Raw genomic sequence first — 69,270 nt, forward strand, 5'->3', positions numbered from 1 at the left:
ACTTTATGGATTGTAATAATGCAAACACAATATCAGCATATTTTTGTTTTCACAAATCAAGCAATTGATCAATTCATTGAGAAAATGATCAGATGCAGTCTTACAAAGTTCTGTAGCTCGGTTTGAGGTTTGACAAGGTGACGATCCTGTGACCAGTCAGAAATTCAGAGCAATGGTTGCATCACGGTCCAACTCTCCAGACGGCTGACAACTATGGAAGGCTGTCCACGCCCCCAACCTTTCTTTATCCCCGCCTCCAAGCCCAAAACAACCAATCAGAGCAGCCCTCTGCTGGAGCACAAAGCAATAAAAGCCCTCACAACCCCTCACAGCAGCAGACAACAGAAAGAAGCATTAGAGCCGTATCTCATACTGAAACTGATCACAGACCTCCAGCTGACACAAAAATGAAGATGCCGCAGCTCCTCATCCTCTTGCTGACCGGTTTGGTGCAAGCGGGAGTTAGTTTTCCCGCTGAAATGAGAGCACTGCCTGGCCAGGGCAAGCGCGCCTCCTGGGACGATATGAATGTGATGGCTCATGGCCTCCTGCAACTGGGCCAGGGTCTGAAGGAGCACGTGGACAAGACCAAAGCCCAGATGAGGGACGTCAACGCCAAACTGAAGTCCTTCAACGGCACGGTGGCTGAGCTGGAGAGGAGGCAGCTGGAGCAAGACGAAGCTCTGAAGGCAAGAAGCAAAGAGGTGGGGGACAGGGAGAGACTGGTGTTCGCGCTGGCAAAGGAGGTGGTGGTCAAAGTGGAGGAGGTGAAGAAGCAGAATGAGGACATCAACTCCCGGATGGACGGACTGGAGGAGAAGATGGCTGGAGTGGAACCTGTGGACAGCAACTACAGCGATCATACAAGAGTCCCATTGATCCAGGTGAGGAGATTAAACGTTTCACAATCCTATTTAGACTTTAGACTCGTCCTTCGACTGGACAGAGAAATGAGAGGATCGTTACTTTGTGTAAAATAGGCTTTTCCACATTTACATTTTGTTGTTTTCGCCGTTTCCAGAGGCTGCTGTTTGTTCAGAGCAGACGCATCGACCAGCTGGTGGAGAAAATCAAGCAGCAGCAGGATAAACTAGAGAAGCAGAGTCTTCACCTGCAGGCGCTGCAGAACAAGGTGAGTGTCGCACCTGAGACCTTTCAGCCAAAATGACTAACCTCAGCAATGTAGAATAAGCTATTTGGGTTTCTTGACGCTGCGTTGTGATCCGCCAGGTTGCACATAAGAGGGTGAAATCACAGAGACGGAGAGACGAGGAGACAGCACTGAGGGGAGAGGCTGCAAACGATGGAAACCAATCTGGTGAGGAAAAAGAACATTTACAAAATGAGTTGAAAACACTTTGAGCAGTAGCCAATGGGAGAGGTTCAAACTTTTTTTTTAAATCAGAGCTAATAAAGAAGCTTTGCCCTGTTTTATTTTTTCTGGGTTGTATTTCCCATAAGCTACAGACTTTGCTCTGCCACTCTGCCGCTATTTTGACATGAGCGAGTGCACATCTGCAAAGGCAGTAAACGAATGAAGCAAAAAAACAAAAGTTCACCTTTGTACCTGAATTAACAAGATTCGACTCGCTGGCAGAGCCGGCTCACATAAAGTCCAAAGATCGGGGGAAATGGGGACGATGCAGCTTTTACAGTTATGCAAAAAACGCACCTGATGTACTGTCGCATTACAGGACGGCACTTTGTATGCTCTCGTTTAAAAAATAAAAAATAAAAAATCTCTGTTTGCTGATCTGTTTTCCATCTGCGGGTTTTCTCAGGTTTGGCCAGAGATTGTCATGAGCTGTTCGTACAGGGACAGCGAACCAGCGGCATCTACACAATCCAGACAGAGAGCTCCCAGCCCTTCAACGTCCTGTGTGACATGACTTCAGGTAAGGAAAGCAGAAACCTTCTGAAACCACAACGTGTCCGAGGGAGAGAATAAAAAGAATGGGCTGTTGCTAGAAATGAAAGCAACTATCAGACGGTAGCAAGTGTTTTTAGGCATCTTTATTTTATTTCCCTGCAGAGCGTGGATGGACCGTAATCCAGAAACGCCACGATGGCTCCCAGAACTTTAATCTGGAGTGGGAAAGCTATAAGAGAGGCTTTGGCAGCCTGAACGGTGAGAACAACAACAACAACACGTTGAAAAAAAAGTTCAAGAAACGCCTGAATCGCTCGACCTCAGTGGTGAAAATTAATCTCAACATGTGTTACCCTCCAGGTGAGTTTTGGCTGGGCCTGGAAAACATTCACTCCCTCTCGGAACAAGGCCAGTACATCCTGCAGGTGGAGCTCACCGATTGGGCGGGACAGCAGCAGCCGCCGGCTCGTTATCGATTCCATCTCGATGGGGAAGAGAAGAAGTTCACTCTTCACCTGGAGGATGAGTCTCCATCTAGAGACAGGACTATAATGTCCACTGGAGCCTCTGGACTTCCTTTTTCCACAGGCGACGCCGACAATGACCTCACTGCAGACGTCAACTGCGCCGATCTGCTCTCAGGTACGATGGTTCCACTGACCTCCGAAGGTGTCTGGAGAGCTTCATGGGAGAACTGGGAATCCAAATGTTTGTATTTGTTGCAGGCGGTTGGTGGTTCAGCAGCTGTGGTGAGTCAAACCTCAATGGCAGATATGTCAGAAGGCGAACCGTGGCCAGAAGACAGCGGTCCAGAAGACAGGGGATGTTCTGGACCTCGTCAAAGGGACAGAAGATCTCTGTGAAGACCTCCCTGTTGAAGATCGCACCTGCCACAATGGCACAATAAGAAAGCAGAGGACCAAAGACATTATTCATGTTAGAAAAATACAGATTTAATATGCACATGAATTATCTCCTGATTACTCTGAAGATGATCACATTTATATGCTATGCTATATGATAACCCTTTGTCTCGTGGCCTCTTCAGTCATTTTGACATTGTGTCTTTATTCCCTTTATAAGGGTTTATTTTGTAATATTTTATGTATAGCTTTTCCTGGTATTTCTATGTTTATTTTACATTTATACACCTTTTACATTTTGTTATGAAGTGGATGTAAGTAAAGCTTTTAAATGGTTTAATGAAAACTGGCTTTGTTCATGCTTGAAGGTATAAACACAATGACCACCCATGAAATAAAGACAATTAAAAGATCCATATTTCATGCTGCAAGAGCATATAGTTTACATAGGAGATTAGTGTAATCAATTCCTACATATTTTTCCTCAAACTTTACTAAAGTTTTACTCGATCTGCCCCCTGCTGGAGAAAATCATAATTGCAGATACTTCTATAATAACAATTTCGATTTTATATTTTTCTGGAAATCTTCCTAACAAAAACGATTAAGTTGATGTAAGAAATAAAAAATAATTTACATCCAGGTGTGTATAGTGTGGTGCAAATCCAGATTGAAGTCTGGATCCAGATAGAGACCTATCCATGAGGATGATTGATTTTTGATGGAGATCCAAATCTGGTGTGTGTACTGTAAAATCATTCTGTTCTTGGATGTATTCAACTTTAGTTTGCAGTAAATGTAGGATTTTACTGACAGGATGAGAAATCAGACTTGTGATTTGTATTTTGATTCCTAGTACAGTATATTGTATTTATTTTTACTGATTTGTTTGCTACATGTTCTAATTCAATCATTTTAAATTCTGATTAATCTCATGTCCCCTAAAAAGTTCATTTACCAACTGCCTGAATTTATTTCCAAAAACAAAACAAAAAGCTGATAATGTTCACTTCTCTTTATTTCTTCCACATCTGAGGGTATCCCCCCCCCCCCCCCCCCCCCCCGGTGATGACAGCTCATTTGACAGATGGCCATCAGATACTCACAAGGTATTTCACTCATCAGATTCCCTGATACACAATAAGAGCAGGCACTCACACTTTTACAAGGCACCTCAGACTGCCCCCCAGTTGTCTTATACATCAACCTCTATGTCGTTGTTGACGGCAAGGAAAACATTAATATGTGCAACAGTCCTCAGCAGCAGAAAAAACGAGATGCTCCCAAAATAATTGAAGCAAGCAAGTGAAAAGGAAACAGTTCGCTACATATTTCACTTATGAATGCATAACAATCATGACACTATTTTCAATATACAAAGACCTGGCATGTTGTTTTTTTTTGTAAGTGGTACACTGCATATAAAGTCATCTATAACCTCAGGCCTGTTCATCCTTAAAGGCAGAAAAAAGGTACCGGGTGGGTTAAGAACCTGCTCGCCTCTAAAAAGCAGCTTATCCTTTACTATTTTCACTCCAGTGTTTATTCAGATACAAATAAGTCGGGCATCAAGAGTAAAATAAAATTAGGTTCGCGTTCACTTGTTTTTTTTTGCTAAACACTTTGCCTCAGAAAGCTTCACTCACATTTGAAAGGAGCAGCGCGTCACTTGTTCTGGGGCTTAAAGCAATCCAGCAGATTACCTGTTCCTGATAAACACAGAATAAAGAAGACCACTCTCTCTCTCGCGACCCTTGAGCCATGGACAATCGAACCGTACTGACAGTTTTGCTGCTTGCAAATAGCAAGCAATATATTTTACATATTACAACTTCAACAATAACAAACAACTCTTGATGTGGAATAGCTTGAAAAGAATATTTCAAGTCAAAGGAGAAGTGATGCATTAAATAAGTGAACAGGAACAGAGAGGCAAGGAGAGTCGTGTGGGAAGGTCAGCGCGGTGAAAGGTTCGTCAGAGGTTCTGCTGGAGGAAGTGCAGCAGCGTAATCTCGTAATGTTCTCCAGACTCCGGGCAGCGGATGCTGTGTCGCTCGTTGGGGTAAACCTGGGAAAACGGTCGAACCAAAAACGCATGATTCGTCTTATTAGCACTGGAAGAACGCTTTTTTTTTAATTCACACCCCTCACTTTTAATCACAGGATGATTCATCAGGTAATCATCTAGCGGTTTCTAAATGTGAATGAGTATGAATTGATTTATTTTAGTCGTATTAAAGCGAGCATATAAGTGCAAATCCTCCTACCTGCAGGCTGTATGGTTTCCCTGCCCGGATGAGTTGAGACACCAGGAAGTTGGTGTGGAAAAAGTGCACATTTTCATCTAGAAACCCGTGCAGGATCAGCAGTCTGTTGGGTCTGCATTAACAAACATGTCTTAGCTTATCTCCTCGTACCCTAACCCCTAACAGATAACTAAATAAAAAAATTAAAAACTTTTTAAATTCAAGACAGCTGGATGAGAGAAGTATACAATCGTATAATTAGGGAAACAGAACGGCAAAAACAACAACATCCAGCTCACTCAGTCGGGAGTTTGTCAACGTGCAAGGCAACAGAACAAGCCTCGTATCCCTTCTGGTTTTTGTCGGGTGTGTCCAAATATCGCTCTGTGTAGCCGGTGTCGTAGGCCATCCACAATGTCACGGGCGCGCCTGCTATGGCAACCTAAAAATAAACGCCAAAACAGCCACGCATCTTTTAAAAAAAATAAAATAATGCAATGAAGTTGAGGCGGCACGCAATGCGACTATTAATGTCACTCCAGTATGACGAGAGTAAACGGCTTTGACCTTGAAGATGTCAGGTTTGAGGATGAGGCCCATAAGTGACAGGAAGCCTCCGTACGACCAGCCGTGGATGGCCACACGGGTGAGGTCCACGAACTTGTACTTGTCGTCTATGTAATGCAAACCCTGGACCTGGTCTTCAATCTCCACCTGACCCTGATCGGAGGGGAAGAGATAGGTCAGCTCACCCCTCGTCCTCATCCATGCCTACAATGCCCAAAAAGTGCTATGTATAACAACGTAGGTATAAAACACCAAACTCCATCAGCAAATTCATTTCCTCTTTAAAAACATGTCATTGCAACAAGCCGTTCTCTGTTCATCGCTCCACTCGTTTTCTTCCTTGGCTTCTGGAGACGATTTGTAATGATTTACCATTTTGTCCTTAACGGCTCCTTCAAACTTGAGTCCTCGCTGACAGGAGCCCCGCCCATCGATGACCAGAACAGCGTAGCCCAGAGACGCCAGCGTGTTCAGTCGCAGGTACTTCACTCCCTTATAAGAGTTATTAACCAACTGAACCTGAAAAACACATGTTTGCGGTATTTGGTCTAAAAAGAATTAGCATCAAAGCTAATAGTTTGATGCCTGTTGTATATAAATAAAGCGCAAAACACAGCCTTAATTATTCTAGATTTCCTGGTGGGATGTTTTCAGGAGAGAAGAATTCACAAGGAATAAATCCGTCTGTTTTATAGCTTCTATGACGGACCCGGAGGGGAGCAGACCTGCGGACCGCCGTAGACGAAGACGACGGTGGGGTGCTTCCCGCCGGGGACCAGGTTGTGTGGTTTGTACAACAGGCCGTACAGCTCAAAGCCCGACTTCCCTGTGAAGCTGAAAATCTCTGGAGGAGTGTGCTCGAGTGGGAAACCTGGAAAAACAAATACTCATGAAAAAAATAATGCAATAATTTCAAGGAATTAAACTCAGTTTACATAATTCAATGCAAGTCATTTTGAAGAGCCGACACAGCAGTACAAACAGTTTGTAAACACGGGTCAACCCATTTATAACCAGGAGAGTGGCTCCTTTCGCACGGCCACATTGCTCTGTAAGCAAACTGTTAGTCGTTTCCAGTACCAGAGGACTCCATCATGCTCGCCCAGAACTGAGGCTGTTTGTGCAGCGGGTCACCGTCTGAGCTGCTCAGCTTGTAGATGTGAACACAGGGTGTCGAGGTCAAGTTGCTATAATGGCTGACAAACATGTCGAAGGTCTGTATGGAGAAAGCAAAGACTCAAACTGCAGCCCCAACAATTTATGAAAATGTTTTATCTGTGGGAAAACATCAAATACGGAAAAACACCTTAGAACAACAAACATCCTGATTTATTTATTAAAATCAAGGATATAGTTAGTTTTTATGAGAACAAATGCAAAAAAAACAACAATACGTTTGTTCTAAGGTTGCTATTGGATAACAGATTGTAGTATTATATAGAATTAATATATCATTCTGGAAACTCAAAGAACTCAATGGCCTGCTTTCAGGTTTCTCAATAATGACTGATAAAATATAAGACCAATGTTGTCCAGATATGCCATGAAATATGGCAAAATTCATATAAATCTCAAATATAAGATGTAGATCCAGTGAACACAGCAAGCAACAAGTTGGAATTAAGAATTTCAATACCTGGCTCACAGAGCAGCTGTGGGAGAAGCCAGGTTTGGTGAGCCGGATAATTTCGCCCGGGGAGTCGTAGCTCACGACGTAGAGGTGATGCTCCAGAGGAGAGTCTTTGGTTCCCTGGAAGTAAACCAGCTTTGCTGCCTCGTCCACCCAAATCTGAGGACTGGATGATCGCTGTAAAAACACAACACAGCAGGAATAACTGTGTTCATAGTTTGTCCAATTTGATACGGCCTGCCGATTTATTTTCACTTCGTTGTTACTGCCGCATTCACATGTCAGGAAGCTTAAACAGATATGTGGCTGCTACCTTTGCTCCATGATTGGCCAGCACCTCCCACTCCCCACCGGTGACCGTCACCTCCTCTTTGATCAGACACTTGAAATCATCTGTTACATGGGAAGAGAGGGGCGGAGATAAGAGAACATGCAGATCGCATCAATCGTGCTTATTGACAGCGTTTACCTTCAGAGTGCGTGTAGCCTTTGGCCCAACTGTAGCTGCCCCGCTGAAACACCGAGGTGATCTTATACAGGTGGCAGAAGCCTGTTTTCGATTCATTTACTGTGATGAAGGTAATCTCGTCATCACTGGTTTGGATAAATGGATGGAAGATGTCATGAACCTAAAAGAAAAGAAAGATGGTTGCTCATGAAGCTGCACCAAACAAGACTTTAATCATGAAGCGGGGTCCAGCTGGGCCTCACGTTGATCCAGATGTTGCTGGTCTCCTGGTAGATGATGAAGGGATGGACGCCGTCTCCGAGCGCCTCCAGGCTCTCCTGCCGGCCGGCTTCGTCCTGATGCACAGGGATGAAGAGCGCTGGAGGAAGAAGCACCAGCTGGAGGTGCTGCTGCCGTCGGTCCATTATGACCACCCACACGCTGAGGATGAGGAAGAGTTCTGATCATGTGCTGTGAAATGATTGGTTTGAATTCCATTCTGGGATTTTACAGGTTGGCAAAGTTTTTAAAATCAAAGGGCGTTTTCCATCTGAAGGGGAGGATACTTACTAGCGGCCATCTTTGGTCCATCCGGCTCTGGTGATATACTCAGCAGCAGGGAACAAGCTGGTGAATGGGACAGGAAGCTCCTTTTGTTTTGTGCTGACAATCTGAGGCAGAATCAAACCGAGATGATAGTTGGAAAGCGTCTCTAAAGAACTTTCTGCTAAACGTGACGTTCTGTGCCGTTGGACAGCACTCACTTCGCCCAGATGGTTGCTCCTGATTTCGGCTATTTTGAGAGTAATATCAGGATTCTTGCTGCCTAAATAGAAACAAAACAGAGTCACCAAAATGTACACGCATGTGAATCCGTTCTGATGTCGAACCAAGCACCTGCACGCGGGTATCTGTAGACATCAGTCTGACGATCCTCCAAAGCTGGAGACGGAACATGAATGATCTCCACTTCGGATTCGTCCACCTCCTCGTACAGAATCTGCAGGGTCTTTCCGCCATCTGATTCTGAAACAGACAGAACAGTGACGCCATTCAGAGCTTACAGGAGAACGCTGCGAGCAGGCGGGAGCAAACTACATGGGTCAACTCGTCACAATCACGACTGGTAATTAGTAATAAGCTCAATTTGTATTTGTTCCATATCATGGCTATAAGCCCCCCCTCCCCTTACTGAGAATGCCGATAAATATTTGTTTCTCCATTGATTACTCACCTTCATGAGCAACTGGTGACCACCAGTATCCAGTGAAACGGTCAAACTCCTCCTGTGTTACAAAAGTGGCAACGCCAGCTGATTTGGTGTCTTCCTTTGGGTTATCGATTCCTAAATGAATACAAAGAAAACCAAGGATGAAATGCAGAAGGTCTCCACCACATGAGAATGACTGGAATAGAATCATAATAATAAAAATAATAATAATAATTGAATCCAAAAACAAACTAATGTCAAAAGTTCCTGAATAAAAAAAGAAATTATTTTAGTGTGTGTAGAAGATTTTGTAACAAAATATCAAACCATTTTTTAAGATACAATCCCAAATGGAATTGTGCCAGATAGATGAAAATTGTGTTTGTGGTTTTCCCCTACTCATTATTGGGTTTGATAAAAAAAAGATTAATGTGACACTCGACCTCCTGACCTTTATGACAGAACGTCAGCCTCCTCTCTTCACCCGTCTGAATGCTCGTCACCCAAATATCACTGTTGCTGATGAAGCCGATGAAGTTGGAGTCCCCATGGCAGATCTTGGGGTCCATGCGTGTACCTGAACAGTGACTCTTAATCTCAACGGGCTGGATAGGAGAATTCTGCAGAAACGTGCAAAGAGAAGATGGTCACTATATGAGGTGAAGAGGTTGAATACTAGCACATTCATTTATTTATATTCTAGAGTTTGTCCAAGAAAGGATTTTTGAGAAAGGATGTTCCAAATTTGAAAAGACTGATGACATATCTGAGATTTTTATTTTTATTTTTATAACTACTACCATCTAGAGGTGACTTTGTAGAGAGCAACCGTTTCAATGCCATCCTACCTGTAAAAACAATTCTAGAAGATGGGAAGATAAATAAGGCAAAGAGTCAAATCTATCTTACTTTGGTTATTTATACTTGATAATAATTTCATTAAATGACTAGTGAAAAGTTAGGGCTGGTTTAAGTGTTAACGTCAACCCCTCCAGGGCTGTAGCTACAGAAGTCTCACTTAACTCCTCTAACTCACAATAAAGCCGTTGCTTCCACCGTCACAGCAGTAGTACAGGCTGCTGTTGGCCTGGAACATGAAGAGGCCGCTGGGACGGTGGTAATCGTAGGTGGTGATGCCAGACACCCCCAAACGTTTCCTCTCTCTCAGCAGCTCCTCTTCCCGGGAGAAGCCCCCATGGTGAGGGCTGGCCTGAGGTCAGGGGTGACAGGAGGACACACAACGTGACAACGCTGGCCGACCGACGGCAATGTCAAAGAGAGTTTGTTCAGGGCATGGAAAACAAAAGAACAGTAAGAAAACATTACCACAGTAAATTACAGAGAGAATCACCATGTACTGAAAAACAGAAGCTCTCTGTGAGGGTAACAGGAAGACAACAAGAAATATCAATCCAAAAAAATGTCAGTAATATTTTCTGTGTCGGCGTGCTTCAGGATATTTTGGATTAAAATTACAATATATTTGTAAAAAAACTAAATATTCCTTTTCTTAAACCTGGTTCAGCTAGAATTACTCACTTTCAAATATCAGAGTGTGGAGGAAGAGGGGCCGAACTCATCCTAACCTTAATGTGATCCAGCAACTGTTTCCACGACAAAACCAGCAGAGCGTCTTTGCGGACCTTCTTCGGAACGTCTGAGTAGAGCAACGCATTTTCCCTGCTGGCATAAGGCATTCCTGTATAAATAGAGCACAGTCAAGCAAGCGTGTCCTATTTTCCTGAGAGATCTGATCAGGGGTCAGCTGCGTGTTGAGCAAACAGCCGAACCCACTTTGTGTTCTGGTCTATCTTTTGCTACGGTGCCACAACTACCGGTACTTATGCAAAGCTATCCAGGTATGATTTTTATTACATTTATTTGACACGGGGAACGTTTTAAATCCTGATGCGACCTGGAAATAAATGCATTCACTGTGGCGGGTCTCGGCTTTCTCTTTGCAGAGCCCACCTAGGTAGTAGACGCGGTGGGAGTGTGGACTGGCCTCGTCTTTCTGCACGAACTGGAAATCATGAGGCGCCTTGTTAATGACCAAGCCCGTGTTCTTGCGACTGTTGTGGATGATCTTCCGCAGACCTTCCCACGTTTGCTTCTCCACCTGGAACTGGGCGGGATTCACGTCCTCCATCTCCACCACCTCTGTGCTGTCAGAGAGCTCCTCCACCCCCATCATGCCTGTCGGTGCGCCTCTGACGCTGTGGATAAACACCCCAACTGATCAGTGAAGACTCGCCTGCAGCAAATCATTAAGGAACAGTGACCTGAACAGTTTAATCAATCTAATAAATCACATGTTGCAACATTAAACTGATGTACTGGTCTTCTAATGTCAAAGTGGGGCAAAGCAAAATGTTCACAGCAAAACAAAAATACTTAAGTTCATGAACAAATCTATGCAAACTAAGAACATTCCCAAAAACCGAATTGTGTGGTTATCACCCAGTACTGGTATGCAAAGAGGATCAATGAGGATGGTGAACATGGTAATAATTATCTGCCGAGTTAAAAGCAACGGCGTCACAACACGGTTATAAACTGTAAGAATAATGATAATAACAAAGATAAGACCATCACAAAAACTACCTTTCGTGGCTGCCGTCTGCTTTATCTTCAAATTTCAGCCTCTTTACTCTGTGCATTAACCGTTCAACAACAACCACGGACCACACCCGACACCCTGTGGGAAACAGAAAGCATCCACGTTTGTTTCAGTTCGAATGTTTACATGTCAACACCCTGTCAAACTGACAACCGAACCCTTAAACTGGGTGGTTTCAGTAAACCATGCCCTGCTTGGCTCACAGGCTTCGCTGAGGCGACGTCTCTGCGCTGCCTTGATGAAGAGGTGCTGCTCTTCAGTGGGAAGAAAGTCTCCACACTTCCATCTGCGTGTTGCTCATAGCTATAGTGACTGCCATTTCAACGTCTGTGTCATAACTGAGTCCCAATTTACAGAGACTCCACCTTTTACTGTGGTTTGTATTCTGCAGGTTGTTCTGTTGCTTGGAGCCTAAATGAAGTACAAATTCTACAGTAATGTATCAGTAAAAAACATTAAAGCAGCTCACGACGTTCATTTGGTTTGTTGTCTTCTTCATGTTTGTTGTTAGGGAACAATTTTAGTGTCATATTTTACACACACACACACATTATTACATTATTATTTCTTCACTTCAATTGACGAACTCATCAAATACCTTTCCTGGGATTAAATGACATGCTGAGATCACATGTTTGCTTTATGTTCTAACATTTTTGGAACCCTCACGTCTAGCATTATCCTATTATAAATCACTATAACATATTATAAACATACACATTGTGACGTTATGGTAACAAATAAACATGTTGTGTTTAGCTTTTAAAACGACCTATTGAAGCTAAAACAGTCCACAAAGTGAGCCACAGCTTCGCACCGCACAGAAAACATCTGGATTAGCGTGTCCTCCATCAAACCTCACTAATTAGAGCGCTACCTAAAATTAGCTTCTTTAGCCGCCCATTGTAGCTGACGGCTAGCTAGCACATAGAAATACGCAAAAACAATGAGTTAACAAGTTAATATTTAGCTTACATTTTCTGCCGAAAGACACTTAAAGCGTTTTCCTTTTAGAGGAAGACACGCCGGGGTTGACGGGGACGATCGGTCTCAATGAATTAGCTGCGTTCCGGAGAGCAGCTAGCCCAACGCTAGCAACGCGGAAGTAGCTTCGGTCTGAACTGCGGGCGTCTGTAACCCGGATGATGCTTTATGTTAAACTGGCTTTTACTCACACGGTAAATTCTACTTCTGCTTTTTGCTCGTTTAACACGTCACACAATGAATGTGCCTGTAACGTTCCGCAGCAGCTCGGTTCATTTAGTTACTTTGTTTCCACCGCAGTGAAGATCAAACAATCAATCAATCAATCAATCAAATCTTTATTTGCAGACACAATGGTCCAATTAAAAAGCACACATAACATTTACAACGTTTACACAGTAAACACAGTAGTCCTATAATAACATCAGGTACCAATGACACCAAATACCTGAGTTAAACTTCACAGCACTTAGGCTTGGCTGAGTCAGTGTTCTGATGATGTCATTCCCTGAGTCACGCAGCCGACATATAAACCTGTATGACAGGTGCCTCAGCTGAGCATTAAGGGCGTTAACCCCGACAACACAGAACATCTCACTGGCGCTGGACCAGCTTGGCTTCCTGAGAAGTATCCGCATGCAGTCATTGTATGCCACCCTCAACTTCTGCATGCTGGCCTGTTTGTACTTGATCCACAAGGGGGCAGTATAGAGTGGCGTACAAAAGGCCCTGAAGAGGGTGACTTTGACCGCTTCAGAGCAAAAACTAAATTTCTTCTTCAGCATGTTGGCCTGCGCATACAGCATCCGCCGCTGTCTATACATGTCATCATCATCTCCCAGCAGTTCAAAGGGCTCCATGTTTCTCCTGCAACATTATTTCCTCTCAGTTGTTCCTTTACTTCCTGCTTCAATCAGAACTTCCAGTTCCAGACCAGATGTGTCTCCATGGTCATGAGGCAGTCCCAGCTTCGTTGGTGCTCATCAGTGTGTTCAGTTATTTGCTAGATGTTCCATGACAGTTTATAAAGTCACTGACTGGAAATTATATTTAAACCCTTTAAAGCCCAGTTTATCATATTTGATACACTTTCAGGACTTTGAGAATTATTTATCATAAATGTCTTTTCAAGATAAATTAATTATAATTAACTAATTCAAAGGTTTGGACTGAGGGTGGCGCTAGAGGACAGGTCACGGTTTCATTATCCAGAGGTTATTTATGTATTTATTTAAAAAAGAACACAAACACTTGGTCAACAATTTTCTGTAAATCATTTTCTGAAGGCAAATATCCCTACAATTATTTCACCCCATAATATCAGACTAAATAGACTCCCAATTAGACTCCCATATCCTTTAAGCAAATAATCAATTCCATCTCTCACTCTTAGGATAATTTGAGATCTACGAATGTCTTCAGATGAACAGTTGAGAAATTGAACTAACTTTTTAAAATAAACAATATTGTAGATAAAAGCTGCATACCTTCAAAACGTAGATGGTGACACCACTTGCTTGTGAAATTCTGATGATTTCAGCCATCAAAAAATTTGCAATGTCCCTGAGGAGGACAATAAACAATAATAATAATGGATGATTGGCTAATCTTGAATCTAATCATTGTTTTTCTACTCTGCAGGTCTTCCACTAAAATGCCATCAGAAATAAACACAGAACAAGAATTGTATCCTTAAAACATTTATTTTTGTAATAATTTGTCCTTTTTTCTTTTTGCGCCAGTGCAAAAAAATGCACCCGAAAGAGCCACCTGAGGGAAGTCTACATCTTTAAATAAAAAAACAAGCAAAGTGTACATTTATAGTACAAAATTCTTTTTAAAAAATTGCACAGTTTGTGTAGAATATAATCTCCATTTTAAAACAAACTTTAAAGGCTCATAAAGTAAACAAAATTCACCAAATGAAGAATAAAAACATTTTCCCTAGAATTTAAAGCTGAGGAAACTAGAGACCCTGTTTTCATTTGTGTCAACCATAAATATACATATTTATATGCAATTCTCTTTACATATAGCCTCTGTGCTAGTGTTTGACCAGACAATCAAAATTATTGCAAAGTAGTTAAGTTCTACTATAAAACATAGGGGTAGGGGATAAAAGCTTCTTTCTGCTGAATGTTCCTCAAGTAATGCAAAAAACATTATTTCTTTACAACCCATTTGAATTCACTAGAATCCCTGTTTTCACCAAGAATTCCATTTCACAAACTGTGCATTCAACAATATCTTGGAACAACTCAAAGCTCCTGTTCTGCCTTTTAGCAACACACATTTCCCTGACTTCTTTTTTGTTTCTTTTTTTTGTTTCTTTTTACTTTACATAGCAGCCTTGCCCATAGGTGGCAGTCAGCGTCGATATGGGTGGAAGCCCTGCACGTTGTGGTTCTGTCCTCTGCCGAACGCGCTGGCTGCAGTGGGCTGTGCTGTCGGAGCCCCATATGATGTCGGCTGGCTGGGATCTGCGAAGCCGTGGGTGAACGCTGTCAGTTCCTGCCCATACCCTGAGGAGGACAACGGGGGGGGGGGGGACAGCAGAGAGAAACGATCATTTTAATATCAGGTTCACCCGATGTTCAGTGAGAAGCCTTACTGCTTTACAATGATTTAACAAATCAGTATTGTGAAGGAAAAATCCACCCCTTGCAATGTTTGAAGTTTTATTTTCTATTAAATGTGATTATTTTGGTGAATACCGGTGTTATAATTTGAAGTATTGATACTTAATATCCAAATGATTTTAGTAATTCTGATGCTGTCTTGTTCCAGTTTGTCCCATCTACTTCATGAAAAGCCTTTAATACCCACGACTATTTATTTCAGCAAAGGTCTTTGAAATGTGTTCGTCATAAAGTGCTGCAAATAATATTAATTAATTAATAAATTAATTGTCACACACACACACATTCATAAATATATATATATATGTTAAATGTAACGATTTCTAGGTGGATTTTTCCCTAAATATATAAATGCTGCATTCCTTAAATAAGCCCTCCAGTGTTTAGAATCACTTTTAGTAATGTTGCATATACGGAGTTAAAAGTTAAATATATAAAGGTGAATTTAACAATAATTTAAAATGGGCTTACTTGAGAAAAACAGACTCTGGACTGTACTGATAATCAGTGAAACAGCACGTTTTTCAATTCAGACACTGGATGGCACCATCCCCCTGCAAACAAACAGGGTAACCAATGTGACTACCAGGCAAGGAAACTAATCTGACAACTGCAACCAAATATTTAGCAGCCACGGCCTCAGCCAAAGGACCTTTCATGTTGGAAAGACAGGGGTGGTTATGCTGGGTAGAATACAAAACCCCAGTGGTAACCAAATCTTTTAGCCATCTTGTTGATGTTATTTTCCTGCCCTGAAAACATCCAGATAAATTTGGCGGGTACTGGAGTAAGGAATATTATAAATAACTGACATGGAAAGACAGAAGGAATACAGGAAGAAAATAAAAAAAGAGAAAAATGTAATAGAAAATTCAAACCATTTCTTTGGAGGTTCTCAAAGGTTTCAGTGACTGACCCAAAACAATACATCTGAAGAACAGTAGGACGAAGAATCTGACAGAAATGGGAGATTTACTGGCATTATGTCATCTTTAAAACTTCTTTCCTTTCACACCACTTTAGCAATGATGGGAAAAACAATGCGTGAATATAGATGCATACAGTGAACCACGAACAAATTATTTGGCAATTAGATCATCCTTTTTAGAATCAGAAAAGCAATGCATACAGAAAGTGGATAAAAGAGCAGGACATGGTCTTTGTATAGTAAAGCTACAGCCACTGACATGATTGGTGATCCAAATGTCAAATTGTGAAGTGAATTTCTTTTGAATCAAATCAGCTGTAGGACAGCTGGAAGCTGTCTGTTACTATACTAAAGCACAGATAGTCATTTGTATGTACATGCAAAATGTACATGCAAAAGACAAAAGACAGAGCAAAGAGGGAGGGGGGGGAAAACAGCTTGCAGCTATAAAGATACTACAGTGCTTAACAAACGCTACTTTCTGTGGTTGATGAAGACACCTACCTGCACTATATCCTCCCTGCTCATCCTGACCATAACTGTGAGGACGCGTTGGTCCGTAGGCAGAGGGGTGCTGAGGGTAGTTACCCAAGCCTATCAGGGAGATGAGGAGACCAGGTTGACTGAACCCAGATACTGCCGGCCGACTAATTTACAGAGTTCTCTCTTATCGAGCTAACAAAGCTAAGTACCGGTAGTTAGAATCAATTAATCATAGTCGGCACCGTTTGGAGAGGCACCACTGATCAGCTTCATCTGGAGGTTAGAATTAAGTGGAGTGAGGAACTAACTAAGCCTGTCTGGTTTAGTGAACTTTTGTGAAATGTGCATGAAATGCAAAACCATTCCAGTGGTTTTGCATGATGTAGTCTGTTGAAGTATCAAGGCTCACAGGATCGGCACGTTGTTGCCAAAATATTTCCAAAGAAGGCCAAAAGTTCCTGGATTCATTTTCCATCTTCTAAACTGAGCAGGCAGCCAACACGAAATGCAAAAGCTGGATGGACGATAAGCACAAGCAAGAAAACACTGGACAAGATGAGCACTGACAGCAATCACATTACTGATTTTTAATGTGAATCCAGCAGTATGAAGGAGCTGGAAATCAAAAATCAGCCACTCCAAACATTCATTGTAGCCTCTGAATGAGCCCTTTTCTGACTGTGAGCTCACATGGTTGACTGAAGGCTGTTCCTTTTCCATGATGCTGGCCACTTTTAACATTATTTCAAAATCTAGCGATCTGACTGGAGCTCTCAGCACGAACCCTAAATCTCGCATTTGTTGCCGAGGAAGCTAGGCACTGAATATTCCTCAGCAGTTCATAAGGCACAGCTAAATCGACACTACAGTTACTTCACTAAAGGTCTGAAGAAAATCAGTCAAAACCAAATGTAAGATTAAAAAAAAATGTGAATACCTGCAACGACTTACACTGCAGAGAGGCAAAGTTCACATTTGGCAGGCAGGTTGGACACACCTGAGTCCAGAAATTAGGTTTCATAGACATAATACTGTCATGCTGGTACTCTTACGGCAATTGTGACAAAACCAGGAAAAGAAGCGAGCATAGTCTCAAATGAGAGGGAAAGAAATAAAAGAAAAACAAATTCACAATGCAGGATGATCTAATTTAACAATACCAGGACCTACCATTCTGTTACCAAGGCAGCTGGAAAATCTTGACAGTAATGACTGCTGAAGATTCCTGGACAAGGTGAAAGTTCAGCAGCATCTTCAGAGCAGAGCCGGTTGGTCCGCGTATGAAGGAAGCGCGTATGCAGTGTAGCCGTTTAAGCTAAATGGAATCAAGAACGAGCTCCCGCATATGCAAGGGGCCGATCACACAGAGATCATTGTTTTCAAAGGTGGCGATACGGTATATCTGTTGTGGGGTATGTCGTCTCTAGTCGTGGATAAAAGTTGAAATGGTTTCACTTTTCAGCGCAAGACATGGGGGGGGGGGGGGGGGGGGGGGGGGGGGTTACACCACTTTGTTCATTAATTGCCCGTTCGTGCATGCAGCCCAGTTCCACAGGCGAACCACGTTCTCTGCTGTCCTGCTTTCTGAAGCATTTCTGAAATGGCTGCACGAATAGAGATGAATCTCTGTGTGATCTGGGCCTAAGGATTGTGCATTTGCACCGAAATGAGATGTGATGGCATTCGATAAAGTAGCCAGAGAGACGGGCAGGGCCAAAGGGTGTACAAAAAAGTAAATGGGAGAAAAACGGGCAGCAAGCATCATTATGCACGATGCTCGTCTTACCATATTGGCTATAAGGATAGTCAGGTTGTCCAGTAGGAGCCTTGCTCAAGTCCTGAGTTGGTGTGGTGGCGGGGGCAAAACCCAGAGTTGCAGTTCCTGGAGTGGTGGGCGGAGGAGGTACCTGTGGAGCATACTGGTCTGCTTGCGGTGTGCCAAAACTGTAACCTGTGGGACATGAAATAGTTTCTAGGACTTTATATCATTTGCTAGAGGTACTTTATCAGAGATAGTTGAATAGGAATGAGTAGAAACTGTGAAGCAAGCACAAATTTTAATACAAGATACATTTTTAATCTGCTGTATTTTGCGGCTAAAGAATTAAATTGGCACACCACACCATTAATTGAAAAACTTGTTTCATTTCCAACTCTCTTCATTTCAGGCTGTAAGTTATATGTCAAATTGTGATCAATTTGGCAACATACTATAGCAAATCATAATTTCTGGATTATTTCCCACTATGTTTAATACTTCTCCATCTGCCAACAAAGTTGAAAGGTGGAAGGAAAGAATCTCCCTTACAATATTTTTCAACATTTCATGAACTGAGGGTGTCTGAGTCAAGCTGTCCATTTCTGATAAGGTCGATGTCCCTCCCTGACTCCGCAAGAAAGCTGCCATTTTACAGATTTACTTTTAAAATGCTGCATTGTGGAGCTACAAACAAATCGTTTCCAATGTTGATGGTCTACTCTAGACGTAGTTTTGCTCGGCCCAAATGCCAAGATTTGTACAGTACGTGAACATTTTTGACAGAAATACAAATTGGCTACAACTAATGTGTTAAAAAGCCTTTAGATTTTCAGAAACTCATTACCTAATTTACATATGCTACATTTCCTGTGAGCACACAGTGAAGTAAAAACAATAACAAATTCCAACACGTATGCATCGGTGTTACTGACCAAACTGTGGAGCTGTGCTGTAGCCTTGCTGAGCGTAGCCCTGAGGTGCAGCAAAGCCGCCTGCCGGCGTCGTGACCAGGAATGCGTTGAACGGAGTTGGAGGATGTGCAGGAGTTCCACGACTTGCCGACAACTGAGGTGCGTATCCGCCTGCGCCAACACAGAACAGATCTACTTTCACATGTGTGTGTGTGTATTGTATTATATATATATATATGCTTGAAAATAATCACAAAAGTTTAAAAATGGAAGAAGATTGTCACAGATTTGCTGTATCTGCTTTTGTAGAACATGATCTGAAGTTGAATAAAACTAAATGAGCGCAGGGCTGACACTGCAGAAAGCACTGCAGGTTGACCCAGAGGTGGTGATACTTTATGAAATAGAGCCTGTCCAATAGCAAAAGACCGCCTGGAATCTATTCAAGCCTGCCATCTGTCTCAAGCAGCAAATTATCTGCATCCTCAGCCTTTATGAACTGGTGATAACACGTGCTGCTAACCGTCATCAGATTATTGGCTGCAAAGGGAGTAAGCCTATTTCAATAACACAAGTGCTTCAAGATACGCACAATGATCACATGGCAATGGCACACAATCTATCAAGACTTTAATTCATTCTATTACCGTATTTTTTGGATTATACGTAGGTCGCACCAGCCAAAAAATGCATAATTAAGAAGAAAAAAACATATATAGGTCGCACTGGAGGATAAGTCGCATTTTTGGGGAATATTTATTTGATAAAATCCAACACCAAACAACATATAGCACAAAGAACATGCTAACAAGTTTACCAAAATATCAGGAAATCTTCATCCTCGGTGTCGCTTTTGAACAACTCCCCCAACTCGGCAGGTAGACAAGACGCCGCTTCCTCTTCTACGTCGCTTACATCAGACTCGTCGTCAGTTGCAGTTCCAATTATTCCAGCCTTTCTGAATCCCGACAGGATGGTTGCGGTTGTCACTGAAGCCCATGCTTTGTCGATCCATTCAATGACTTCCAGGAAAGTTGCATGCCGCATTCTCCCGGTTGCCGTGAAGCTGTGCTCTCCATCCGTCATCCACTGCTCCCACAGGTTACGCAAAACTGACTTAAAGCTCCTATTCACGGAGATATCAAGTGGCTGGAGTATTTTGGTTAAGCCTCCAGGGATGATTAATTTATTTTTTAACTGTGGTGTGATGTGCGCTCTCATGCTATCCATCACAAGCAGAGCTTTGCGTGCTCTAAAGAAGCCATCCGGTCGCTTATTGTAGCACTTTGTAAGCCACAAGTTCATCATTTCTTGATCAATCCACCCTTTCGCGTTCACGGCGACTTCAACTGAGGAGGATTGGATTTTTGGCATGGTTTTTCGTTTGAAAATGACCATCGGTGGCAGTTTTGATCCGTCTCCACAACATGCCAGCACCACTGTGAAGTGTGATCTCTCATGACCAGTTGTAACGATATTCACACTTTTTTGCCCTTTCTCTGCAACACTTCGGCCCATGGGGATGTCAAAAGTGAGGGGGACCTCGTCCATGTTAATAATATGATCCGGTGTCACGTTGTGATCACTTACATGCTTTTCAATGAACGCGCGGAAACTGTCAAACTTGGCTTGGAAGTCCGCTGGCAGTTTTTGGGACAGTGTCGTCCTAGCTCTGATAGAGAGGCGTTTGCGTTGCATGAAGCGGTAACACCAAGAAGGTCCTCCCGCAAAGCCGTTTATATTCACCGCCCTGGCAACCACCTGGGCGTGGAGACGCAACTGCACCGTTGACAAACCTCTCCCAGCAGCACGTTGTTCAAGCACCCATGCGTGAACTCGTTCCTCCAACTGCGGCCACCTAGCTTGTCGCCCGCGATTAGCTTTCTTTGTTTTCTTCATTTCAGTAAGCGTAACCTCCGCTTTTCGCCAGTCCCTTACAAGTTTTTCGCTCACTCCAAACTTTCTTTCTGCTGCTCGATTGCCGTTTTCGGCTCCATATTTCACTATCTGAAGCTTGTAAGCCGCGGAATATGACTTTCTTTTCGGCGCCATTTTCAATCAGCCCTTCTAATTTGTGTTTTTAGATAACAGGTGTGACAGATAACTCTGAACCTCCAGAAACCGCGACAGATTCTGACGGGTCACAGAGTTCCCTGTAACACCTGTTATAGAAATGTGTAGGCTACTGTCTCTGCGCTCACAGATTTTGTAAAAAAAAGCATATATAAGTCGCTCCGATTTATAAGTCGCACCCCCGACCAAACTATGAAAAAAACCGCGACTTATAATCCGGAAAATACGGTATATACCGCACAGAAAAACATGATTCACGAATATGGAAAAGCAATATTCAAACACATACCTATAGCTTGGCCTGTAGTCGACACCCACACTCCTGCAGGAAGAGAAAAACACAAGGTTGAAGACAATAATGCTGCCTTAGATGTACAAAGTTTGCAGAATCCACCTCAACATTCCAGTGACAGTCCAAGCAGTGACAAACATGCACCAAGTTCACATTAAAGACGGTTTATTTTCATTATTTTAACTGAGATTGGTTCCCAACTCACCCTGTGGCCCATAAGCCTGCGGCCAGCCTTGAGGAGGCTGCGTTGCCCAACCATTAGCTGCACTCAAAATGCCCCTGGGGGCCCACTGGCCAGGACCAAGCTGGCCGGGAGCTTTGCTGTCCCGAGGTTCGGCCTTCTTTACTTCCACCTGAACAAATGGACATGGAGGGCACATTTGGCAAAACCAGTCTAAAGTCCATAAAGCCCCACACTAGACAGCCCTGTCCTCTCACTGACTGACATCCATGGTCCATCTTTTAAATCCTTACCTTTATTCTTACTAGAATTACATGGGGAGTCTACGTTAACTAGTATTACTGTGTAGCCAAGAGAGGTATACAGCTATGTGTCTCAGGTACTAATTATGTTACTGGATAAAATCATAATCCAAAGAATGCCAATGATCCAACTTTTTCAAAATGCATCAACTCAAATGTTTCTTACGAAGGACCTGAGAAACATAGATTTATTTATTTTCTATAAATCCTATATATCATAAATACATCTAATGGAAGGTCGGGACTTACCTTTATCCAGCTAATGCTTATAAATAATCTAATTTTTTTTTCTTCCAGGAATAATAATTTTAGGGGTTATATGGATTTAGGAAGAAATTTATATCTCAGTTCTTACAGCATATTTAAATGTAAACATGCAGAGTACAAAAAAAGAAATGTTTCAATTTAAAATTGAATCTTCATACTGTGTCAAAGGTAAGAAAAAGGTTTTCACTTCTGTTGATGGTCCCGTATAACAATGAGGTTTGTGCAAAAAAAATACCTCATGTCTGCTATGTCAATGTATGTACTCCAGAAGATCCATTACGTTTATCCATTACTGTAATAGTTTCAAATAATTATTGTCCCAGTAACAAATCTCCTTCCAGCAACAAGGCAAGGCTACCAGCAGTTAACCAGAGCAAAGAAACAGGCTGAGGCTAAGGGGAGCCAACCAGAAATAGACTGAGGGGCTGAGTTATTGGGGTCACCTTGCAGGAGGAAAACGAATCACACATTCCTCCCTGCTTTAAGGTGTTGCCACCTTCCGCAGCCTCCCCTCTTCCTTCTCTGTCGACCTAATTACATGCACATGTTTCCGGCAGTGGCCTCACCACCGCCGGCGACTACCTGGGCGCTTTCTCCCATGGGCATCACAGCTTCCGAGTGATGGATACCACGACTTCTGTACAATCCCCAACAGCAGAACTGGGACTTGTTCCACAGTTTGATGTGCTCCAATTTCTAATTTTGTAACTCCATCTCCCCCAGCCCTCCTCAAGTCCCGGCATAAAGTAATGTCAATTCAAGAACAATGGATTAAGTCAAGCCTTGATTCATGCTGGAAACCAGGCCAAAGTCAATGGGGGTAAACGCCACGGGAGAGTACACACGTCGAGCAGAATAATTTACAAAGGAAATGGGATTCAGATCACTATAATGTGATAATCAGTGACATTTCAAATTGTGTTGCTAGTAAATGGCACAATAATTTCCCTGGGGGGGGGGGGGGGTCGAGGTGGTTTAACATACTAACCCGATCTAGCAATATAAATGTTGCGCGGATCTTTTTTGTGGGTGTTAATTCCCATTTCTGTCAGCAGATAAAAACGACACACATGAAAAGATACGCAATGCAAGTTTGAATTTGATGATGTTCTCATGCCCACTGATCATGACTGTCATCATTTCTCTTTCAGTATGTCTGTCGAGTGGTTTAATTGCTGCAAATTACCAAATGTCTTTGTGGAAAACCGGTCTTGAACTTCATAAATACACTTAAGACCCAAGCGCCAGGAGCAATCCTTGCCAGTTATTCGCTAAGTAGTACTTTATAACAACAGGACACACAATTACTTAATGGCCTGTTTTACTCAGTGGAGATGTCAGGTTGGTGAACAATAGAGGGCCTTCAAGAAGGTTATGAGAAGGGCTTGAATATATAACGGCATAGTGAGTTAACTGCTTTTTCCCGGATGGGCAGCTTACCTGACAATAAATTCTGAGTTCTCTTTTTACAAAGGTTTTAGGTTTTACAAACAAGTAAATATTACTGATAAACTCAACTCAATACTATGCATCGATTTAGAGGGAACTGCTATTTGTTATTTCAAGAACTGACACAGTATGGAGATTCTGCAACTGAGGTCACTGAATTGTTTTTTCATCAACTTCAAAAAGGAACATAAAAAAAAAACACATGTTAACGTGTAAGTGACCTGTGAACAAAACATCAGAACACAAAGAAACATTGAACCAATCCTTTAGGTGTTTTATACTCAGTGAAATTGTTTGAGCCTCAAATTTTCTTTAAAAAACAAAATGAAAAGAATGTAATTTTAATGTTTTAAGTATCGAAAAAGCACTTAAGACATCCTAAAGGAATGGTCACATTAAACAAAGCCTTGGGCGACAACAGAAACTGTAGTATAGCAGCATTTGTGAAAGGCCAGTGTCTTCCTGGAAAGTATATGTATCAGTAAAAGTATCCTGTGCTTATGGAAGCCATTGGAAAATGAGCTTCAACCAATAACACGACTTAATATAACTCTCAGTGTCGCCCAAGCCTCCGTTTGATCTCAAGGGTAAAATAAAACTACAACTACACACTTTTTTGCCCATGATGTCGTGAAAATGCATGTTGACAGCCTGGTCCACTGATTGTTCGGCCTCGAAAGTAATAAATCCAAAACCTAGCCAACGACCAAGAGTGAATCAAGGTAGCAGGGGGTAGGGGGGGGGGGGGTTGTGACAACACAAGATGAAGAACAGTATTGGGCTTTAGCAGAGTGAGGATCCTGGGGTTCAGATGACGTCGCACACTTAAAACAAAACAACAAATCCCGGTGTAAAACCAGGGAGATTGATGGAAATGCTACCTTTTATCGTGTAAATATTTTGTGCAATTATCAACACAGGGCAGCTCAACCGTCACACATCAAGTCTGACGCGTCCAGCATTTGCTTTAATGTGAGATGTATCTTAAAATGGTCAGAGTGGTGTAAAGAAGTATTGAATCCTCTCCTGTATTCTTCCATTTTAATGTGCATCTCAAACTCTACCGTGTTGGATCTTGAAACAAAATGTTACCTATTATATATACGATATTTTTTGGAAGGTTGGTCACTTCCAGCGAAGTTCACAATTGTTCAGAGTCATCCTGGTGAGCTCTACATGCCAACTTTATGTATAAGAAAACAATCTACTTAAAAGATTTGGCTGAAAACCAGGCCTCACTGGGTCTAATCAGCTGTAACTACTTGCAAATGCAGTTTAGTAGTTTTTATTTTATTTTAACGGGGCCAACACCTTTTTACATTTGTGATTTAGGGGTTGCCTATCCTTTCCACCTTAATAAAAACATTATTAATTAAAATGATGTGTTTACTCACAGAATGAAAGACACACCAAAAAAAGAAATCAGGAGAGGGAACAATATTTTTTCACACTACTACGTTCTGTATGTCCATCTTTTGTCACTAAGGTAAATGTCAATTGAATTACTTCTACATTTGTTGAATTGATGCGGTGTCATCCGAACCCCACCTTCATCTGTCCCTCGGTATCTCTGTGGAGCACACACTCTCAGCAGCCATTGTTAATGCATTATAAAATATGGAAAAACACAAAATATAGAATGACTAAAGCCTTCTCCGAGCTTTCCCAATTTCAGTATTTACTTTTGAGTCAGCCAGGATAAGCCTAAAATGGATCATTTAAATATTGTTCGCAATGATAACACAAAGGTACAGGCCAGTTCCCCAAAGGACAATATTGCTGCTTTCCATCAGAAGGTTCCTTGGGGTATCAGCAAAGTTCATCAACAAGTACGCAAAGTTCAGTAAACGTTTTCATCCGACTATCTGTAACAGAACTTTTCAAAGAATTTGGAGGTCATAAAAAAAAAATTGGACTGATCTACTTTCAATTCGATTTATTTTGTGCTGTGGCAGAACTGGGTTGCGTGTGCAACTCTACTCGGGGACCTAACCTGAATCCAATTAAATGTCCTACCAAACAACTGAGATTTTAGAGACCTCTAGTCCTACGCCAACCATTCCCAAGCTCATCTATTGCTATTAATACCATCTGTCAATGACCCGTCCTTATTCTAAATGTAATACATTACAAGAGCATGCGTATCTTGGTTGCAGTGACATATCTTAAATACACCAACATTAAAGCTTTTACTCCTTACTGAAGTCAGGTCGCAACTAGAGATGACAGACTCTTATAAAATGTAAAGTGAGATAAAAATAATAATCGACTGGTTTCATTATTTTTGTACACCAAGTTAAATATCTTTTTGGAGTTCGTTTTCAGACAAATATGTTACATCTCAAATCTGACAAATTATTCTATTTTCTTTACTATATGCTTTTTATGTACCAAACTATTTATAACTTGTTTATTAATTGCTAAAATCATGGCTTCCTCTTTAATTACTTACTATGAAATCAAACGATTACAGGATTGATACCTGAAATAACACAGAACAAGCAACTGATTTTAAAATGAGATTCAAAATCAGGGGGGGGGGAAAGTTTTTTATCTGGCTTTTACTATTATACCATCTGCCAAAATCATCCTACAACAAAACCTCTAAAATTATCAAAAGAACCTCTCAGATTGAGAGTAGACCAAGAGCTCATTTGCCATCAAAAATAAATATATGTAAGAACACCTCATCATTGCTCGAATAGCCTGCAAACAAATCCTCAAAAAACGTATCTTTCTAATTTCATGGGAATTCATAATGTGATGCGACTTTGTGTACACCCCATTCAGACCAAGTCAAAAAGAAATAGGTGCTTTTACATCTGGCCTGTTCCTTTGTGCCATCAGTCAAAGCACTGAAACCTAAAGGAGAAAAGACAAATCTTAAGGAGACACTGTTAATCACATTCAAGCCATTCACAAGGAGAAGGGGACAGAAGAAAGAAAAATAGAAAGGGCTTACTTACAAAATTACTTAACTTTATACATATTTAAAAGCATACTATGCTATTTAATATATATATACATCAGTGACATATAAATCAAGAAAGAAAACTTATTCCAAAATTTAAAGTCTAACGGTTTTAGTATTTAAAAACTGCTTGCCCTGTGAAAGATTATGTCATTGTCTTTTACTGGTACAATACATCATGTTAAATTCCAATGACAAGCTATTCTGGGTTTCTCCCAACAGAGAATAAAAGTAGGTTTGAGGGAACAGTAGTAATACATGTTGTTGGTCATTGGCTACTGCATCATTGCTATGTAGGACAGATGAAACAGCTGCGACTGTAACTCAGTGGACAGAGTCTGACACCAGCACTGCCGGTGGCATGGAGTCTGATTCCCAGTGAGGCCATCCGTGACCAAACTGTCGGCACATGTCATAAACTCATGATAGATTTATGATTAACTGAGCGAACGTCTGTGAGATTTAAAGAGCTTTTTTTTTTTTTTTAACGTTAGAAAAAGGGTTACAGAGTTTATGGATGGCGTACGACAGGTGAAAATACTTAATGACCTAATGTTCTAATGGGAACAACGTAATATTCACCTCAAGCCTTTGAGGTGAAACCTGCCTTTTTGAGGAAAAACTTTAGATGCTCTGTGCTCAATATGTCAGTTGCATGTTGTGTTTGAGAACAGTTTTTTTTAGAGCACCTACTTTCTTGCAACATGCCATCTATTGATTGATTTCCTTTGCCTTCCAGGATGCCTCTTGAAAACCAGTAAATTACAGACATTTTAGGTTTAATACATGCTGAATTATGCTTTACTGAAGACTACTGTGGTTTAAAAAGCTGAACTTTTCATTTTGCTTGTCAATTAATGGTTAAGATGTGAAAAATATGTCACTAAATTTCAGAGAAAGAGGCTATTTAATTTTACCGGTGTTAAGATCAAGTAGGTAATCTATTATAACGGTCACGGCTCATTAGACTAGTTTGAATGAATGAAATTCTTTAAGAATGCTAAATAAATCCTGATGATGTTTGTTTGTCCTATTTCTCCCGTATCGGACTCGGGCCAGTTGATTTATTGGTAAAGAGCAGCTGTTAAAATAGCTTCTCTCCTCTGCCGGAGGAACACTGATTTTCGGAGAGCAATATGTTTCACTGAATAGAAACGTGTCCATCGAACAAATTGACATTTTCACATTGCGTAAAGTCATGAGGGACATTGCGTCAGTCAAAATCAGAGCATGCGATATTGCGAACAATTTTCTCAGCCTGTGCTGAAGGCGGACGCATGATTTTAAAGGAGCCTAATCTAATTTGTCCACTTCCATTATGTGGACAAATTATAAGAAACATTCCACTAAACTATAACCATAATATAAAGGAAAGATGCTGCCTCAATTAATATTTAAGAAATATAATGTGATCTAACTGCAAAATGAATTTAGCACCAGACTGTTTAATCTAACAGAACATATTATATTTTACTTTTGATGTTCACAGCGCCTGGTGACTTGGTATGAGGCTTACTCTGCTTTCACGTTTAAATCTGTGTTATCACCTTATACAAAATTCCTTTAATGGGTGACGTGTTTAAATTGAATTAGATATACGGGCTTGAATGGGCTTTTTGTCATTGGGCCAGAATAGTCTGTCATGGGATTTAAGATGGTAAAGTATGACGAGGGGAGAGGGGGAAAAAACAGCATCAGCTTTTACCTCGGGGCCTCTGCTTCTCCGCATCATAGATCATTACCACCTCCGTGACCTTGAATGGGACAAAGGGAGACAGTGGCTCAATTTAGAAAGTCCCCATCCATTCTTTGTTCAATTAAAAACCAAGCCTCAATTGATTTATCTTCCTAACCCATCCCACTATATTTTATTTTGTCGAATATGACTGACCCGTGTTCAATGTTACATCTATTCATGGAGTATTAATGATGCTATAAACCTACTTGCATTGTGCAAATGACAATACTCACCACTCCGAATCTATTGAAATAGTCCCTGAGTTCAGGCTCGCCGCAGTTATGGGGGATTCCACCTACAAATATCTTCTTTGATTTATTGCTATCAGCTTTGCTGCCCTTCTGAAAGAAAGCAGCGAGTGCATGGATTTCAGTGCCTGTTTGAGGATCACTCTGGCAAAGGGCCAGTTAGCCATCATCCATTCAGACAGTGCAAAAGAAATTAGGTTCTCCTCTCGCCCTGGGGTATAATTCTTAACATGTCATGTCAATGCAAACACTAGTGTCCACGGATTAGAGCGCACGCCTTCCTCCAGTTTCTCTTAACCATTTCGCTATTGCTGTGCCCTGCACTCATGACGTCAAGACGAGAAAGAGGCCGCTTACAACACCGTTGACATTTATCAATATCTAGTTAAAAATGAAGCTAAGATTTCATCATGACCCATGAAAAGGAGGAGAGGATGGAGAGCCTGATTGTCTTATTATTGCAGTGCAAATATCAAATCTAGCCTCCTCAGCAGAAGTCGGATTCCTCTTACCCAGCCCTCCTTGGTTCGAGATTTTTCAGGTTGCATTCCTCTGGGTGTGCACGGCTTGGGGTCAATCTGACAGCAGAGAGAGAGAAACCGCTTGACATTGGACCCAAATAGAGGCACCTTCAAATGCTCTTCTTCCCAGAATCCATTATGCTGTATTGGCTTGCCTCGCACGACAATGCAAGGTATGTACCGCGGCACATTCACTTAGATATGTGGCCGATACGGTTTTACAGCCTTGTCAACCTCCATCAACAAAACAAAGCTTGCTTGCTCAGTTTCATCCAACCCAGATGAATCCAGCTACAACTGCTGCTTTTCCTCATTTGACTTTGAACAGGCAAGTCTTGTGCAAATAAATGTCAGTATTTGGAGAAGCACCGCCTTTTCCCAACGTCTGCAGGCAGAAGCAACTCGAAATTTTACTTATCCTTGAATAACCTCTGGCAGCTTTTTATGGTGAAATACGGGGTAAAGCTTTTTCCATTAACCACACAATGAGCATGCAGATTGCTTAGAGATGATTAGACTATCTTGTACTTTGAACGAGAATACTCACATTTCTTCCATCTAGATTGTGTGGCTTTGTTTCCAGTACTGTCCGTACACAATTGGGGTCTTTGAATTTAACAAAGCCAAATCCTCGTGACTGGTTTGTAGTTTTGTCCTTCATAATGACACAATCTACTACTTCTCCATACTGTGAGAAGTAGTTTCTCAATGTTTCTGAGAAAAGAAAGAAGACATAACTGGGCTTCTTCGTAAACACAAGCTCATACAGCAAAAATGAAACTGTGAAATCACATGACGAGTTCGCCACCTGAACACAAACAAGCGCAGTCACAATTTACAGAACTCGTGTTTTTTTTAGTATGATAAATGATGCTGAAAAAATATCCCCAGTGTTTCAACCGGTTCTAAATCTGTAACTGGTACCCAACCAGGTGTGGAAGAGGGGGGGGAGCACCACTCTATGAAATTTACACAGCATAAGCCATTTGCTGATCTTGATTTTGACTAACGGTAGAATATTGTGAATTGTAGTGATATTTGATTATGTAAAACATACACGTGTAATCACATTAAAGTAACATACTGGACACACTATGATGATGCATAGTACTAAATGTACACCCAAGTACTATAATGTGAACAAAACATGCAAGCTTGAACAAACGAGGATTCATAATTGCTCTTCCCATTGCTGGGAAGCCCCAAGGCATCGCCAGGGAGACAGGCTCGGGGTGAAGCTGCACTATGGTTCCGATGTTAATGTTAATAGAGCTCAGAAAAGCCCTTGTGCAACACTACAGAATAGTGCTTCATACAAACTAGACCATCTCAATGCAACTGAAGGAGGACAATGTGCATGCAAACCAGATTCCAACTGTACGAGTACACTCTAGCATCGCTGTTTAGAGTTGATCATCAGTCATTGCTCAATGGGATGGAGAAAACATCAACAGTTACAATCGACTCAAATCAGAAAAACCGCGTTAATTAGGAGGCTACAAACACTCGATACAAATCCTGTGATGTTTGCATGCACATCACAAGATCAAAGAACGAGCAGCTAAACCAAAGGAGTTTCTTGCATTTGCACATTTCATTGCAACATATTTCTGCTATTCTGTTCACTGTATATTGTCTACTCCATATATATATATATATATATATATATATATATAGTCATCTTAAAAGGTGAGGCATCATATCTACATACAAATCAAAACTTGAATGTGTCAATTTTATCCATTCATCCGTTTTCTCTACAGCCGCTTTATCCACCTCTCGGGTCACAGGTGTTGCAGAAGCCGGCTGGCTATGGGCGAGACGCGGAATACACCCTGGACGAGTCGCCAGCGCATTGCGGGGTGGTGTCAATTTGATTCCTATATATTCATACCGATATGCTTCAGAAATAATACTTGGCATACGACGCTTAAAATATGATGCTATTTTAAATTATGCTGGCTGGATATATATATATATATATTACAAGTATTTTGATATGAATCAGCATTTAATTCACTGTCCACTTGAGCCAGCCCAGTGCCCAAAGTACTTTGTCAATCCATTCAACATCTGATCGTCTCGCTTATTCAACATTGATTCAGAGTCGCTCTAAGTTCCAACAACTGCATCAGTGTCACCTCGACAAATCCCTGCAACACAAAACACGCGGGGTATGAGATGAAAGCGCCCTCGCAGATTAAAAGGAATGGCTTACCTTGTGTGGTGCTCCAGTCCAATCCGCCCACGAAAAGTTTACTGATGAGAATAAACACACCACAATGATCTGATCACTGATTGGGATACGAGCACAAACACAATATCACAAGTCCAGTTACCTTAAAGAACCACAAAAAAAACACAGATGACTATAAATGAATATAAAAAGTATTACACCCCTGGTGCTGAACAACAGCTAAGTGTGTCAATATTACACACCTGAAGGCGAAGCTGCTCCCGAAAGACACACAACAGCTACACTGCCTGTGTTTAAGGTGATCGATGAGAGGGTTCAGGTGGATTTATCATCGGTCCTCAAACCCCCCCCTGCAAAAATGGGCTTATGTACCTCCTGCCACACAAGTTACCCCGGGACATAGCCACTAGCAGGCCAACAACGACTAACTCCAGATGCTGCAGCAGTCAGCATCAACCCGAGCCTCCACCATTGAAACCCCGCACAAGTAATGTCTGGAGTGCGGCGAAGGAGACGCGCTGCTCGGCTCCCCGCCTGCGGAACGATGAGCCCCGAGTGCCGACAGCGAAACAACAAGATGAGGCTTTAGCTACGCTCGCTGTCAAATGTTAACTTAGCTCATGTTAGCTCAACGAAATTAAAATAAAACAGCACTGAAGCAAGTCCTCACACTTTCAAGCATTAGCTTGACAATATATAAAAGAAAATAATCCACGTTATATATTTGTATTGCGACTCTCGCTGCAGGAAATAAGAGTAAAAAAAAAAAGCGACCTCCCGTAACTATTGTCACTTTTTTTGTGCGTCTTTCTTTTAGGCTAAGTTATAAAGCTACCTTTAGCTTGCTAGCTAACATTAGCTGTCAAATGAGAGAGCTCGGGACGCTAGCATTAACTTTAATATTATAATACGGTTTAAGATGACGTGCATTAAAATAAGTCTTACCCGACTTCATCTCCGACTAAGTTGTTGTTCATTTCTCGGGCTAACGTGGGGGGGTGGGGGGGGGCCGTGGCAGCGGTGACCGGGTTTATTGCTTCGGCGTCGCCCCTCTCGCTCTGACTGAGAGCGGAGGAAGGTCACTCCGCTTTTTGGTTCAAACTGCTCTGCGCAATGACGACGCTGCGGGGGGGCAGCAGGCTTTAAAGGAGCAATGCACCCAATCCGTCCGCATTCACTGTCAACTAAAGGAATTACAAAATGCATCACTTTTAAAAAAAAAAATAAGAAAAAGAAAGAACGAAATTCCATTTTTGATTGTTCGCCTTTATTTATGGGATATTTTCTGCAAGATCCAAGGGGTTGCAAAGAACTTGATTGATTTTTTGCAAGTAGTGTTTGGTTTATAAAAAAAATGCAATTTAAACAGAATTAGCCCCAATGCTTTCGTGCAAATACCGGTAGTGCATAAGAAAAACTCCCATATTTAGGTGATTGGAATCTGTCAGTGTTTGCAAATTTGATGTGGCTCAAATCTGATTTCACAGCAGGTGATAATCTCTGTAAATTATGGTTGCGGGACTATATCTTTGATTTTGAATGAGGTTTGATTAAAATTACGGGGACTAGAAGGATGAGTCCCATTCTATTGCCAATATGCAGTCAGTTGGAGATGCACAAAGTACTTTTTCTATTTGCAAATGGTGGTGGTAAGAAATGATTTAATGTGATTAAATAGCACCTGTCTGGCACAACGTCCATTATTCCGTTAAAAGAAAAAGAAAAAACCTGTGTGGACATGAACGACTGAGTCTGGTTGTTTCCGCAACGGAAAAAGGGAGAGAGAGCTACAGGAAAGTTACCTGGTCGTCATTGCAGGTTGTAATGAGCCTTAATTACTATACCTGCCAAATGCTTGTTTGCAGGTATTGATACTGGTTAGAGGGATGAGGAGCTTTTGAAATGTTATCACGCGTCAATCAAGACAAGTGATTTGCTTTTCAAATGTTTGATCTGTTCATAAAGAGCAAAAAATGACTGTAAATGACTGATAGAGGTCAACGATTGATTGACCTCTGTCTCCAAAATCCACAACCCCCAGCCACACCTGGGTACAACGCAACATAACAGCTCACCTGAGGGTTGAACAACAACAGTTGATTCTTCCTTTTTGCTCTTTATGATTTACCTGGTCCCCTGGATGACTGAGAACCAACTGTCATGTTTGATCTACTGCTTTAAAAGAAAAGAGCGCCCTCTTTCTGTTGTCTGTTGCACAGCAATTTCTTTTTAAATGCACATAAACCACTGCAGCAAAACCCATCGAGCAAAAAACAAACTTTTCATCTGTAGAAGATGATTTAGGTCAACAAAATAATGCACTTTCAGAATGAAAGCTTTATACTATATTTTATATTCAAAAGTCATTACATGAAGGCATTTCCTCTAATGGTTGTCCTGAAATCTGTAAACTCTCTATTCAATGTAACAGGCAGTGGAAAGTTTTACTTCCACCACTCACATGATCTGCAAAACAATAATTGGCCCAATTTTTAGTCACCAAATGTTTCCAGTCTCAAACAGAAACTTTCATCAGTTATATATTCATGTATTTATTTATTCCTCACTCATTACTCATTATTCACAATAATCCGTACTCAACCAGAGACAGGAGTCATTTCAGAACACTGTGTATTATTGTAAATTGTAAAACCTTGGGTAGTTTATATACTTTATATGATTTGGGATATGTGCAACAGAAGATGAGCAAACTACAAAGCCAGCTTCAAATGCTTGCTCCATTTGCTGAAACGTTAACAATTGAAATGCACAACTGGTTATCATGGCGGAATGTGTGGCGAAGCTGTGAACTCCTCAGTTTTACAACAAAGGGAACTCTGACCTGATATTGCAGAGAAGGATTATCGAGCTGACCTGTGGCAGCTTCTCCTGGCCTTTAACTCAGATTACCGGACGTTACCTTTCATATGAGCGACCTGATATAGAGGAAATGCAGAAGACAGCAGTATGTGAAACTGGGGGGGGGGGGGGGAACAATCAAGTCTGGGGTCAAATTGGTCATCTCATCAGTTAACTACTCTAAAATTAAGATGAGTGTACTTAGAGTGTAAAAAGTAAGATAATGTACTTGTGCCCTATTAAATAAAAATCTACGATAAAGGTCAGCCACATATGAATAAAAAGAAACAAAACCTGCTCGCATCAAAGTTTAATGCGTTTTCAATAGGAAAAAAGTTCATCAGGTTCTCAGAAACATATCTACCCCCCCCCCCCAAAAAAAACTCCAAAAACACAGTTATCCATATTAAATTTATTTTTTTTACGTGGCAGCAAATCACAATAAAACAATATTGCGCAAAATCCACGCTGCTTGTTAGTTTGACAAGTGCAGTTGCACAGAAGTTGAACGACAATCTCTCAAAGAGGGGGGAACTACCCAGAAAAAGTGAGCCAGTTATTTGTCCCAGAGTGAACACTCTTCTCTCCAGACCACCTTTTACGCGCAGCAGTTCCTTCTGAGGCAATGTTGACCTGACGCTTCACTCCAGTCAGCGATTCTCAGAGCGATATAAGGCGCGTCCGTCTCTCCTTTCACTCTCTCTCCTGTGTGGAAACGCGCTCGGACAACCAGCACCGCCGTCACACCAGAACAACATGGCTCAGCCCATATTCTCAAGCGGCGAGGACTGCAAGGCCGCTTGGAATGACGCAAACGCCGGCTTCAACGAGACCGATACGCATCTGGAGATCATGGGGAAACCCGTGATGGAGCGCTGGGAGACACCTTACATGCACTCTCTTTCTACTGTCGCAGCTTCAAAAGGTAGAAGTATCTCCAAAAACACGCGCGTCCACCCGTCGCGCACATCGACGCACGACGAATGGACCCGCGCAGGAACCTCGCCAAAGATTTTTGGTCGTGATTTGCAAGTTTAACGAGACAGTGACACTAATAGTGAATAGAAAATACATAAAAAAATATATAAGCTTTGTTTGCTGTAAAGATAATATAGCAGAAGATCTTGAGAAGCAGAAACGCTCATGGAATACTCGCACAGACGTGTTCCTAATTTGCATTTATAAAAGACTGTGAATTGGTATTTTTTACTTTTGACATTTTGTAAATAGTATTTGGAAGTGGGAAGGATTTTGCATTCATCTAAAAGTTTTCCTCCCTTTGGCGAGCAAGTTAAGGGAAGTTGTGAGCAGCCTGGTTTCCAGAGCTTAGAATAAATACTACAACAGCTGCTGCTGTACAGGGAACCAGCCAGGAATTCTCTGTGAAAATAGACCAACATAGATCCACACAAGCTTCCAGACGTACAGGAAGGGACAAGCACAGAGACACACCCTGATCCATCAAGACAAACTAGGCAGTCGACATTTTTATACACAAGAGTTAACTGTGCAAACCGACTGATGTTTGTTTGAAAGATTAAAAGTACGGGTATTTGAACAACAACAAAAAAAGCTTTGAAATGAAACATATCCCATAAAGTCCAAAACACAGTTATCCATATTAAATACGTTTTATTTACGTGGCAGCAAATCACAATAAAGCGCAAAATTCACGCTGCTTGTTAGTTTAACAAGTGCAGTTGCACAGAAGTTGAAAATGTTTACCTCGCTCGGGAAGAACTGAAGGAACGGCATCTTTCACAAATCTATCAAAGAAGGGGAAACTACCGGAAAAAGCGAGCCGGTTATTTGTCCCAGAGTGAACACTCTTCTCTCTAGAGACTCTCTAGACAACACTGCACAATCACACATTTCTCTTGCACTTGCATGAATTATGTCTTTCCATAGGGAATTCTGGAAATGGCTTTGCTCACCACCATAAAGCTGTTCTGCAGCGGCCCTTTCTTTTTCATCCCAGCACGCACATACCCAAATCACACTCCCATTGATTCTTGCTAAAATAGAAATTGACTGCTTCTGTATCTGATCCCTTAGATTTAACAGACAAACCTCACAAATGTGATGAAAGGAAGATAAAAAACTTTTACTAGTTACTCCCTTGAGTTGATTTCTGCCTGATGCTGCAGTTATATCACATGCACCTCAGACCACGCGCTAACGCTAACGGAATGCCTGAAACGTGCTTCTTTTGTTCTGTTTCCTTCTGGACAGGAGGTCGGGTTCTGGAGATCGGTTTCGGCATGGCAATCGCTGCCACCAAACTCGAGTCCTTCCCCATAGAGGAGCACTGGATTATCGAGTGCAACGACGGTGTCTTTGCGAGGCTGGAGAACTGGGCCAAGTCTCAGCCCCATAAGGTCAGCGGACCCCAAAAGAAATGATAATCCGTCTATTATTGTTTTTCCAGAGATATGCTTCCCTGGATCAAATAGGCCTGCTTCCAGGTCTGTTTTACTGTTGTGCAGAGCAGTGAACACGTTATTTATGTCGCTGCAGATTGTCCCTATGAAGGGCCTCTGGGAGGACGTTGTCCCCACCCTGCCAGACAACCACTTTGATGGTACGCACAACTTCACCTGTGGAAACGTTCAACGTTGCCTGATGCTCAATATATTATGAAGAAAATCAGAGCGGACAATTGGTTCAAATAAGAAAACAGAGAAAAGTAGCCGTAGAGAAGGTTCCTCCTGGTTGGACACTTTCTAATTACCGGTAGTGATTGCTAGTGAGGGTCCGGAAAATGTCAGCCATTCTCCTGTTTAAAGAAATGCGCGCCCTAGTTGTTGTATGCATTCGCTGTGCGTGCGCTAATGCCGTGTCTCTTCTCTCTCTCTCAGGTATTCTGTATGACACATATCCTCTTTCAGAAGAAACGTGGCACACACACCAGTTTGACTTCATTAAGGTCAATCCAGGCAGCGCTCAACATTCAAACACAAAGGAGGAAGGATAATCGCTGAACAAAGTGGCATCGGGCGGGCGTGTGGTTACTTTGCGTGTTTGTGTTTGCAGGGTCACGCTCACAGGATGCTGAAGGCTGGCGGTGTCCTCACCTACTGCAACCTGACCTCCTGGGGCGAGCTGCTCAAGACCAAGTACGACAACATTGTCAAGATGTTTGAGGTGCGTTTTACTTTTAAAAACTTCAGAAGAAATGTAGTGGAAGTGTAAATTCACTGGGTGGTGCGAGCGCTTCAATAGAAACGGGACATGGGATACTGAATGCAATGCAATTATAGCATTTTGTTTCCAAAAATAGGAAACAACACATTGAGAAAAGGAAAGCAGCATTTATTTTCCCAAGATATAAAATACTACACGTAAAAAGTGTTAGTATTTTTCTGCTGAGGTAGTGGAGAATTAGGACAGATATAGTTACTGAAAGATAAACTCCACACGGAGATATCGTACGTTTTCTAATGGCCGGCGTTCATCATTTGAAGAACGAGTTTACAAGATTTAACTTGGAAAAATGCAAAGTAGAGCAATTTCGTGAATTGTGTTGCAGTGAATACCGACAGAACACAACAATAATAGTTAGTCACTGACATTCTGTGTATTGCATCCGACAGGTATAAAATATTTTCTGATCAGTCTCTCCAGCAAGTTGTCTTTATTTCTTTATATTTGTCTCTGTGGAACCGTACTGGAGTTCATCAAGTTATTTGCTATGATAATTTCAAGGTGAATGATAAAGCAGTGACCTTCCTCACGCCGGTCACCTCTGTCAATGATTTTCAGGAGACCCAGGTGCCCCGTTTGCTCCAAGCCGGCTTCAAGAAGGAGAATATTAGCACCGCCACCCTGGATATTGCACCGCCTTCTGAATGCAAATACTATTCCTTCAATAAAATGATCACACCCACGATTATCAAGGAGTAAAGTCCAAAGGGCTTCATTTTACTGTGAAGCCTCAAATGACCCTCCTTTCCTCCAGAGTCTGTTTGTTAAACTACCCGTTTTACTTGAAGACGTTCATGTCCATCCAAAAGTATTGGTGTTCCTTATGTTATGTAGCCGCTCTCTTCTCGAGAAATTGGGCAGCCAGTCTTGTATTCATCACGAATACAGTTACATATACACATCTAAGCTTAGCCTGTTTTATGGAGCAGTAAATGCATCACTGAATGATGAAATGGTTAATCGTACACGAGTCTACGATTCAGACATGGTTCCTCTCTGTTAAACACTATAAACACACTCAGGTTGTCCCCGTGACTATTTGTAAAATGCCAAATAAATGCAAATTTCCATGACATTTGTGTCAGGCATGAATTGTTTTTACACCAGTCCACGATGAAACTTCATCAGATGACAAACCTCAGCTCTGAATTAGCAGCAAATGATTCGTATATTAAGTTAGCACTCCTCTAGAGGGGAATAGGAAGAGGCAACCAAGGGGGCAAAGGTTACTCAAATAAGACTTTGTCACTTCTCAGACAAACAAAATAAATCCATCATCTGTCTGGTTTCAGCTTCTTCTTTTTACTTCTTGCCACTATCCCAGAGTTGCTAGAGCCATCTAGTGGCTAATTGTGACGCTAGCGGTAGTTAAATAATGACAGGAGAGAATCTAATAGTTTCATGCGAGTCCAGTTTATTCAAAATAATATAACACAGGTTGACATGCCTTTTCTTCCCATCCTGTGTAAATGGAAGCTTGGAAAGATGAGGCAACTAAATTATAACTAACTTTAAGCGCATACCTTGGACAACAAGCTTACATGGCTCCAGATAAAGCAGAACGAGCCGTTGCCATGTCTGGTTGAAAATGAACAGCTGTGAACTGCATAAATCCCAACAAGGAATTTATTGAGTTTCTGCAACTCAACAGGGAGAAGGAGCAGCGCTCCAAAAGAAACCAGAGAGATAATATTTATATACACACTACACACACGCACAAATATAACCAATTCACTTGCGATACCAGATCTTTATCCTCTTCTCTCGCTTGATTTTCTTCTGTAACTGTAAAGTTCCATAGAGGAGAGCCTCTGCAGTGGGGGGACAGCCTGAGGAAGGGACGGGTGAAGAAACATAAGCAACTGCTGTGGAGAATTCAATGGAACGCTACGGTGGCACAGAGGTCGAGTCTGACTGACGAAAAGCAGATCTCAAATAATCCCCTCTGATAATTTCACACTAATCTCAGCCTGAAAGACGATAAAGAAATATATAATAACTAAATATATATGCAGCACAGCCAAAATAAAAATATTTTCACTATTTATTACAAACAATACGCACATCAATACTACAAATACTGATAAGCCAGAAATTACAGTAGTACAAATATAAACTCTATCTTTTATATTTCAACACATTTTATTAATCCACTTTAATCACCCACTGGAACTAATCACCTAAAGTATGCGGACACCCACAAACTTGCATATGACTGTTAAACTCTTATATAGATCCACGGACTTTAACCCGAAGCGATAAAAGCCTCCACTGCTCTGAGATATTTTCCATAAGACTGTATCACGGCCGCAGGAATGTGCCCTTAAGACACAAGCTTATCAGTAAGATTATTAGTGAGGTCAGTCAGCATTTACTTTTGCCCCCCCCCCCAATATTTTCTTATGGCACATCAATAAAACAGAACCCCAAGGAAGCCTGTACATGTTTATATAGTCCATATGAATTTTTCTAAATAATAAATGTTTCGCATTTCTCATTGACATTTATAAGAACTTTGTAAATAGTGTCGTTTCCATAGCAATGGTAAAACTTACCTGGGACATAAATATCTACAGGTACGATTCGGTCGCACCCTCTGACGACAGCGTAAGAGTAGTGGTAGTAGCCTCCACCATTAGCGCAGCTGGAAGAAAAAGACACTTGTATATAACAAGGACTCCAAAGAATAATGGTAATAAATATGAACATCAGAAAGGCAGAAAATGGACATGGGAGTCACTACGGCAGGTAGAGGAAACATCTTCTGGAGTTCATTTACCTTCCCATGGAAATGACATATCTGGGCTCAGGCATCTGGTCGTACACCTGTTGGGACGCCGGCACAGTTAAGTCACTCTTAAACAATGATGTCTGACTAAGATCTAGTCTGTCCTCTCAGCCGGAGGAAGGATTCATGCCAGCCTACAGCTGCAGCGCCAGGCTGGTCGTAATCCAGCTCGTATTTAGACAGCTCTACTGTTCTCGGCGCTCCCATCCTGCAGATAATGACGTCTGAAGTCGAGGAAAAGACATTTAAATGCAACACGTTGACGGAACCGCTGCTACATTACAACCCAAACTCACCTTCCGCAGGGCTGGAGCCATCTTATTGGTCAGTGTCCCCGCCACAATCATGACATCAGACTGTCGCGGACTCGCTCTGAACACCACTCCAAAGCGGTCCATGTCGTATCGAGGTGCCGCCATGTGCATCATCTCCACAGCGCAGCACGCCAGTCCGAAGGTCATAGGCCACAAAGAGCTCTGAGGGAGGCAGCAGAGAAGCGACAGCTCAACACAACAAAAACTCCAAAAGCACTCCACCTTGGATTCACACCATCCACCTGGAGTATGTGACAAAAAACAAACCACAGACTCATTCATCCACTCCACACGTGGGGGTGTTGCCAGTTGTTCACTCACTCTGCGCGCCCAGTTCAGCAAGTCATCCAGTTTGGTGACCACATACTCCCCCTTGCTGCTGGCTACGGATGCTGGTTTGGCTGCTGCCACTGCCGTGCTCTTCTCTCTGGCCGGAACCGCACTGCAACGGAAGGACGGAGGAATGTTTACAACAAGCCTGTCCTTCATTCTGATGACCACGCCAGAGTATTCATTTAGAATTTGAACACAATTTACATTGTGGTTGAATTCTCGGTTCTTGCATCACTGTGCAGATTCCTCTGTTGAGCAAGAAACACTGAAACAGGCCTGTTGGGAAGAAAGCAGGATGGAGGGGGGGTTACTGTCAAGGGGTAAAGAAATATACTGCTGAAAATATATGCCCATACTACCTACTGAGGGCCAATTATATGAGTTACACCTTTAAAATAGCCGACAAACCCATGTGTCGATGTAGGTATGAATACAGTTTTTAGCTGCCTGTAACTTTAGACACATTTGTAACACAATTACAGGATTCTTACCTTGTTGAATAGCGGCCAAAAATGGCCAGACGAGGAGCTGCAGAACAGAAGCATCAATTTTATAGTAGAAGAGAGACACCAAAGTATTTCAAAAAAATGTAATGCCTGTGAAAGGATTAAAAAACTACAAGAAACGAATAGATTTGTTTAAATAAAAGCATCTCGGTGCGTGGGGGGTTGTTAACTCGTGCTTTTACTGCTAAATTACCAGCTGTATGCAAGCAGCTATGCTAGTTAGCTTCCATGCTAACGCAGACAGAGCAAGGTCAGCGTGCGCATTTACTAAAGGTTACAAATCCAACTACGTACACAGTCATAACAACGAGCAGTGCACCTTATTTTTGTTTCTTCTCAATCCTTGCCTCAAAGCAAGACTGTAGACATATCATTAGTTTCAAGTAAAAGCATTTCATTTGGGTCAAAACATTACTTACCGACCAACGCCGCCATCTTTGAAATTCTGATTACGTCAGACCACTTCCCGTTTATTTACCAGTTTGTGCTGTAGAGGGCGCTGCTGCTCCTTTGACACCCGATTATAGCCAGACCTCAGGGAACAATTGTTTCTCGACTCATCATCATACAGCGGTTTGTCATGTCGTAATTCTAAACCGTGTTCACAGAGGAATACAGTTATTGGTTTAGTTTTTTCAATCAAACACCCCATATAAACTTTATATCCATTATTCACACATGGAGCACTTAAAGGGACCCACGCACAGAACGGCCCCATATCTGTATTAAAACCCATGACCTTTTAACCCTTATAAAACCGTGAAGCAAACAAAAGCAAACATTTTCTCGAATTGTTAAACCAAAATCTGTTCACACGGTTTTCAGTGGTGGCTATGGGTATGGCCCTCAGTAGGCAGTTTAAGATAAGTGCTATATAATTTCTAGCAAATAAACAGACAATGGTTCATTGTCAAGTGTTTATTTATCTACCCAGTTCTCACTAGTTGGGTGACTTTCATGTGACATTATTGCTCTCTATTTATTGATGCAAGACAACCCCTGATAGGTGCTTAAAATCCTCTATTATTACTAAGAAAATTCTACAAAACTAAGCTGCATAACCAGGTGCGACATTCTTATGGAGGATATTGTTATCAGTGCATATGTAGTGGCACAAAAGCAAAAGTTGCTGAACTAATCAATAGTCAAAACAGGCTTTTACAAAAAAAGATTTTTATGTAATTTATATAACAGCCTCTATTATTCTTATCTTATTTGGGGTCTTTTTAGGAGGCAAATATCACTGGAGTCAGATTGATCCCAAAGATAAAATGTGTTAGTAATATTTAAAGATATCAGGAGGGTTAAAAAGACAGAAATGATAGTAATGTCACTAAAAATACCCACATAATCTACATTATGCTCACAGTAGTCTAAAAGAACTCCAACTTTTAACATGAAGGTTGGGACTTGAGTTGGTCTGACCTAGATATTTATCCAGGAGCAGCAAACTGGCTCGACTGGTTGAGCCACATTTATATCATGCATTGTCATAACATAAGCCATTTAGTCAATCATTTGTTTTACTCTGAACACACGTCTCTCATATTAGATCGACCTGAAAATGCTTCACAAACCCCGACTGGAAAAGAAAGGTCTCCCTATTCGGACTTTGGTTGTATTTGTTCATTAATGACATTAAACCCTGACTAAAGTACACGTTGAAAACAATCAAATGTTGTGCCAAAAGGTTAAAATCATATTTGCAAGTCTATTATTTCCTCGGTCAGGAATTTCACACAGAAACACCTATTGCAAGACTAAAGTGTGTTTCTTGCCCCCCCATCCGAGACCCCTCCCCAGGTTGTAAAATATCCAACGTCATGAAATTGCTCTGATAATTAGATCCTTCAAAACGGATTGCTAAATTTGCTTAACGATGTGCATTGTTTATTTAAAGCTTAATGAAAATAAAAATCACCTGTAGGAAAGGCAAGATTCCATTCTAGTGCTGTCCCATATACAGTTTATCCAAGACACAGCATTTCACTCACAGGCTTGACTGTGTGTCGGATTTTAATATTTTCCTTTCACTGAATGGGTAAATGTTGAGCTCTGCTTCTGAAATTGTTTATTGTGATATAATAAATGGGTTGAATCAAATGAAAATGCCTTTAATTAAAGTAATTTGGACAGCTCTTTAATCTTCTGTTGACTTTGGTCAAAGAGGCTATCTTTAGCGACCTGTTTTTTGTTCTGGCCTCAGTTTGCACCGCAAAAGCCAGTGAGCGAGATCAGGAGCGACGAGGGACACCAGCTGGCTGGAGATGCAGAGCAGCTGGAGATGCAAAGCAGCCAGAGAAACGGCAGAACATGTGATCACATAATGACTGTTCCAGCACTGAAAACGCACGCTGTAAAGTATTTTCTACATTCACAGATCGCTGTGAAGGAACTAAAAACTGGAAAAGACTAAAAAAAAAAACCCACATGTTCCCAGATGGCTTTTATTCTGTTTTCATCATGTACAAACACTTTGGGCAGTTGAAATAATAATAAATCCATCAACTGAAGTTTCTTTGCTTGTGGCTTCTAAGGACAAACTAAATTCAGACACACATATATATATATATATATATATATATATATATATATATATATAGAAGAGCTTTTAAGTACATAGAGGTCAAAACATTAAATATAGGCACTGGAATAGCTTAAAAGGACAACTGTTTATAGACCACAGCGTTGTTCAAAGGCTTCCTCCACCACTAGCAGGGAAATAGCTGCATTTCAAATAATAAGCATGAATCCACATGAAAAAAAAAAAAAAGAAGTCCTGCACAGGAGGAACAAAAATACAAGTTAAACTCTCACAGACTTGGAGGTTATAGTTGCAGCGTGTACTCCTGCGCTGAACGGCAGACCACAGGAATGACCCATTTTGGGGAAGATCTCCTCCTCTGGAAGAAGAAAGAACAGCTCGCCTCCTCACTGAGCGTCCAGGATGTCTGGTGTGCCTCCCGGGCTCTGTGACGTCTCATCTGACCAGGAAGATGGGGTGACCTGATTATAGAGGACGTCCTGGGAACCAAAAAGTGGCTCTTTGAAATTCATGGTGTAGACGAGGAACAGATTGAGAGCCACCATGGCGAGAAGGGGGAAGACGGTCAGGCCAGAGCCGAAGCCTCGCCAGGAGCTGCACGTGTTTAGGCTGATCCAGTAAACAACCCTGCAGAGCGTTGGAAAAGAAATCAAATCACATCAAAATAGATCAATACAATAAATGAAATACAGTATAAATACACACTAGATTCATTTGAATGTATTTAAATGGAAGTCTCCCTTTGTGGCGGTTGCATAAACCATGAAACTGACAGACAATATGGTGACGTCACTACCTCATGAAATTATGTAATATCACCAAATTAATTCCCTGATAATAGAAACCAAATCCAAACATGATTTTCCATACGGGTGAATCTGGATCTGCTACGACTTTCAGTCCCCAGAGGATAAATTTAGAATCTTTTATTGCCACCAGCAGGCCACCTGCTAAATAGCGCAGACACTGTGAGCATGTTGGAATGTTGAAATTAGAATTTACCTCAGAGCAAAACTATGTCTGAACCCCAATCATAAATATTCATAATTTTTTTTATAAAAACACAGCCATCCTTTTCCCACAATACGCTCCCAAACGCATCCTAATATAATTCATATTTCCCAAAGAGGTGAACTTTACCCCGCATTTTCCTGTGAATGACAAAAGGATCTAACTTTCATACCAAATCCTCATACTGTAACTGATTGGATGTACTTAGTGGCAAATGGTTATACATTTGTATTTTCTTCAAACCAGATGAAAACATTTATCGTTTTTTTTTTTTTTTCCATCTGGCTTGTATTCCTAAGAGCCCCTCTTTTGGCAAACATTTGCGGCTCACCTTCCTAAGATGAACATGGCAACCAGTATGGGTACCAGCTTCAGCTGTTCTTGAGGCAGCAAAGCAGCCATAACGATGAGGTTGAGGACGTAGAGGAGCAGTTGCTCCAAGGACGCCGTGACAAACAGCCTCTGAACGGCCTGTCCTCTGGGAAACGCCTCCTGCAGATGGAGGGAGCCTGTGCAGAACTGCCACGCCGCATCCATGAGCATCGCTGCAATGGAGAGGAACAACAAGTCTATTTGTCAGTCTAACTAATGATTTCTAACGATGTGCATTGTTATTTTAATATATTAACGTGAATACCTCATCTGCGTATACTAACATTGACTGGAAAATGGGCGAGAGGAGACAGACAGATAGGCCTAGACAGGATTTGGTTTGGAATGATTTAGCCACCTACAATCTAGTTCAGGTCACCCAGTTTGGGAACTGATTTAGTGCCCTGAGAGAATTTAACTACAGCTTGGGAAACAAGAGATGCGTTCAATCTCTTCTTGTAGTTTCCATTTAAAATGATGAGCAGGAGAAGGAAATTATGCTTCTCTCTCGAGGCCTGGGGAGACGTCTGCTGCACGGAGGATGAAAGCGCATGAAATTAAAGGGGACGGCAAGACTTTGAAACATTCCAAGACGAGGCGGACAGACAAACCAAATCCTCTCTGAGTCTCGAGCTTTCATTTGCGGTGTTTTTTTTTTTTTTTTTTTTTGTATGTCAGTGTGCAGGTGTCTGGAGCCTACCGAGCAGGATGGGGACAGTCGCCACCACACAGCAGCAGAGGGTAAAAACAATACGGCTGGTTGTGTCAGCGTAGTCGGGGGGTTTGATGGGGGCATAGAAATAGAGTACGTATAAGATCCCGGCTGCACACAGCAGGGAGATCAGTACTGAGAAGAAAGCATGAATCCGGCCGTTCTGGCAGCATTTGCACCGGCAGCAGCATCGTCCCTGATCGGAAGACTGCTCTGCGGCCTCGCAAGTCTCCCCTCGTCCCTCTGAGCTCCACACAGCCAGCTCCACGCTCTCCGGCGGTGGGCCTATCAGAGGACGACCCTCATCCATTGTGCTGTCCAGATTTGTGGGTCCTGGACTCCACCTCAGTGCGTCTGTGCCATTGGGAATGTCTCCCTGAGAGGCTGGGCTTGGGCAGCTAACGCAGTTTTCCGTGGCAGCATCCAAACCGTGCACTGTAATGATCGGACTGGAAAGAGTTTGATCCAGCTCCTTTTCCCCTGTCGGATCTCCTTGTGGCTCGTCTACGGGATTGCTCCTGGGCTGCTGGTGGCAGGGAGCAGAGCCTGTTCAAACCAGAGTGTATTTTAATACAGAATCCCAAACCACTGAAAGCAATCTTCTCTCTGCATGTCAGGCCTCTGTTTTACCTGGGACTAATGGGACATTTTTCAGAGCCTATGCAACACATATTGCCATCTGGCCCCAACCAACCCACCTTTTACCCTCCAAGCGTTGTGTTTCTACTCTCAATGGCCTCCAAGTTCAAGCAGTAACAGCATTTACAGAAACCACGTATGCAACAAATGGCTGCATGACCAAAGGGTTTCTCTGGCAACTAGTTTGTGATGGCTAAATTAAACACATAATATGCATTCATGCATAAGACCATGTAAAATACATGATCAAATGTCATGAAATTTGATTAACTAACAGCTGACGGCGAGTGAGAGGGTTTTTGGTAGTTAAGATAAATAGCATTTCATATTTACCTATTGACAAATGGTAATAAGAGGCAGTTATCCCCTTTCTATCAAATATATCTATAAATATATTCATATAGAGTATCTACAACAACCGACAAAGGCGTTTCCTCAGTGCTGCCGGCAGCATTACCTAGGCTGAAGCAAACGCTACCATGAAGACTGACAGTAAACACGTCCCTCATTGTTTGATTTACTATTTTTAAAAAAAGCTTTCTTTTCGAGATAATTATGTGTAATGCATGTTTAAGTGCCCGGATGATATGACGTTTAGGAGACCCCACAATTACTGTTTCATGGATGAAATGTTTGTCAGAGAAGAACGCTACTTTTGAATATTGTCCCAAGCTGGAAAAGTAAATAACCTTCGACTCAAACGCTCTTTTCCATAAAATATTCTTTAATACACTAAACTAAAATCCCGTCATTCATTTTGGGATGAATTTGAGGAAACATTTTGTCAACCTGGTTATGCATATGTGTAGTTGTTATATATATATATATATTATTCATTTTTTTCATACATTTGATACCTATTTTTTGCATCTGTTCAATCACTAACAACATATTGCTCCGTTATGCCCTCACCAACCCTACAAACAGCCTGGGCAATTAATTTAAATGCCTAAAAGTCTGAAATCAAAATCAAATTAATCAGACATTAAGTAATGGCAGCTACTCACTCCTTGGCTGACTGGTTGCTGGTGGTGGTTCAAGGGAGTGCTGGGAGCCGGAGTGGGAGTGGGAGGATGAGTGTAACTCCTCCATCGAGGACTCTGGACTGTCCGAAACTGGCGCCAAGGAGATTTGAGTGTCCAGGTCCAGGAAGGGGGAGAAGGAGAGCCTCGTCGGATCAATGTCCTGGAGCTGGTTGATGATGTCGCTAATGGACTCCTTCATGCTGTCGAGCTCTTTCACATTCTGCCTGTTAGTGGTCTGAAGCCCCGAGGTGTTCATAGTCACACAGCCTGAGAGGATCAGAAGGCGGTCCAGAGAAGAAGAAAAAACAGACCAGAACCAGTAAAAAATAAAAACAAAAACACACAATAATCCACGGACACACAGAGTAGTAAAACCTCACCCACTTTCCAAATCAGTATGCACTTTCACAGTAAGAGTCCGTGTTTCATCTTTTATTTTGTCAAAGTAGTTAGACTCCTGTCCCTCAAATATCGACTCCATCCGGAAGAGCAGCAAAGAGCTTGAGCTTCTGGTTCAGGCTCAGAAAGAAGCTCCAGGGATCCAAAGGCAGCATCTACTGGAATCCAAACTTAAACAGGCAGGAAATGGAGTACAGACAATTCTCTGGAAGTGGCTAAGCCACAGCTGAAGCGAAGGAACTGATGAAATATATTGGATCAGCTGGCTGCCGAGAATTCACAGGATGGTCGCTGTGAGAAATCACAGGGCAAGCAAGGTGGAAGTTTGTGGTTCCGGTTCAGGTATGCAGATCCATGGAATGCTGCCGGAACACAGACTGGGGTCTGATCTGCTGATCAATAGGACTGCTTTCCCCTTCGTATAAATATGTTTTACACTTTTATAGAGTCCTCCCGATTATATCTAATGTTTAAGTTTTAGTCCTTCTTTATGGTCCAAGAGAAGTGAAAAAAGTAAGAAACTGGATTTCTTTTAGAGAAGACAAACCTCTGGGGTTTTTTTTTTATTGGGGTGATCACCAAAATCTAACTGTTCCTCTGGCTATCCCTCCTGCAGAGGTAAGAATAAATATAATAAATATATTTATGTAATAGATACTTGTTCCCTTTCATCATCTAGTGGCCCCCCCCAGAGATATCTTGGGACCCTTAAGGGGAACCTCGCTCTAATAGAATTAAGCAGACAGGATAAGAAATAATTCTGTCACTAACAAGAAACACAAAAGTAATAGACCTTCCTTATATTTGAGTAAAGCTATTGCAGCACATGTACTAGTACTTTTAGTCTCGCATTGCATCTGGTGCTGAAATAAATGATTTGCATAATTCTTAAACTTAAATCACATTTACTTTTTATTATAATATCATAAGAATTATTATGATAAAACACCGAATCACGGTCCAGCCCTTATTTGAGCGGTATTGGGGGGGGGGGGGGAGGGTATAAGGAGTTTTGCATTAACATCTGGAGCCTTCTCTTTTTTGGCGCACATTCAAATGTGGCGCAGAGCCTGCATGCAAAATGTGCAGTGGGGATGTTCCTCCAACACAGACGAGGTCTTTACCATGTTTAGACTCTTGTTCTTTGGTTTCGATGAATATCCTGGATGTGGAAACGCAACGCGTGCGGGGCGCAACGCGCGTTTACTCCCCGCTGAAATGACCCCCCCCCCCCCGCTGATAAAATGTTATTAAATCTAAGAAAGTCAAATGTGGTTTACTATAAGGGCTGCGTGAAATGCCTAATTGGTCAGAACTATTTAAACGCGGCCGACACGCGCTCGAGCGCCTAATTAAAACGTGCGTAAAGTACGCGCAAGTCATTTTGAGGGAGCAGCTCTGAAACCTTATATTTAGTGGCCATTCAGCACCGTTTACTGCAGTTTACGCTCCAGATGTCAACGCGAATTAGTTTTGCTCCGCGAATTTCCTGCCTCGGCGCTCTATTCAATGAGAATCCTACATATGGACTTACTTCAGTTGAAGGCTTGCAGAGTATTTGGAGACTTTGGTCTTTGTCGTAGTAAAAAAAAAAAAAAAAAAAAAAAAGCCCTTCTCGTCCGTCTCGGCTTTTCTTCCCTCCCCCTTCGTTTTTGCGCTTTTTTGTCTTCCAGAATCCTGAACTTCTGAATCAGATTTCAGGACAGACAGAATACAAGGCTTTTCCTCCGCCCACACCAGCTCCCCCCCTCCTGGGTACCATGTCAAATACCATATGGAGCAAATAAAGCCCTGGGAGGAGGAGGAGGAGGAGGAGGCACTTTCTCTCAGTTTACCTTCAAACTCAACTTTAACAATCACATCCATCAGACTTCAGTTTACCTAAACGGAAGAGTAAATATTTACCCTGAAAATAAACCTCAGCCCGTCTGTGTATTCATGCTCAGGCCGGAAGTGTGTAGGCTTAATGATGTACTGTATTGTCGATGATTTAAGCCTACAGGGGGGGGGGGGGGGGGAGCTCTGCTGGGACACAAGCCCTCATTAAGCAGTTTATTTTTAAGCGCCTGCTGAATACATAAATTATACTATATGATCCACCAAAGCTTCACCCACTGACATAAACACATAAATATACAAATAAATCTTCATGAAAGCCTTAATTTCAAAGTGTCTGGTATAAATTCTCAGATCAATATGGTATATTGTATATTTTATACCACAAATACTTGCATCAAATAAAACTTTGGACCATTTTTGTTTCAGCACCGACATGCTGTCAGTGAAAGTATAATTTTATTGTGGCTTGCCACCAAATTTTAAAGCTAAAATATAAGATGTGAAAAGAACTTGAGAATGAAGGTAATATATAAAAAAGTCCAATTTGAATAATGAATGTTTAGACTTGTGAAATGAGTTTAAAGGAAAAGAAAAAGTCCTGCTTCACAAAGTCTGAATTCTCAAAAACAAAAACAAAAACAAACTCAAGCAGACTTAAGTTTATATACAGTATATATATATATTTTTTTACATCTATTATTTGGGTAATTTTATTGCATGAAAAGGCATATCTAAATATACAGAAACAACATTTGATAAGCAATACAATCAATAAATAAACATTTGCATTTGTCTAGCTTATATACACTGACAGCAGTTTATTGCCCTGTGGAATGACACTCAGAGAAATGGGGGGGGGGGGGTTCCGGTGACCCATGTTTGAAATATCATACGAACAGGGGGGGGGGGGGGGCAAGAGCCTGCCGTTAGTCTTCTGACAGGAGCCTGTGGAAATGATCCCTCCTCTTCTTCAGCACCTCCTGAAAGTCCTCCTGAAACATAAAACAGGAGATATTCAGACCGGAGGACAAAACAGCAAAGATCCTCCGGATGCAGCTCCGGATAAACAGCTCGTTTATCCGGAGCTGGCTGGGTGGTGCATCTCTGACAGCGGCCGGCAGCTGGTAGCAAATGACCAACAAAAGGAACATCATGGGAAATGCCTGAAAATCCAGGAAGAGGTGCGCGGAGAAGTTGAAATTAACCAGGCTACTATTGGCATGATTTTCTTTTTAAATCTGATGATTACTCTCTTGACTAATTGAGATTTCTTTTCTAGAAACTTGACCAAAAATAAAAACTTGCTGGAATCCTTTCTCTGTCATATAAACAGAAACACGACGATCTGACGTCGTCGCATCATAGTTAACGAAAAGGTGTACCGCTGCAGAAAGCTTTTCCAAGGTGGGGATGAGCCTCTGGAGCTCTCTGTCCGCCGTATCTCCAGACCAACTCTTGACGTGAATCGTGTTCATCAGCTGCAAAAACACGAAATAAAACACACATGGATTAAACAAATCCGTTTTTACTGTGAAATTATGGTCAGGTAAATGAAAAAAAATCAAACAAACACATACATCTTAATATTTTTGATGCTATGAATTTACAACCTTTGGAATATTCTATACATTTCTTGTTGTCAATAAATTATATTTAAAGATCCAAACCAACAGCAAACTGTTGCTATCCAACAAAATATGAAAAACACATTTCTGAACATGGGGGTTGTAGTTCTTCTCGAATCAATCCGCTATACAGCCCTGCTACTGTAAAAGATTACAGCGCCACTGTGCTTACGTGGTAGGGGTACGTGTGGGGTGCGTTGTCCACGACGACCGTCTTGGCCAGATCCCTCCCGAGGATGCCGAGATCCTTGACGTAGTGGCCGAGAACACAGGTACAGTCGTCTCGATACAGACGATGCCTACAGGGGAAACACGCAACATGCTAAAAACCCGGAAAAAGCATCTCCACGTTGTGTAACATCTGTGAAGCAAGGCTGGGATTATGTTAAATTCAAGGTGAGATAAAATCAAACTGTGTGGAAAAAGATTTAGGGTGTGATTATTGATCATAAATGATGTTGGAAACTACATTTAAGTCACTTGAAAAGAGAACGGATTATTCCAAAATAAAACAAACGATTATTGTATCTAATTTTCTGAATCAATCTGTCCTGTACAAGGCTATAAAATCTTTTAAATCCAGATTATTTATAATGATCAAACTGGATGCTTTTTATTTATTTACATGTTTTAAATGTAAAACGATAATAGAATTTAAGTCTGCATTCAGAGAACAGGATGTCAGATTAAAGGTAAAGGTAAAGGAAGGTATGCTAACTTTAGGTTAAACCCTCATATTTTCATTGAATAGTTCTGGTTTCATTAATTTCAGGCCTTCTGTTCTGTTTCAGGCCAACCTTGACTGAAACAAACCCAACAAGGTCTGGCCTCTCGATGTTATTCATATTATGGAGTGTTTCACTTCCTGTGCTGCTAGTCAGGAGATCCCATTTACCCTAGTGGGTCGAGGCTGGTGACAAAAGCCTTGCTTGTTATTAGAACTCCTCTGTAATGTCACCGAGCCACGAGTTTATGAAACACAATGGGGGGGCCGATTAAGGAGACATACCGAAACAGTTTTCTCTGCGGGTCCAGGACATTCAGTATCTTCTCTCCGAATTCCCTCTTTGCACATGTGTAAACAAACAGCTATGAAAGAACACAAAGAGCAGCTGAGTCCACACAAAAGAGAAAGGCCTTCAGTCCACAAGAAACAATCCATCAAATCAGAATAATAAAATCACTTGAGTTTAATTAAATTAAAATAAAGATGGGGTGATGGAAGAAGAGTCTGACAGCAGGAGGAGAGACAATGTGTTCTGAAAACTAGAAGTGGGGGAGTTTATCATTCAATATCTGACATTTCACTGCAGAGACCAAAAAAACTAAAAATGACTTAAATTTACTTCATTATTTAGGGCCAAATGAGAAAAACAACAACAACCACAAATTATTAATGTCCCTATCAGAGTAAAACACTGATGAACACAAACCTCAAAGACTTTTGCCATGGACTGCAGAAACTCTTTGACATGCGGTCGTAGGATCATGTACACCTGAGAAAACGAAAACACGATAACACATATTCCTTTTCTGAAACTGTACAATTGGTTATTTTCATGCGTCACCTCAGACGCCTGTTTAGATTATAAAAGATAATCTCATCAGCCACAACATCACACTGGTGTCGCCGCTAGATCTGGTCTGTCTCCACACTCCAGCTAAATGCTGCCCTCTCATCCTGCTTCCCGTCATCCATCACGGAGCAGAACAAACACGCATACCTGACCCTTCCACTATCCCTTCATGCTTTTACCTTGTACTGACGGTCCTGGAAGCTTGTGTAGAAGGTGTACTCTGCTTCGTCGATCACAGTGAGAGAGCTGAACATCAGGGTCTCATCCTGGAAGGGGCATACATTACTCGCACTCCCCCCCCCGGCAAAGTTCAAGTCCCATGCCGTCAATGCAGAAGGGCTGGAACTCACCAGGTCGACCACCAGCGTGGCCTCGGGAGTGCTCCTGGTCTTGGGTGGAATATCTCTGAGTTGGGGCTTGGAGTACTGCGAGTGTGACGGTATGTTCTTGATGAATTTACAGCTAGAGAAGAATAAAAAATGGTTTTGAAATGGCTAAGATTCGCTTAACTGGGCGAGTTGTGACCTGCCATGAAACGCTGGAAGGGGAACCGAGCTCTGGCACAAGAGAAATTAATTCAGAGGAGCAAGGAAAGAAAATTGCAACTGCAGGATTGTAGTGCGTTTCAATTCATATTCTTCACTTGTGCTTAAAAGTATCAGGATATGAATAAGTATTCATCTAGTAAAAGGAACAAATGATTCAATTCAGACCCGACACGTCTGAAACAGGCTTTTACTTACGGACTGAAGACATCATCCTCCTCGTCTCCAGCCAGCAGGTCAATGGAGCCATAACCAAAGACGCCTTGTTCTGGGCTGACCAACACGTTTGCAGCATCACTCTCCACATCTGGACAGGAAAACCAACACACAGAAGGGGCTCCAATCAGGAGGGAAACTTGGGCAGGGTCTTCAGATGATCTTAATGCTAAGCAGGTAGCCCGTTTTCCTTCCGTTCTCACGTAAGTGGATGCTTTATTATTGGTAATGTAATAAAAATCTACCACCATCAAAGAGATGATCAATGCATTAAATCCCAGCTAAGTGACGATTCATGGAGCTTTTCTTTTTCTTTTTCAAAAGATCACACTGGTCCTAAATTACAGCAAAACATAGAATCCTGTCAGCTACAGTTCACATCTATTTAAAAAAATCCAGAATAGACGTTTACAAGATGATCATGTTTAAGGCCCCACTTGCCCTTCGTTTTATAAAGATGCATTGAAACAGTGGTTGAACTCACTCTCCTTGCTGGGCGTGAGGAAACGCACGATGGGTGAGTAGGCGCTTGTGGCTGTCGGGTTTCGAGGAGTCACTGGGTCGATCTCTGACAGTACGCGTTCAGGGCGTAAGATGGATCTGACCGGAGTGCTGAAGGACTCTAGACCATAATAATAATAATAAAAAAAATCAGGAAACAGACAGAAGTGCAGGAAAGAATGTAAGGATTTCATATTTAGGAAAACAAAATGGTAAATATTTGAAAAGGCATCTTTATGGAAACAAGCTGCCAAACAAACCTGGTTCAGCGGCCCTCTTCAGGAGACGGCAGCAGCGCAGCGGTCGCCTCCTCATGGTGGGAATTTCATCACTCGAGTGGTGGGATTCAGTTTCCAACGTCTCTTCGCTCTATGTGTTAAAAAGAAAACCCAGACAGAGTGATAAGTGGCTAAGAAGGTCACAGGTTCGAACCCGACTTGCGTCCTATCTGTGAGGTGTTTGCATGTTCTTGCATGTTCTCCCCGTGTCTACGCGGGATCTCTCCGGGTTCTCCCACCACCAAAAACATGCAAATTAGTGTGTGTGTGTCCGTTGACCGACTTTTACGGGGACCCTCTCTCACATAATAACTGGTCTGTTTAATCCTCTGCTGCTGCATCAATCCTGACACACAACACGTGACGTCACAGAGCTGCAGATCTCAGCCTTGACGTCCCAATCAGCTCCGCGTCACATCTCATCCATGCTCTCTGCTCACCACTGGAGAGGAATCTAACGTGTACACTAATTCTGATAGACTTGGCTTGATGCACATCATGCATACTCACTGTACGCATCTGTAACGCGTTCGATTACGTTACTGCTTTGCTTAGACTGCGAGAGAGCGCTAACGTTGATTAGCCGACTTCCAGCTAACGAGGCAGTAATTCTCACCGCTCACGGGGCTATTACGCGGCTACTTATCTGCTAAATGTCGGAGCAAACTCATTTGTTACCTCGGTCTGAACCGCGCTTCCGGCCACAGGGGTGCGCGTTCGTCTCGGCGTTGCTCTGTTCGACCGTCGGTTGTTGCTGCTCAGAGTCTCCGGGGAAACTGTATAGCCTTTTCGCGACCTGAGTCTCATTTTTCTGTTAATGTATGATTTCTAAACATTCACGTAGAAGCTCCTGGATAGCGGAGAAGGAAATAGCAATGAGTCGAACGTGTGTTTGTTTTCTTTCCTCCGCCACCAGGCTAGTTTCATTATTTCAAAAACCTACCCCTACGCTGCCTCTGATTGGCCAAACCTGAAGCTATTGACGGAAGGAAACGAAAAAGTAGCCAATTAGAAACAGAAGGGGGCGGAACTACATTGAAATCCGCCGGGTTATGATAGGTTCACTACTGAGACCAGCCGATGACGTTTTGAGTGACGTCGTGAAGTGCGTCCATATTTAATTCCCGAAACAATCTTTTTTTTTTTCTAAAGCGCTAGAAAACTCTTCAACAACTCGACGCACGCAGATATCAAAAGAATAAGAAATTGAGAATAATAATAATAATGAATATGTAGGTCAAAGTATTGTCATTGTATTCCATTTTAATTTCGAACTCACACTGACAGTCTGCATTTTCTTTCTGTAAAACTAATTATTTGGATGTATTGCAGGTTTTGTGAGAAATTTTATCATACAAGGTTGGTATTATTTCTTAGGCCTAAAAAGCATGGATAATAGAGAAGTAGACTATTAGCAACAATATTTTTTATTATCATTAAAAGTTATGGTAGCGTACTCATCGTTAAAGTAAAGATTTTATATTATTGTGCTTGTTATGAATAAAAAACTTTTCTTTAAATTTGTGTGAGAATGTGTCATAAACCAAGCAAATGTGGTGACCTGGGGTGTCGGATGCAGAGCTTCACATCACACCACGTTTTTAAACTTCTGTACTCAAATTTAGACACAATGAACATATTTTTAAATCAATGCTAACCACATACGGAAAAGACAAATCATTTCATTCCATACTTATTTACAGGTTTCCTGACTTATCATACAAAAGATCCAGTGACATTTCAGAAAGGTAATATTTTATTAATTTCAAATTCAAAATAAAAGTATTCACACAAACACATATTGAGTAAATGGGCAAGAAAAGCTCTTTGCCCTCCAAAAACAAAATGTAAGGAAAAAACAACAGTTGCATTGTCCACTGCTACTATGATGTTGCTGTGGTTACTGGAAAACATCCCATTCATCTAAAATGCAATCATTTATCAAAAAAAGGAAAAATAAGCACACATTTATAGAACAAACGGAAAAAAAATGACTTGCCGTACTACTCGCAGTACTAAAAGCGGTACTAAAAGCAGCACTTACTGCAGTACTAGTAGTAGTTAGTTGAGCTGGAGGTTCCCTGTTGTTGATGCATAAAATAAACTTAACAGTAGAAGTGTCACAAACCTGTAACACATAGAGAAACAGTGACGGCAATGCCAGTGTCCACAATGAACTTCTCAGTTCCACCTACAGTGTGACAATTATCTATTTTTAACTCTCATGATCTTAATTATGAGAGTTAACGGACACGTCGCGCTGCGTTCATTTTGAACCACTGTGCTCTCCCTCACTTCGCAATAACAGCAAACTGTAACTTGAACCCTCACTGAATTAAATGCATCAAACTGGAGGTAGAGGTAGGTTTTCCTGAGAGGTTGTAAAAAAAACAAGAGGCTTGTTTCAGTTCTGAAATTAATTTGAAGACACGTGAATCCCCCCCCCCCCCTCCCCACAAAACACACACACACACACACACACAAACGCACTTCACATGCTTCCCTCAAATAATCACATTATCATCAACATTATTATCGTCATATTAATTAATCTGATATAAATTTAATCTGTTTCCTGCCGTTGCTACAGCAAATCCAAGAAAAAAAAGGAGAAGAAGAAAGCAAGAAATATAAACATGATATAATTTCACAGCCCTAAATAGCCATATTTGAGAAATATTCTATTTAATGAATCTTGGTAATACAGGTAAATCCATACAATTGTTACAGCAGAAGGCATCTTGTTATTTCTTATTTTCTTGTCCACATTTCACCGAATGGAGATGAAGTCAGCGGTGAAGTCCAGTCTAAAGTTCCTAACCCATAAATATTGCAAAAAGAATTTCCAACCCAGCATAATGTGGGAACAGGAGGTAATCTTCCATGCAAAGATACTCTGGAACGGGTCAGATTTGGAAAAAGTTCTTAAAACTACGCCTCTGGTGGGAGTAAAAGCAGCAATAATTCAATGACTTCATGTTATTTTGACATAAAGTAAGCAAACCAAACACAGAGACTCCTCAGCCACTACATCTACTACCAATATCATCAAAAACTAAAGCTCAGAGACAAAATAAAGACGTGTTTTGAATTAAAATGCTCCATATGAGTCCAGATATGTCATGTCTCCTGTTCAACAGCATGTGGATACCTGAAACAAGCAATCACGTAAATTAATCCGAGCTCTTAGCTGCACACAACCATAATGTGACTCTCTCTGACAAAAGAATAAACCCAAGTACCACTGACTCAAAGGCTTAAGCGAGCGTCGTCTGACATGCTGAAAAAATAACCAATTCTATTTTCAAAACTCAGAACAAACCAGTGGTTTCCACATTAGGTCCTAAAGTGTTAAGACTGAGGCAGTTTCCATAGCAACATTTGCAACTGTATGTTAAAATGCCAGATGTGGTGGAACCTGCTTAGCCATGCAGAGACAGACCAAATAGAATTTCATTTAAGTAAATTCATTTTTTACGATTTTACTTTTTGGAGGCTGTTTTTGAAGCAAGAATGAAACTGAAGCAAATGAAATATAAATTAAAAAAAACCCCACTGCAATTGTGTAACTGTTTGTTAGTGAATGGTAATGATATATTAAATTGATTGTGCGTCATAACAAAACCTTCCACCGGGGGGAGCTCGTGGCAAAGAGGCTAATGTGCAGCCTTGACTGAGCTGACATTTCTGCTGTCTCTTAAATAAGCTGCATGCAAGTCACATTTCTAAGCTGATATTTGATTGTCTGTGACTTTTACAATCTCCTCCACATTTATGAACCAGCATTATTTAATCCTGCATGAACCTTCAACAGGCTTCACTGTCATCTCTGAAGAAAACTAAATCTGTCAAGGCTTCTCTTGAGGTAGAATCAGGTCTCGAGTGTGTTTAAATGGGATGTGAGAGTCCTCGGAGGCATGCAGTGTAGTCGTAATGTTTCCTGATTGTCACTACCACGCAAGTTACGAAGGTTCCCTGAAGATGCTTCTGTGCATTCGCTGAAAGGATTAAGAGAAAGCTGCAGTACCTCCAATGTTCAAAAGCAAATGCTTCACAGAGCCTGTCGATAGCTAACTGATAAACATCGATCTATTGAAAGGGGGGCAGGTGCTTGAATGTACCTCAGGGACCTAGAGGTCACTGGGTCAAATCTAAAAAAGGTAATGTGGAACCTTTAGATCATTATTGATTGAATTTTGCCACCCCCCCGGTCAATGCTTTCAGACACATCTCTGTTTGATTGCCCGCCATTACCAGCAACTATGACATCTGTTACCCGTGCAGTGTGAAAGATGCATCGAGACCGATGCTGGACCTTGCCAGAAAAAAAGAACTTGTTGTAGTTATTAGGCTATTCCTATCATTTAAATAAGAAATGAATGGTTAATACTTCAGTTTTAAAGGATAGAAAAAGTAATACCAAGTGAAATCATGCCATCTCATAGCCTCTGGTTAGTGAATGAAAAATTATTTATTCAACCTAATTTTGCACCACAGCCGCAAAAGATAATGTGCCGACATTGTGGTTATGATTTCACTTTTATATATTTGGATGCATCTAACGTTCCATGTGAGGTTGGTGACGATTACAAACAATTAGTCTGAACAGGCATAAGATTAAAAGTGTATAATTTTGGATACCAGCCGTCAAACTTGAAACCATCTTCCTTTATTTCGTCGTTTCTTTGTCAAATTCTCTCTGACTTTCTGATGTGAACCTTCACAAAGCTACTTAAAGGACTGCTGTGGCCAAACAACAATAAAACTGTGAAACTAGCAATGCTTTAGATGAAGTTAATTAAAGCGTATTTTCTTTATCTTTGTAACTAGAGTTTCAAAACGAATCAAAAACCACACGAATGCCACTAAAATATTAAAAGCTCAAATTACAAAAATATCTGAATTCCTCATGTAAAAACGTTTCTCAGACTTTAAAATTTCATTGGTTGAGTTAAACCTTACTGGTTGAAATAAATTAGAAAGCCTGTGATTATGAATATAGACTGATAAGCAATGCAATGCAGAGGACAAAGAGAAAGCTGGTGAGCAGAAGGACATGTGGTCAAGTCCCACAGTGCAGTCCGTGTTTAATGCGTCACCTCGATAACAGCAGGCTCAAAACTCACTTTGATGAGCCAGAGTCGAGAAGCTAATTAAATCTAGCACAGCGTTATCGAGTCATGGAGCTGCAACATCAGCAGCAGAATCAGGAACGCAGCAAAATGTCACAGTTTTGATATTCATCACCAGCAGGAAGCAGCCATCACTAGGGCCATTTCATCTGCTGAGAGTGTTTGAGGTTTTGCATTTTTTAAACATGACTTTCTTTTTTCTAGAATGGGGCTCCTTTTCCAAATAACTAATATTTTGAATTCTCTGAAGTGCTTTAAAGTTATTCATTCACGGTGTGATACCCGCGATGGCCTTTAGCATTCATCCTGCTCAGTGTGCATGTATTGAAGGTACCATTATGAAATTCACCAACCTCTGGCCACGCTTTCTAAATTGTTTAATCTTGCCTCTATTAACCGATTATAATGATTTTTTTTAAAGTTTGTTATTGCCAAATTTGGGGTTTCTCCTTTCCTTTCCTTGCATCCTTTCCCAAACACACACAATATAACAGCAACTATTAGCACAAGAAGCACAATTATTTTGACAAGAATTCCTTCATTGTCATTGTGAAAAAGCCATTTTTTTTTTAATGCTTCACTGAGATATAACTCAACCAATGAGATTCTGCGGCCGCCCCCAGGCCGGATGCATCTGACAAACTTTATAAATTCTAACAGCAGCTCCACTTTTCATTTCTCGGAAGTCATAAAACAAGTTGAACAGGCTGAACAGTTTGCCCCTTTGTATTGAGAGGTCCTCTAGCTATTTTACTAAACTTTTAAGATTTACATTTAATGACTGTTTGTCTCTTTCAATGAATTCACTGGCTGTCTGAACACAAAGGGTACTTTTCAAACCTGACCGGCGCGGAGCAGCTGGTGGCGATTTCCCACCGAGAAGCAAGTCCAGAATCAAAGTTACGACAGCCATCTGGTGATGTTTGACTGGACCAGTAAAAACTGATTAGGCTGTGGTGCTGCTCGGTCTCTGGTCATCTCATGCTGTGTTAAGGCCTCAGAACAGAACCCCACATACAAAGCCTGATTGACTTCCTAAAGTTAGTCGGAACGAGGCTGCTTTGCATAGCGATGGGCTCAGGGGTTGGAATTAACAATCTCAACAGAGGTAACACAGGTTTAAGTTCAAAAAGCGGAATGATTGATTTACTTAAAAAAAAAAAAGAGCAGAGGGCAACCTTCTGTTGATTGATAAGGTTGATAAGGTACAACTACCTTGGCTTATTTGACTTTTTCCTAATTAAAACTCTCGTGAATTCTCACCTCTGAGCACACATTGTCCGAAGCTCCTCAGCTTCTCATAGGCGTGAGAAGATCACAAGACATTCAGCTGTGTGTTCGTGCAAAACACACAGCTGAAACAAAACACACAGGTGTAATCTATTATTTAAAAAACTAAATGTCTGATAAGATAAGATGAAAGAAATCTGATTGTCCATGAGCGACTCAAAAATGACAAAGCTAGGGTGGATACTTTTTCACTCTGGAAATCTTTACAAATATGGCCATGGATCTGACCTTTGGGCATCTTCACTCCACTTGGGGGGGGGGGGGGGCTGATCTTACAGCCACCTGAGAACAAAAAATACAGCAACAGTCTGTGGAAGATGCGAAGGCTCAGAAAGTCTGGCATGTTGAGGTGCAGGGAGGTGAAAAAGAAAAAACCCTCATGGAAGATTAGTTAATTTTGCCACCTACAGAATTGACCTTGATCTGAAAAGAATTTCACACACCATGCTTGATAATCTGCACGCTGAAATAACCACAGGTCAACAAAAAGGTGAAGATTTTAGATTAAAAAAAAAAGGAGTGACAAATGCTGCTAGGACAGTGCACTGTAGCATTTTAGCTCATTTGTGTCCTTCCTAGACACTGGTAGCCGTCAGCGTCGGGCTCCCAACGTCAATTCACTTCGTTGAAGTTTGTCGAGATAAAAAATAATTATAATCTGTGGAATTGATATGACACACACCTGCACTGATCCAAAATGGCCGTCATGTGAATAAGGTTTTAAGGTTTTACACAAAATTAGGTCACAACGGTAAATTGTTATATGCCTTGAAGAAACAACATATAACCTGTGTTATAAGTGTTTCTGATTAAAAATAGAGGATATTCATATTTTCTTTTCTCCATAGAATTCTAAATATATAGATTTTTTTTCCTGCAGTGAAAGGATTGTTAAGGATTTAAATGATAAAACACAATAAAGAAAATAACAATAATTAGAATAAAAGACAGTGAGAAGATAAAATAAAATATTCCCGAGATAATTTTTTTTTCTTTCTGTCAATCAGTAGCAGTGTTTGTGTGTAAACAGTGCATTACCCTTCCTAGTTATTACGTTCTCTTTTGTTCTCCGATAGTCTGTACATTTATGCAGAAATAAATAATTCACAGGTTGTGCATATATATTTGTTTAGCATATACTGGCTCTCAGTTGTTGTTGGGTTTTGTTTTCTTTCCCGAAATCATTTTGGCTATGAAGAACAAAAGAGGTGCACGCATTGGTGGGAGAAAACCTGAGATAGTGTATTTCAAGTGATGCAAGTTTCAGTTTGTGTCTTTCTGTAAAGTTTACGGTTCTTCTCTTTTTGGCATAGACTGTGTAGAAATTTAGGTTTTATTTTTGGCTTTACGTTGCATGGTAAAAAAAAAAAAAAGGCGGGGGGGGGGGATCAGGGGCTGGGGGGTCTGTTAAGACGATGAGTTGCTGGAGGCTGAGGTAGTTGTGTCCTGCTGTAGCGGTCGCTGCTGTGGAGCGATACGACTGCTGACCGTCTTGTTGGAGGCGCACGATCCAGATGCCCCAGACAAGGCTGACCCTGCTGCTGGCTGAGCATAAAGAATGCCTATATAGAAAAATACAAGATACAAGAACACAGAAAGTTAGAAGTGAAACTGTGCCTGTTTAATTAAATGAGTTTTTTTTAAAGGAATAATCATTTTGGTGATTTTGTATTAATTACTTTGTATTAATTACAGAGCTAATACCAAGGAGGAGATTAAGCTAAATTAAATAAAAAAAACAAATCAACTTAGTTTCCATGAAAAGTATTCAATATTTAAAGTAATTGTTCCTTATTTTGGAAAATAATTATTGGCTTGACTGTGTCAGATAATTATTTACTCCAACTGTGACATTAAGGATGAGAGGAAAAAAAATAAAATAAACAGACTGTTCTTTACAAGTTTCTGTCCGAATGCACAAACACAAAGAGAAATATTTATTATCACATAATAAATATCATCTCGTCCTTGAGTCTGACATGAAACATTAAGCGGCAGCATCACCCACCAGTGTACATCACTCCGTTGAGCTCCAACGACATGCTGATGCTGCTTGTGCCGTTGGTGGTGAGGTTCAGAGCAGAGTCCCGCCTGCCTTCTGGAATACAGCCACCACACAAAAGAACCATTTTAACCCCTTTATATACAGTATGCATGTGACAATATGTCTTTGTGTGGGTAACATCAATAAAATGAGCAAAACAAAGCAACTTAATACACACAATATTCACTCACAGTACAAGCAACTTCTGAAACTCAACCATTCTCTGAAATCATCTGCATTTTCCATGAGTGAGAAAAGGTTCACTCAAACAGACAGTAAACCGAGATAAACCCTGCTATACAATCATGCATGCATACATCTGTTTCTATAGGCAAACCGGGTCAGCAGAGAAGCCTGGCTGGTTCACCGTTTGGCTCTGTGGTTTGTGGTACAATGAAAACAATGTCTTCAGACACAAACTGCCAGAAAGAAGAATACTCTAAAAATCCAGCTCACAACAGTTCAGGGTTAATACAATGAAAAACAAAACTCCCAAATGATGATGCTCTGTAGTCATATTGTTTTGCACTGATTTTTTTTCAAGGCAATCTTAATTGCTTTACTCAAAGAATTTCAGCACATTTTGCTAACATTTTCTGGTTTGATTTAGCAGGTAGGTCTTTCTGAAGATCATACGACATCTAGATTTGTTATTGTAAGGTCAAATACTCACATGTAGTCTCCAAATATCTCCAGGGAGTATCTTACAGACTCATCTGTTATGTCATTCATCACCAGTCACCATTTTATTTTTAGCACGATGATACACATATTCTGACCTCTGTTAAAGACAGCAGCTCGGCAACGCTTTGCTGTAACTTACCTCAGAAGTAAATACACACATTTCAAATTTGTGATCAATCATGACCTATAATGGTGCCTAAAACACTTCGATTTACCTCATTATCTTCACCGATACGTGCTTTATTTTTCTGAATTTTATGCATGACCATAGGTTTCCGTTTAAGCTCTCATTATGAATATACCGTAAGCTCCACTTTACCTTGGTTATTAATGCGGATGTTCATGGGTAGCTGAGCAGTCATGGCCAGCAGGTTTTGCTGCAATGCTCTCTGCAGCAGTCGGTGGTGTTCCTCAGCCGGCAGCGCCATCTTCTTCTCCGGCGGCTCACCAGCCTCCAGTTTGTCCCTCAGCTGCTCCAGAGCTGCGAACTGGGCGGCCACTGCGGCCTGGGCCGCTGCCGCCTGGACGGCAGCCACCGAGTGGCCTGCCAAAGCCCCCGCTGGCAAACGGGCCATGCCGACCCCTGGCAGCGGCTGGCCTCCCTCCACTTCTGATCGATCACAAGCAAGCAATTATTTCGAGTGTGATTAGTTGTATGGGTGAGATTGAACCATGAAGTACCAGTTGGTTTAATGCATATACATGTCTGACTACAACTTCTTACTCAAAAATACAATTCACAAAATCTGCTCTCAGGGTAGCGAGTATACTAGTACTGAAGTAATGGTTTGATCCTGGACCCTTGTGGATCTTCATGATCTCTGACCTTGCCAAGAAACTTTCTACAGTCACAAAAGGACTGAAAGACAAAATGAGAGGAGTCTGAGTCTTACATCTCAATCACTCGAGCTACCACTTACTGTAATGTAAACGTAACTTAATACGTAAATCCCACCTTTCTTGATCTTTTGGACGGGGGTCAGCGAGGCGCCATTGGTAACCAATGGCAGGCTCAAGCTGGAAGTGGAGAGCTTTGGCGACGAGAGCATGGTGGGCGTCCCGTTGGGCGAGTAGGTGAAGAGGGAACTGCCGAAGCTCTGTCGTCGGCCCTCCCGCCGGTTACTGTCGATGGCCGCCTGGAGCTCATTGGGGTTGCTCAGACCCCTCTTATCACATTCATAAGGGTACAGGTACTTCATGTATCTGGGAGAAACAGAATGTATTCATGTTCTGCTGAACATTTTATTTAACCTCAAAATGCATGTAAATGTAAAGTTCGCGCGTGTGTGTGTGTGTGTGTGTGTGTGTGTGTGTACTGACTGTGTGCGGAGGGTGAAGGCTGCACTGGTGATTGAGGTAGGCAGGCTAAGCCCCTTGGTGATCTCCCTCCACAGCTTCTTGTTGATGACCTCCACCAGGCCCCCTTTCTCTGTCACCAGCCTGTAGAGCATATACAGATCCAGGACCTGCTTCGCCATGATGGGAATACGATTCACTGGGGTTCCTGCAATAACACGTACACAAAGACACACGCAGAGGGAGACGTTCAACAACAACAACACACAATCATGGCAGGAGACTTCTTTTGATGGCTTGCTGGGAAAAGGAGCACGTGGTCGGTCACCGTCTCTTAACCCTGACATGTAGAGGTCGCTTTGACCGTTTCACCATGTGTTTTCAACAGACTGGGATGTTACAGTTAATCCTTACAACCTGCAGATGGTGCTCTCAGATGCCCAGAGAGGACTCGGCAGCGTCGCCCCGTTCCTATTGGCTCGGATACTGTAAACATTTAGTGCTGGTTTTTCAGTCGTCAGCACATGTCAGCTTGTCTCAAATGTCCAACACCGGCCTGCTGATCTGAATAAGCCATGAGCCAACTTGACAAATTAGCGATGTTGCTTGGTATTTATGTCGGATTAAATGTCTGCAATGAGCCGTCGAGCATCTGCGACGACAATCCTCACAAACACACTCAACGGCCGCACGGTGTTTGCGTGGGTCGAAACTGAATATTGTGGTTCAGTGTTTCATGTTGTGTGTGCGCGTGTGTGTGTAGCCCTGCATGGCGGCTGACTCAGCGACTGCTAGAATGTGTCTGCGTGTGTGTGTGCCTGCGCTTTAGGTGCTGGCAGACATATGTGTGTGTGGAAAAGCGACAGGATGAGAATGTAAAACTATCCACTTCCAAGCTCTGGAACTGCGTGTCCCCCTTCAACTATCGCCTGGGAATGATGAGGGGGTTGTGCAGCCATACATGCAGCAATCATCTCCCAAAATGAATGAAAACCCCACCCATGCGAGTGAAAGTTAAGTAGACGGTGCTGTGTCATATGTCAGAGACGGAATTAAGTGACTCTCTGTAACACCCACACACACACACACACATATATATATACCTCTTTTTTGCATGAAGCTGAAGAGATCATCAAGAAACTCTTTCCTCTTTGGGTCTCTGTCCAGTTCATAAAGCTGCAAAGAAAAAAAAAGAACAGATGAAGCAGCAATTCATGATTTCAATCAGATTCACAGCATAGGTTTAAAAAAAGCAACAAATGACGAATGACAAGTCCACAGAATCTGAACAGCGGATAGAAACCATCATTGGACGTGCTCCTGCAGTTACTATGGCAACACATGCTGCCACGAGAGACATCAAGGTGAACGGTGTCAACACACAAAACAATATGCGGCCACTTCACAATGAACACGCAAACAGGAACGTTTAAGGTCTGTGGTGAGAATCTGATCTGTTGCCCTCTGATCACAAGAGTAGAAGTGCAAAGACAGACACGGCCCATGAGCAAGTCTGGCTTGATGAGAACCTGATGTGGGTCCGGCTGCTAGCGGGCCCTGGAACGTCAGCAGTAAAAGTGGGGCACCCACTCGGAGGGCGCACAGTGAGGCCATTGAGCCTCAGGTGTGTTTTTCCATCTTCAGTTGCCACATCGATAGTGAACTACCTTGGAGATCCGTGCCACACGTCCACTTGAAACTAACGTCCGCTTCAACAGATAGGCTGCGGGTTCACATTTTAGATTCATCAGTCGAGCCCGAGCATAAAGGTCTCAGCAGATTCACATCCAGACAGTATGGTAAAGGCGTTCAATAAGCCGTTATTGAAAACAGGTTGTGAAATTCAGTGTGCAAATGAGCACAATCAAACAAAGGCTGTACGCATTCTCATGACCCGACAGTGAGCAGGAGAAAACACGACATGCTCGATCCATTTTCCTTTTCCTTTTAAAAACCAGGATTCAGATGTTGTCAATACAGAAAAAGGCACCAAACACAAAACAACATGTTTGTGAGAAAAACGTACAGGAAAATGTAGATTAAACGACTCTTAAATCTTGTAAACATGTTAATATCTGTGCAGCCTTTGGTTTAAAGAGCTGTTTGTTTGTGCTTTAGCCACTGTCCCCACCGTTACTACGGTAACATGTGCTCAATGCTTTTGACAGCGTTGCACTGGAATATCTGCAAATTGAAAATATTTGACATCCTTCCTGAGGAACAGGAATAAAATCAATAATCAAATATCAAAAAAGGGTTCCAATCAATTGTCCAATTGATTGATTGATGACTTGCCTCAGCAATAAGCTTGATGAAATGTATTTACCGTAAATTTTTCGATGCAATCCTGCATTGAACACGGGGCTGATCACTATGAATTTGAACCAACATTTGGATAGTGAGATTAAAGTCTGGCCTTCGAGCTGAACTTTAAACCACTTTGCATTCAGCATGTGAGCAGGAAGGACACGTTGCGCTGCGTTCAAGTCCTTCCTGTGCTCGCTTCTTGCTCTCAACCTGAGGGAATGAGGTCAACCAGGTCTGGAATGATGGTGACAAGAAGTGGCCTCTAGACACGAACAGGCTGTCCCACATCGTGGCATTCAGCCCTCAGTGACACCAAGATGCCATTAGCTCTTATTATGTCGTGGGTGGGGTAAACCGAGGGGTGGGGGTAGGGGGGGCTGCTGGGAAATGAGGCGGAGGGAGCGGTGGGGGAGGCCTGCAAATGTACGGCCATTCTGGAGGCAAGGGGGAGTTTTAATTACAGGATGCATGCATTTTGTGAAGTGCCGCACCATAAATCTTGGAAATTACTACTCCCACCCCCCCCCCCCCCCCCACACACACACACTGCTTTGTATGCTTCCCCCCCCCCTCTTTCTTTGTCCCAATCACACAAACAAATACTCTCCTAACGGACACTGGGAGCACCGACACGTGGGAACGGTGTTCCAGATGTGGTAACACGCCTGCTACTACTGCATATCCAGTGTCAAGTCTCATTCAGACTAAGTATTACAGTTTAAAAGACACAAGGTGAGCATCAAAATGTAACATCTAACATTACAAATTATTTCAATCCAAATGTCAATTGTTGGATTTCCAGTTCATCAGACGCTCTGGCCTGGAGGAATATGGAACAGGCCCACATGTTTCCTATTTACACTCTTGTATCAAATCATAAACGCAAATTCTCACTGCCAACCCATTTTGTTCATGCGTGTAGCCGAGTGAGATGTTAAGTGAGATCTGGTAACCCCTGCCAACGTGATGACAGACAGGCTGGGTGTGGCATTAAATACTAGCTATAAACTACGATGTGCTTCAGGGCTGAGGCTCTCTAATAGGCAAAAGGAAATGTTAACAGAGCGGTTTTACAAGTGACTTTTGGCACCGTTTGGCATTTCTGATATCGTCTCATTTTGAAAAGGTCCAATGATTAGTACATTTGTTCTTATATCGAGTCACAGAGGACTTTAGAAATAGTTCAGCTCCATAGCTGCATTCAGTTTACACAAACACACACACACACATGTTTGTGTACATGAACGCACCATATCACACAACTGTTATTACCATATAAAGCCACACACAGACACTGATCCAGGACGGGATGCCCCCCCCACCCACCACGTGGGTGGGAGCAAGTTAGATAAAACTAGAGTGCTCCTTTAGTTCCGGGTTCTTCACAGGAATACTCAGAGTGCCTGTCAGAAGAACCCAGTGCTGGAATCTTTTGCGTGAGTCGTCACAGCAAATCAATGTTCTCCACTTCACCCTGTCCTTTGCATCGTCCTCCCCAACACCAGACACTCTCATGTCCTCCTTCACTACGTCCATTATCTTCTCCTGGGTCGTCCTCTAGCCCTGTTCCCTGGGAGCTCCATCCTCTGCATCCTTCTACCGATATAGTCCCCGTCTCTCCTCTGGACGTGTCCAAACCATCAAAGTCTGTCCTCTCTGACCTTGTCTCCAGAACGTCTAACCTTCACTGTCCCTCTTATTGTCTCATTTCTAATCCTATCCAACCTGGTCACTCCCAAGGAGAACCTCAGCATCTTCATCTCCGTCATTTCTAGCTCCGCCTCCTGTCTTTTCCTCAGAGCCACTGCCTCTAAGCCGTCCATCATGTCTTG

The 69,270-nt window shown here is 41.8% G+C and overlaps 8 protein-coding genes across 8 annotated transcripts in view; 2 read left to right on the forward strand and 6 right to left on the reverse strand.

Annotated features, from left to right (window-relative positions):
- Positions 1 to 318: 318 nt before the first annotated feature.
- LOC137899351 (angiopoietin-related protein 4-like) lies at positions 319 to 3,180 on the forward strand. Its single transcript, XM_068743382.1, has 7 exons — positions 319 to 884; positions 1,022 to 1,132; positions 1,231 to 1,318; positions 1,782 to 1,895; positions 2,033 to 2,128; positions 2,231 to 2,512; positions 2,596 to 3,180. The coding sequence occupies exons 1-7, from the start codon at positions 408 to 410 to the stop codon at positions 2,775 to 2,777; spliced, it is 1,350 nt and encodes a 449-aa protein (XP_068599483.1). The 5' UTR covers positions 319 to 407; the 3' UTR covers positions 2,778 to 3,180.
- A 621-nt stretch (positions 3,181 to 3,801) lies between these two features.
- LOC137899126 (dipeptidyl peptidase 9-like) lies at positions 3,802 to 11,494 on the reverse strand. Its single transcript, XM_068743139.1, has 20 exons — positions 11,439 to 11,494; positions 10,806 to 11,044; positions 10,421 to 10,533; positions 9,871 to 10,044; positions 9,286 to 9,454; positions 8,859 to 8,969; positions 8,522 to 8,650; positions 8,389 to 8,450; positions 8,195 to 8,295; positions 7,888 to 8,065; positions 7,646 to 7,805; positions 7,490 to 7,569; positions 7,183 to 7,335; positions 6,627 to 6,762; positions 6,272 to 6,417; positions 5,919 to 6,065; positions 5,547 to 5,699; positions 5,279 to 5,421; positions 5,001 to 5,112; positions 3,802 to 4,801 (listed from the first exon to the last, which is right to left on the reverse strand). The coding sequence occupies exons 1-20, from the start codon at positions 11,492 to 11,494 to the stop codon at positions 4,709 to 4,711; spliced, it is 2,655 nt and encodes an 884-aa protein (XP_068599240.1). The 3' UTR covers positions 3,802 to 4,708.
- Positions 11,495 to 14,134: 2,640 nt separating this feature from the next.
- dazap1 (DAZ associated protein 1) lies at positions 14,135 to 32,383 on the reverse strand. Its single transcript, XM_068743332.1, has 12 exons — positions 32,343 to 32,383; positions 31,419 to 31,459; positions 29,748 to 29,914; positions 29,192 to 29,257; positions 28,665 to 28,772; positions 28,399 to 28,447; positions 24,335 to 24,417; positions 21,729 to 21,876; positions 21,521 to 21,553; positions 19,180 to 19,329; positions 18,275 to 18,439; positions 14,135 to 14,960 (listed from the first exon to the last, which is right to left on the reverse strand). The coding sequence occupies exons 1-12, from the start codon at positions 32,372 to 32,374 to the stop codon at positions 14,806 to 14,808; spliced, it is 1,197 nt and encodes a 398-aa protein (XP_068599433.1). The 5' UTR covers positions 32,375 to 32,383; the 3' UTR covers positions 14,135 to 14,805.
- Positions 32,384 to 34,964: 2,581 nt separating this feature from the next.
- On the forward strand, positions 34,965 to 38,533 carry gamt (guanidinoacetate N-methyltransferase). The gene is made up of 6 exons (XM_068743209.1): positions 34,965 to 35,181; positions 36,489 to 36,634; positions 36,774 to 36,837; positions 37,115 to 37,182; positions 37,290 to 37,400; positions 38,019 to 38,533. Exons 1-6 carry the CDS (start codon positions 35,013 to 35,015, stop codon positions 38,157 to 38,159), a joined length of 699 nt encoding a protein of 232 aa, XP_068599310.1. The 5' UTR covers positions 34,965 to 35,012; the 3' UTR covers positions 38,160 to 38,533.
- A 318-nt stretch (positions 38,534 to 38,851) lies between these two features.
- Positions 38,852 to 41,836, reverse strand: ndufs7 (NADH:ubiquinone oxidoreductase core subunit S7). Its single transcript, XM_068743425.1, has 8 exons — positions 41,821 to 41,836; positions 41,387 to 41,423; positions 41,100 to 41,171; positions 40,884 to 41,004; positions 40,545 to 40,724; positions 40,240 to 40,286; positions 40,016 to 40,104; positions 38,852 to 39,289 (listed from the first exon to the last, which is right to left on the reverse strand). The coding sequence occupies exons 1-8, from the start codon at positions 41,834 to 41,836 to the stop codon at positions 39,192 to 39,194; spliced, it is 660 nt and encodes a 219-aa protein (XP_068599526.1). The 3' UTR covers positions 38,852 to 39,191.
- Positions 41,837 to 44,332: 2,496 nt separating this feature from the next.
- LOC137899898 (uncharacterized) lies at positions 44,333 to 47,961 on the reverse strand. The gene is made up of 4 exons (XM_068743951.1): positions 47,688 to 47,961; positions 46,030 to 46,587; positions 45,289 to 45,502; positions 44,333 to 44,573 (listed from the first exon to the last, which is right to left on the reverse strand). Exons 1-4 carry the CDS (start codon positions 47,959 to 47,961, stop codon positions 44,333 to 44,335), a joined length of 1,287 nt encoding a protein of 428 aa, XP_068600052.1.
- A 2,908-nt stretch (positions 47,962 to 50,869) lies between these two features.
- On the reverse strand, positions 50,870 to 55,492 carry ctdspl3 (CTD (carboxy-terminal domain, RNA polymerase II, polypeptide A) small phosphatase like 3). Its single transcript, XM_068743484.1, has 11 exons — positions 55,364 to 55,492; positions 54,656 to 54,776; positions 54,391 to 54,528; positions 53,889 to 53,997; positions 53,496 to 53,607; positions 53,325 to 53,411; positions 53,002 to 53,064; positions 52,578 to 52,657; positions 51,741 to 51,867; positions 51,326 to 51,421; positions 50,870 to 50,935 (listed from the first exon to the last, which is right to left on the reverse strand). The coding sequence occupies exons 1-11, from the start codon at positions 55,490 to 55,492 to the stop codon at positions 50,870 to 50,872; spliced, it is 1,128 nt and encodes a 375-aa protein (XP_068599585.1).
- A 7,002-nt stretch (positions 55,493 to 62,494) lies between these two features.
- The window catches only part of arid3a (AT-rich interactive domain 3A), a 15,418-nt gene continuing 8,642 nt past the window's right edge, over positions 62,495 to 69,270 (reverse strand). The window contains exons 3-8 of the mRNA XM_068743725.1: positions 66,235 to 66,307; positions 65,156 to 65,339; positions 64,791 to 65,038; positions 64,155 to 64,445; positions 63,116 to 63,205; positions 62,495 to 62,669 (exon numbers count right to left, since the gene is read on the reverse strand). Of these exons, the coding sequence (XP_068599826.1) occupies positions 62,515 to 62,669; positions 63,116 to 63,205; positions 64,155 to 64,445; positions 64,791 to 65,038; positions 65,156 to 65,339; positions 66,235 to 66,307 (1,041 nt within the window). The 3' untranslated portion in view covers positions 62,495 to 62,514. The remainder of the gene's footprint in view (positions 62,670 to 63,115; positions 63,206 to 64,154; positions 64,446 to 64,790; positions 65,039 to 65,155; positions 65,340 to 66,234; positions 66,308 to 69,270) is intronic.

The sequence above is a fragment of the Brachionichthys hirsutus genome, chromosome 9 (assembly GCF_040956055.1).
Source record: "Brachionichthys hirsutus isolate HB-005 chromosome 9, CSIRO-AGI_Bhir_v1, whole genome shotgun sequence".
NCBI lineage: Eukaryota > Metazoa > Chordata > Actinopteri > Lophiiformes > Brachionichthyidae > Brachionichthys > Brachionichthys hirsutus.

Coding starts and splice junctions, on each gene's coding strand:
- ndufs7 (XM_068743425.1), bottom strand. Junction 40,725..40,883: donor TGCTGAACTGGGCGCGCAGA/GTGAGTGAACAA, acceptor TGCCTCCCTCAG/AGCTCTTTGTGGCCTATGAC. Junction 40,105..40,239: donor TATGTCATTTCCATGGGAAG/GTAAATGAACTC, acceptor TTTTTCTTCCAG/CTGCGCTAATGGTGGAGGCT.
- LOC137899126 (XM_068743139.1), bottom strand. CDS start 11,494: ATGCACAGAGTAAAGAGGCTGAAATTTGAAGATAAAGCAGACGGCAGC. Junction 11,045..11,438: donor GCAGACGGCAGCCACGAAAG/GTAGTTTTTGTG, acceptor CCACAGCGTCAG/AGGCGCACCGACAGGCATGA. Junction 10,534..10,805: donor CCACCGCGTCTACTACCTAG/GTGGGCTCTGCA, acceptor CTATTTATACAG/GAATGCCTTATGCCAGCAGG.
- LOC137899351 (XM_068743382.1), top strand. CDS start 408: ATGAAGATGCCGCAGCTCCTCATCCTCTTGCTGACCGGTTTGGTGCAA. Junction 2,129..2,230: donor AGGCTTTGGCAGCCTGAACG/GTGAGAACAACA, acceptor GTTACCCTCCAG/GTGAGTTTTGGCTGGGCCTG. Junction 2,513..2,595: donor CTGCGCCGATCTGCTCTCAG/GTACGATGGTTC, acceptor TATTTGTTGCAG/GCGGTTGGTGGTTCAGCAGC.
- dazap1 (XM_068743332.1), bottom strand. CDS start 32,374: ATGAACAACAACTTAGTCGGAGATGAAGTCGG. Junction 21,877..24,334: donor ACGACATCATGGGCAAAAAA/GTGTGTAGTTGT, acceptor CCATTTGTTCAG/GTGGAAGTAAAGAAGGCCGA. Junction 21,554..21,728: donor GCAGGCTTATGGGCCACAGG/GTGAGTTGGGAA, acceptor CTCTTCCTGCAG/GAGTGTGGGTGTCGACTACA.
- LOC137899898 (XM_068743951.1), bottom strand. CDS start 47,961: ATGAACACCTCGGGGCTTCAGACCACTAACAGGCAGAATGTGAAAGAG. Junction 46,588..47,687: donor AGCAACCAGTCAGCCAAGGA/GTGAGTAGCTGC, acceptor TGGTTTGAACAG/GCTCTGCTCCCTGCCACCAG. Junction 45,503..46,029: donor GACTGTCCCCATCCTGCTCG/GTAGGCTCCAGA, acceptor TCTCCATTGCAG/CGATGCTCATGGATGCGGCG.
- gamt (XM_068743209.1), top strand. CDS start 35,013: ATGGCTCAGCCCATATTCTCAAGCGGCGAGGACTGCAAGGCCGCTTGG. Junction 36,635..36,773: donor CCAAGTCTCAGCCCCATAAG/GTCAGCGGACCC, acceptor ATGTCGCTGCAG/ATTGTCCCTATGAAGGGCCT. Junction 37,183..37,289: donor ACCAGTTTGACTTCATTAAG/GTCAATCCAGGC, acceptor TTGTGTTTGCAG/GGTCACGCTCACAGGATGCT.
- ctdspl3 (XM_068743484.1), bottom strand. CDS start 55,492: ATGAGACTCAGGTCGCGAAAAGGCTATACAGTTTCCCCGGAGACTCTG. Junction 53,412..53,495: donor CCACGCTGGTGGTCGACCTG/GTGAGTTCCAGC, acceptor TGCCCCTTCCAG/GATGAGACCCTGATGTTCAG. Junction 50,936..51,325: donor TGGAAAAGCTTTCTGCAGCG/GTACACCTTTTC, acceptor TTTATGTTTCAG/GAGGACTTTCAGGAGGTGCT.